This window comes from Mobula hypostoma, chromosome 5, assembly GCF_963921235.1.
Source record: "Mobula hypostoma chromosome 5, sMobHyp1.1, whole genome shotgun sequence".
Lineage (NCBI taxonomy): Eukaryota > Metazoa > Chordata > Chondrichthyes > Myliobatiformes > Myliobatidae > Mobula > Mobula hypostoma.
The window spans coordinates 42872831-42944919 of NC_086101.1; the positions used below are offsets into that span (position 1 = coordinate 42872831).

The window sequence follows — 72089 nt, forward strand, 5'->3', positions numbered from 1 at the left end:
CTATGGGCACCCGTATGGGTCCTAGCTATGCCTGCCTTTTTGTTGGGTTTGTGGAACAATCTATGTTCCATGCTTATTCTGGTATCTGTCCCCCACTTTTCCTTCGCTACATCGAGGACTGCATTGGCGCTGCTTCCTGCACGCATGCAGAACTCGTTGACTTTATTAACTTTGCCTCCAACTTTCACCCTGCCCTCAAGTTTACCTGGTCCATTTCCGACACCTCCCTCCCCTTTCTAGATCTTTCTGTCTCTGTCTCTGGAGACAGCTTATCCACTGATGTCTACTATAAGCCTACTGACTCTCACAGATATCTGGACTATTCCTCTTCTCACCCTGTCTCTTGCAAAAAAGCCATCCCCTTCTCGCAATTCCTCCGTCTCCGCCGCATCTGCTCTCAGGATGAGGCTTTCCATTCCAGGACGAGGGAGATGTCTTCCTTTTTTAAAGAAAGGGGCTTCCCTTCCTCCACTATCAACTCTGCTCTTAAACGCATCTCCCCCATTTCACGTACATCTGCTCTCACTCCATCCTCCCACCACCCCACTAGGAATAGGGTTCCCCTGGTCCTCACCTACCACCCCACCAGCCTCCGGATCCAACATATTATTCTCCGTAACTTCCGCCACCTCCAACGGGATCCCACCACTAAGCATATCTTTCCCTCCCCGCCTCTCTCTGCATTCCGCAGGGATCGCTCTCTACACAACTCCCTTGTCCATTCGTCCCCCCCATCCCTCCCCACTGATCTCCCTCCTGGCACTTATCCATGTAAGCAGAACAAGTGCTACACATGCCCTTACACTTCCTCCCTTACCACCATTCAGGGCCCCAAACAGTCCTTCCAGGTGAGGCATCACTTCACCTGTGAGTCGACTGGGGTGATATACTGCGTCCGGTGCTCCCGATGTGGCCTTTTATATATTGGTGAGACCCGACGCAGACTGGGAGACCGCTTTGCTGAACATCTACGCTCTGTCCGCCAGAGAAAGCAGGATCTCCCAGTGGCCACACATTTTAATTCCACATCCCATTTCCATTCTGACATGTCTATCCACGGCCTCCTCTACTGTAAAGATGAAGCCACACTCAGGTTGGAGGAACAACACCTTATATTCTGTCTGGGTAGCCTCCAACCTGATGGCATGAACATCGGCTTCTCTAACTTCCGCTAAGCCCCCACCTCCCCCTCATACCCCATCTGTTACTCATTTTTATGCACACATTCTTTCTCTCACTCTCCTTTTTCTCCCTCTGTCCCTCTGAATATACCTCTTGCCCATCCTCTGGGTCACACCCCCACCCCCGTCTTTCTTCCTGGACCTCCTGTCCCATGATCCTCTCGTATCCCCTTTTGCCTATCACCTGTCCAGCTCTTGGCTCCATCCCTCCCCCTCCTGTCTTCTCCTATCATTTTGGATCTCCCCCTCCCCCTCCAACTTTCAAATCCCTTACTCACTCTTCCTTCAGTTAGTCCTGACGAAGGGTCTCGGCCTGAAATGTCGACTGCACCTCTTCCTATAGATGCTGCTTGGGCTGCTGCGTTCACCAGCAACTTTGATGTATGTTGCATGGAGTGCCTCTACTTCCTTAGAAGTCTGCGGAGATTTGGCATGACATCAAAAACTCTGACAAACTCTAAGTCTAAAGATATGTAGAGGAGAGTGTATTAACTGACTGCAACACAACCTGGTATGGAAACACCAATACCTTAGAATGGAAAATCTTACAAAAGGTAGTGGATTTGGTAAAACCCTCCCAACTATTGAGCGTTTATACATGAAACACTGTCATAGGAAAGCATCATCCATCAAATGAGATCCTCACCACCCAGGCCATGTTCTTTTCTCACTGCTGTCATCAGGTAGAAGCTACAAGAACATCAGGCATGGCGCCATCAAGTTCAGGAACAGTTACTACCCCTCAACCATCAGGTTCTTGAACAAAAGAGGATAATTTCACCCATTTGCCCATCCATTGAGATGTAGCCACAACCAATGATCTTAGGGTACGTCCACGTTACGCCAGATAATTTTGAAAACGCTTTTTCTGTTCGTTTTGACCTTCTGTCCACACTGAAACAACATTTTCATCCCCCGAAAACGGAGATTTTCAGAAACGATCTCCAGAGTGAATAAATCTGAAAACGCCTAATATCCGATGTAGTGTGTATGGGGTAACCGGAGAGATTTAAAAACGCTGTCATGACAACGCCACAACAACAATGCTTTTTCTGCTTCTGCTTAGTACTGCGCAAGCTGTTGTAACGTGCAGTCGGTGTGAACGGCGTGAGAGTTAAATTGTAAAGTGAGCTTTTTGACTATTTAAAAACGCTGTCATGACGTGCCAGAACAGATAGCCTCAGAGTGGCATTTCGTTGTTTTCTTGAATGCAACCACCTAACAATTTTAGAACAGACGGCAATGAGACTGAAGCCAGAAGATTAGAAATGTACTCACCAAATACTTTGACCCATAGATTACTGAATATATAAGTATACTCACTTTGCCCTGTTTTCTGTCCTTCCTTGCATGAAGGTGGTTCATCTATTTATGCAAGTACTTCACTGACAATAGATGTGTAACAGCCTAATGTAACATTGTATGGAAATACAAGATAACACTGATGCAGACGTTTTATACATTTAACAAGGTGCTTTATTAATGCAACAGAGTTAGTCAGTTTTTCAATGTCCGTCGTCAGCTGGGTCATACTGTCTGTGAACTCCCTGTCAGTTGCCTCCATACACTCCAGTATTTGTTTTTTTTAGTTTTAAGTCCTCCTGCGCGAGAGCCAAGAGCAAGTCCTTTTAAGTTTTTCTACTCTGTAACTGGACAAACACGCACCAAGTATATCGTTTCCTCTTCGCTTGTTTTCTGTGTGTCCTGCGCATGCTCAGTAGGAGGAGATTCGCCCAAATATCCGCCTAATGTGGACGGAGATATTTTGAAAAACGCTTAGTGTGGACGCCTGTCGTTTTTACTCGTAACCGGCATTTCCAAAATTATCCGGAATAGTGTGGACGTAGCCTAAGGACTCTTTAACTTGTTATTTCATGTTCTCGTTATTTATTGCTATTTATTTGCATCTGCATTTGCAGTTTGTTGGTTTCTGGTTGATCTTTCATTGATCCTATTGCAGTTACTCTTCCATAGATTAGCTGAATATGCCTACAGAAAAATAACTCTCAGGGTTGTATGTGGTGACATATATGTACTCTGATAATAAACATTTGCTTTGAACTTTGAAATGCTCAAAGGGAAAAGTGCTTTGGGTTCTTGTGCTAAGAATTCATATTATACTCCATTGGTTGGAAAGGGACGGAAATCAGAATCAGAATAAGGTTTTTTTTTACCATTGACATACATATGCCTGAAATTTGTTTTTTTTTGTGGCAGCAGTACAGTGCAAAACATACAAAAATATAATAAGTAATAATGAGAAATAACATCAGTTAGTAATGCAAAAGAGAATAGGGAGGTATTGTTTATGATTCATGGAACAATCAGTAATCTGATGGTGGAGGGGATAAACTGTTCCTAAAACTTTGAGTGTGTGTCTTCAGGCTCCTGTCCCTCCTCCTTGATGGTGGTAATGGGAAGAGGGCATGTCCCGGATGATGAGGGACCTTCATGATGGATGTCATCTTCCTGAAGCACTGCCTTTGGAAGATGTCCTTGATAGTGGGAAGGGTTGTGCTCGTGATGGAGCTGGCTAAGTCTACAACTGTCTGCAGCCTCTTTGAATCCTGTGCCTTTGAGTCTCCATAGCAGACGGTGATGCAACCAGTCAGAATATATAATAAAATAATGATATTTTTTAAGGCATCCGTTAGTCTTGCGAGACCATGGATCTGCGCCTGGAAAGTCTTCACTCTCCAGGGCGCAGGCCTGGGCAAGGTTGTATGGAAGACCAGCAGTTGCCCATGCTGCAAGCCTCCCCTCTCCAAGACACCAATGTTGTCCAAGGGAAGGGCATTAGGACCCATACAGCTTGGCACCAATGTCATCGCAGAGCAATGTGTGATTAAGTGTCTTGCTCAAGGACACAACACGTTCCCTTGGCTGGGGCTCGAACTCACGACCTTCGGGTAGCTAGTCCAATGCCTTAACCACTTGGCCACCTGCCCACACAAATAATGATGTATAGTGCATATATTGTTTCAGTGACATATAATGCAATACATAAGATGCTGAATGGACTCACCAGGCCAAATAGCATCTGTGGATCAGCTGACCTGAAACAATGGTCCGTTTTTCTCCATAGATACTGCTTAGTCCACTGATATTCTCCAAGGCCTTGTGGGTTGCTCCAGATTCCAGCATCTGCAGTCTTTGGTGTCAGTAAAATACAATGCCCTGCCACAGCTTCACTGTGCATTTAAGCAGAAAAGTACAGATAAATTTCAGCCCCTGTGTAAATGCTCATTGTTAGCACTCAGGATGATCTGTAACAAAGTGGAAAAGCTGGAGATGAAATTACCTGAAAAATTACTTGACATGAACCATTATGGAATCTGATTGATGGATCAACCTATATCAGTGTTTTTTTCTTTCTCTCCTGAGACAAACAGTGACTATTTTTTTGTTTTCTGAACAATTACCTTTTTGCTCAAGGATTAAAATTTTGGCTCCAAAATAAATTGGCATGTCTCAGGAGTTGTACCAGAGCTGATATTCAGAAAGGTAAGCACTAATCTTACTGCCTGGGATGATCACCTTACTCTAAGCTTTGAAAATAGAACACTATCCCATTCAGATGCACAAGTTGTGAGCCAGTGCTAGGCAGGTGGTCTCATGCTGAAAAACCTGTGCTAAATTGCTGCTATTCATTATACTTTCAGGCTGTCGGCATGGATGCCAGGCGTGAGCTGGGGTAACTAATCCATTGCTGTCATAAAATGGCATGTCACTGACAAAGCATTAATTACACCATTTATTAATGGTTTAATTTCCAACATTCCCTGAATTGTGGTTCAAACCTCATTAGTGCCATTTATGAATAATATCTGCCAGTGTTCAGAACTCCATAAAGTCAAGTTTAAAAGAGAGAGGGAGAAAAAGAGTTGGATCTCTTGGGTGACAGGAGTACAAATATCCTGGAGCATAAACTGGCATTTATTTGTGGGAATAGCAACTTCTCAATCATCTGTTAAATAATGATGTTGACTTTGAAGAACAACACCAATATCCCTGTCTCTGACACTGTCAACTGCGTTCAACATTTAATTAATATATTATCAAGTGTTTCCTATCATTCAAAGTCCTAACTCTTGTACATTTAAACCAGCTTAGCATTTGTCCGTAAGCATTTTGTCACCATCTCTGACGTGCATGAATTTTCCCTTTCTTCTTGCAGCCCTCACAGTTCAGGGTACTTCCTTCGCTGGCTTTGTCATCTAGTATCAGCAGATATTAAAAAGCCTATCAAGTCAAAAAGAGAAGAGAATGTATAGATATTAGTGTCCGAGTATATATAAGAAGCATTGCATAGTTCCTCACCAACCAGTGACAAAAGTATGTAAGTGAAAGAGACAAAAATAGGTAATCATTTTGATATTTTAATGGCAAATGCATTGCTTAATGAGGCATAAGTACAATTAAGGTCTGACATGCTGTGTTCTGTAAGGAGTTTCAAGTCTCGTTATTAGAATACTTCATCAACTGGAGAATAATGAAATATTTAAATTGGCATTGTCTGGATCTCGCGAGGTTTTCACTCTAAATGATTTGACACCCAGGCTGTCGGGATTGTGTTAATTAAGTTCTGTTCATATTCACACAAAAAAAAAACATGGCACCTTCAAATGATGAGCTTCAGAGTTTTGAAATTGATTAATGAAATGGCTACCGGGCAAAGTGAAAAATGTAAGTGATGGAAACCTTCAGTGATAGAACATATTGCATTACAGAGTTAAAAAATAAATTACGATTCATAGGTATAACTGTCTCCTTACAGACAACAGCCAGAGCAAGGCAAATCTGGATGTAGGAGCCTGAAGGTCAAAAGAGGTACACAAGTCTGAGAATACAGGGCCAAGGACTCGAGGCCCAGAGGTTAGCCTGTCCTGGAGTTGGGTGCCTATCTACTTATGTGTGAGTGGGTGGGGGAGGGGCTTGCAGTACTGTTGTTATCGTGATGTTTTGTTGCTGTTACTGCTGCCAGTGTTATTCTGTTGAACAATGTGGGCATGCTAAGGAGGTGATAGGATGTCTGGTGATGCTTGTGGACTGGCCCCAGCACATCCCCAGGTGTGTTGGTTGTGAACACAAATGACACATTTCCACGTATGTTTTGGTATACATGAGATAAACACTGTAAATCTGTATCTGAGTTTAGCAAGGCTGGGGAAGATATAGGCCAACATTTTAGCAGATTAACGTTTATTTTTGTTTCTTCATTTTGTATAGCTAATTTGCAGAATACTCTTGTTGTGTACAGTTAATCATTTGAGAACGGAGTCCCTGAATCCACTTGTCTTTCCCTGGGGATTGATGCAGAGGTAAAGTACTTAAGGAACCAAGAGCAACTAATAGGCAACAAGTACATCCGGAGATTAGTCCAATGGCATAGCCATAAAGAGGAGAGAAACAGATGGTTCAGATGGTCATGACTAACTTTTAAACCAGTGAGGTTAGGCCGTTCATGCAAAACACTACTAAAACAGCAAAAAACATTAGGCCACAATTAGATCTGGTCACTCCCATAGGGGAAGGATGTGTCAGCACTAGAGAGAATGCAGAAGAGATTTGCACATGGATATACAAACAGAGCCATCAGAACATGACCCGTTGAAACTGTTCTGCCATTCAGTAAGGCCATGGCTACTCTGATCATAATTTCAACTTCATATCTCTCCACACCCCACTGCCTTAAATAATCTACCTTTAATATATTTTAAGACTCTACATTCTACTTCCGCTGCTCTTTAAGGAAGAGAGTTCTAAACAAACACTTCCGAGATGGAAAAAAAAACGCACGTCACCTGTGTCTATGAGTGATGCTTTATTATTAAACAACTTCTCCGCATCTACCTTTTTAGAATCTCTGGAGTCTTTTATGTTTCAGTCAGGTTATCACTTGGTCTTCAAATCTCCTATGGATGCAAGATCCATTTGTCTAACTTTTCCTCAGAAGACAATTTGCTGAGTATGCTGGGGGTGCTGGAGGACCAATTCCAAGTGGAATGTTCAGCTTGGTCTAATCTAGCAGAAAACTGGGTAGTGTGGCTCGAAGGGCCAGAAGGGCCTACTCTGCACTTCATCTCAAATAAAATAAAATAAACACTGATGAGAGATCTAAGTGAGATATGCAAAAATGTTGAGCTAGACAGGAGGAAAAGAAATACATGTGGAACACCCCGGTTTCCTTGCTGCATAAGTCTAGCGAAGACAACCTCTGGCAGAGCCAAACTTTAGAGATTGAGGTGCGCTTGATCCCACCCCAAACCTTGGTTTGTGTGGATGCTGTGTCATTTGCTACTCTGCTACCCTGTTACAAATTAATGTTGCGAAACAGCAGACAGTACACTGCATACAATTAAAAGAATTATGTTTATGATTCTTAACTAAAGAATAACAAAAAGAAAAAGGCCCATTCTAATTAAACATTCAAATATGCGAAAGCTGGAACTCATCTTGAACTGCTCTGTCACTCGCGTGCTGGGCCGTCAGTCAACGTGAAAGCACATACCACTTTCTGAACATCGTTCGCAATCCATCACAAACAAACGGGTCTCCCAAACGGGTATGCTATGGCTGGTTCTCCCCTGTATCTACTCTTGTCATCTCCTCTCGAACAAAAACAACCCTCAAGCCCAACCTTATTGTCCCTCACCAACAAAACCTCCTGCTAATTGAATGGCACACATTCTACATCATCCCTTGTCTTCAACAATAACCCAAACAGGCTGAAAGCAGATCGACAGCTCTTACAGCTCTTTATCTAATAAAACAAAAGGAGACTCATTCAGTCATACGCGTTGCTAAGAAAAGTGTGAGAAATTCTGTTTGTGTTTGAAGAATTGTTTTTTTTGAGGTAATATGTGCATATTTATTCTGTGCAACAATACAAGTTCGTGCTTTGCTTTGGTTCTCACTCTGATTCTTCTGTGACTGGGTCTCAGAGAAGATCAATTGGACTACATCTTCTACAACCAAAGTCAATGTAAGTGCTGACACATACACCCTTGTTGAGGTGAGGCCATTTTCCTGGTTTTCTTACAGCTCTGTTATTTTATGTCCAAAATTAAGACCAATTGCTCACCTATAGTTCCCTTTAGTTACCCCTCAGCTCTATGTCTTGGGGGCTGGGGGGGGGGGAGCTTAGAAAACAAAGTACTAATTGAAAAAAAATGGAGATTTGACAGGCAGATATGTTTTGCTTGGCCATCTGTTAGAACGTGTGATGCTCCATCTGAGTGAGGGCAGAGCATAAAATGTCTCAGCTTGGAGGGCATGCCCCATGAAAATTTAGTTTTAATGGAACTGTTGGTGATCTTGTCTTTGGTTCAATAATTTGGCATATCAGCATAGATTGCTGTAGTTTGCTGTATGATGGGATGGTTAACTAAATCCCTGTCCAACAAATCTATCCAAACCCATGGAAATACGTTGGGCAAAGCAGTCCTGTTTCCTGGACCAACACCCACCAATCGGGGTCATATTACAGAGGAGAATTACGGAGATTATGGAGGTGGTCTTACAGAGGCATACAGCATCTTAAGGAGTATAGATAGAATTAACACATGGCAGGCATTGGATGAGACTAGAACTAGAGGTCACAGGTTTAAGGTGAAAGGTGAAATATTTAAGGTGAATCTGAGGAGGAGATTCTTTACTCAGCGGGTGGTGTGTGATTATGGCATGAGCTGCCAGAGAAAGTGGTAGATGCGGGTTGAATCGTAACATTTCAGACAAATTTGAATGGGTACATGGATGAGAGGGTATGGGGAGCGATGCTCCAGGTACAGGTATATGGGGCGAGACAGAAGGCCAGGCCAGCATGGACTAGAAGTGTTGATCGCCCTGGTTCTGTGTTGTGCATCTTTATTACTTTATGACTTTACTGTCACTGAATCAGTTTATCTTTCTCGTTGCTGCTTCTGGCTCTTTGTGCGGATCTTACTGCTTTTCTACGGTGACCATACTTCAAGTTCATGATAACACCCAGGCAAACATGACACAGCAGATCGTTCTTTACAGAAATGTCTGATAGGAGCATAGGTAGTGTCTACCAATAAGCAAAATATCGGCATCAGTTGAATATTGGTTTATTTATTATTGTCACATGTACCAAGATACAATGAAAAATACTGCTTTGTGTGCCATCCAGGCAGATCAGACATAAATTCATCAAGGCAAAGAAAAACAGAATGCAGAATAAAGTGTTGCAGTTCCAGAGGAAGTACAATGTAAAGAGACAAATCAAGTGCAAGGGCCACGACAAAGTAGTGATGTGTACACGAGTGTTATGTGTTGTGAATTCCTTGTTTCAAGAGAGATCCAAGGCTGCTTAAAGTCAATTCCAGTACACAAGTGGAAAGGAGAATGAAACAATTGTTACTCCAGATCAGATGCAACACTAAAAAGCACATTATGATAAAGAATACAATAATAACAAATGCAATAAATATAAATACATAAGACAGCTTATATACTTAGATTTATTGTATGTCCATTAAGTGACGCCAGGCACAGGAATGTTTGTACTTAAAAGTGACTCTGACAGGAAGTAGTAGTGGTGGAAAGTGTGCTGGGTTGACTTGTGGATAGAGATGTTGATCAGCCTTACTGCTTGGGGAAAGTAACTATTTTCCAGTTGAGTAGTCTGGCCTGGATGCTACGTTACCTCCTCCCTAATGGGAGTGGGACATGCAGTCCATGAGCAGGGTGAGTGGGTGCGACCCCTCATGACCCTACTGATCTTTTTCAAGCATTTTCCTATATCAATGTCCTTGGTGGATGGTAGGCTGTTATCAGTGATGATTGGGCTGTTCTCTACCCATTATAGAACTTCCCCTGTTGTTGGTAAATTAGAATACAGTTATGGATAATTGATTTATTATTGTTACATAATAAATGCATTTCTTATGCATTTGTTTCCAATGCTAACCAGACAGACTATTCCATTCATGAATATGGTTGAGCTGACTGTGCCGTGGGAGGAGGGATGGGAAGAGGCCCACGAGAGAAAGGCCTTGAAGTACCAGCCCTTAGTGCAGGAGTGTAAAGACAAGGGATGGCAGGCATGGTTGTTCCCTGTGGAGATCAACTGCAGAAGTTTCCCAGCCAAATCAGCATGGCGGTTGTTGTCAGATCTGGGCCTGGACGAAAGGAGCAAAGAACTAGCAGCTCGTAGGATGGGGGAAGAGGCAGAACGAGCCTCTTGTTGGATTTGGAGTAGGCGAGAGGAGGGGAGCTGGAAGCCAGGAGCAGATGGGCAGTGATTTGGCCACCACTGCTGGCCCACCAACTGGAGAGTGTCGTGGTTAAGGGTTGAAACACTCGGTGAAGGTTGGGAACCACCTGATAACATCTGCTCCTGGCTGAAGGCTATGGTTACCTCATAAGGTAACTGGAGAATGCACCCTAACAGGTGTATGTAACAAGTATCAAGGCATTACAAATAGAAGACAATAACAGAATGCAGCATATAGAATACTGTTACAGAGAACATGTAAAGGCCATGACAAGTTAGACTGAGGGATCAAGACTTCATCTTTTTGTACGTGAGTACCATTCAAGATTATTAAGACACCAGAATTGAAGCTGTCCTTGAGCTTGATATTATGCATTTTCAAGCAAAGGTGTCTTCTGTCTGATAGAAGGGGTGGTGGGAGTGGTAGGATTGGATAGTTTCCTAATGAAGAATAGCATTAGCTATCTCACGCATATATTAGTGCTGAGATAATATTTTAAATCTTATCTCAACACCAATATAATACATGAAATATCTAATGTGGCACTCTTATAAAGGCTATCCAGTGTTTCAAAGTGTTTCCTCACCCCAGTCATTCTCTTTTCTCCTTCAGTTTCCAGTGATCTGGTTTCCTCCCACAGTCCAAAGGTGCACCAGTTCGTCGGTTAATTGGCCATTGTAAATTGGGCTAGGATTAGGCTAGGATTAAACTGGAGGATTGTTGGGTGGTGCGGCTTGAAGGACCAGAGGGCTGACTCCATCCTATATCTCAATATTAAATATATATTGATTCTCCACCACTCCATAGGATTTAAACTCGAATATAAATTCATTGCTGATTATTTTTATTCAGCACCTTCTTCTACAATGATCATTTATCTTAGTTCAACTCCAGCAACAGTCTTAAACATACTTGATAGTTGCCAACTTTTCCTCAACATTGTGGCCTTCAAAAGGGAAGCTGATAAGAAGCTGGTGGAGAAAATTTTGCATGATTACAGAGAAAGATCCAGTGGCAGGATACACTGAATTGCGAGCTGTATAGACATAATAGGCTGAACCATCTGGGCCACACCATCTTCTAGCAGCTAGCATTGACCAGGGGATACAGAAGCCTGAAGTCTGACACCACCAGGTTGATGAATACCGCTTCCTTTCAGCCACTCAGCTCTTGAACCAATCTGCACAATCCTAACCATTATCTCAGTACAGCAACTCTATGACTACTTTGGCTATTTTGCAATACAATGGACTTTCTATTATTTATTTGTGTGTTTTCTTGCATTAGACCATAGAGCATCAAACAGCACAGCACAGGAATAGGCGCTTCATCCCACAATACTGTGCCAAACAAAATATGTTAGTCATTATATGGCCAACTAAACTGATCCCGTTGAAACAATGTCATTATCCCGCCATTTTCCTCACATTCGTCTGCCAATCTAAATGCCTCTGAAAAGTCTCTAATGTATTTGTCACCACCCCAGAGCGCGCATTCCAGACACCCACCACTTTCTTCGTAAAAAGATTTACCTCTCACAACTCCTTTAAAATTACCCCCTCACCTTAAATGCATGCCCTCTCATATTAGATATTTCAACTCTAAGAAAGGGATTTTGGCTGTCTATTCTGTCTATGCCTCTTATAATCTTATAAACCTCTAACAGATCTCCCCTCAGCCTCCACTGCTCCAGAGAAATCAATCTCTCATTATAGTACATGCCCTCTAATCCAGACAGTATCCTGGTGAACCTCTTCTGCACCTTTTCTAATGTCTCAACATCCTTCCTATAATAGGGCAACCAGAACTGTATGCAATACTCGAGATGCAGCTTAGCTAGAGTTTTATAAAGCTGGCACGTAATTTTCTGACTTTAGAGCTCAATGCCTCAACTAATAAAGGGAAGCATGTTACATACCTTCTTAACCACCCTATCAACCTGAGTAGCCACTTCCAGGGAACTATGAACTTTGACCCAGGACCCCTCTGCTTATCAACACTGTTAAGGGTCTTGCCTTAACGGTGTACTGTCTCTATATTTGAGACAATACATACTATTATTGTTTTAGCTCAATGCACTGTGTAATGATTAGATCTGTATGTACAGTATGCAAGACAAACTTAGCGGCCTCTTGGTACATGTGACAATAGTGGATGGGAGGTGACCTGATAGAGGTGTATGGGATGATGAGAGGCATTGATCGTGTGGATAGTCAGAGGCTTTTTCCCAGGGCTGAAATGGTTGCCACAAGAGGACACAGGTTTCTGGTGCTGGGGAGCAGGTACAGAGGAGATGTCTGGGGTAGTATTTTACTCAGAGAGTGGTGAGTGCGTGGAATGGGCTGCCGGCAAAGGTGGCGGAGGCGGATACGATCGGGTCTTTTAAGAGACTTTTGGATAGGTACATGGAGTTTAGAAAAATAGAGGGCTATGGGTAAGCCGAGTAATTTCTAAGGTAAGGACATGTTCGGCACAACTTTGTGGGCCGAAGGGCCTGTATTGTGCTGTAGGTTTTCTATGTTTCTAATAATAAACCAATTCCAATAATTTTGTATAATTTACGTTTATTGTATTGTATGTCTTTCCTGTTTATCTGATACTATATACATGTGACGCTGCTGTGGGAAAGTATTCATTGCACCTATGTATACATGACAGTAAACATGACTTAGACAATGGTGAATTGTCATTTGCACCTGAGAGTAGGTGCACTGCTGAACTCTAAGGACAGGACCATGGCTACAACAGACTTTAACATGATGCACAGTGACACCACAATAATCCTCCCCTAGATTCAATAGATATCAGGACTGAAAAAATAATAATCCGTGCATGCTCAACACCGTTTCTGACATGCACTTCCGTAGACATCCCTGTAGCTGAATTCTTCAACCGGAGCTCAACGTGCAACTATTGAGCCCATACACTTAGGGTGGATTTCTGTCTTGATAACCACAACCATACTGATTTGAATTCCACAGGATTTGAAAGCAAATGGAAGGATCTAACTTGAAACTTTATATTGTCAATGTACTTTATTATACCATACAACTAATGAGGAAATGGATTTGGGTGAAGATGTATGTTCATTCTTGCAAATGTTTTTGCATAGAATGTAACCAGGATATCTGAATGAATAATTCAGTAATGATATTCAGAATGGTTCTGAACTTGTGCAAAAATTATAGTCCAGGATGTATAATTATACAGCAGTTCAAACATGCAGCATGCATATGATTGTCTCTGGAGTCGGGGAATTATTTTGAGGTTTATGTCTGTTCTACAGTCAAATTATAAGTAACATCAGATACTGGTGTAGCAGCACCACTAAAACAGTAAAAGCACAATGAGATTCAACTGATTATCTCTTTCAGACCTATATTTCTGATATCTTTAAATTCTATAAAACTATTATGCAAATTGTGTTTCTCAACAAACCGAGGAAGAACTATTGTTTGGCACAGTTAATTCCTGCCATGTTACGACTTTGAAAGTGGCACTGCTTCACTTGTCATTACGCTTAGTCAGGCTTTCTGTAAGCTTTTAGCAAATATAGCCAGTGGAAAAATCTTTGTAGTGGAACTCAATGTAATCATCCATTCAGCATTTTACTCAGAGCCAAACACTGACAAGAAACATACTTACACAGCTTAAAGTCCAAATGTTCTCGGGGTTGTCAACGACTTTTCACAGTAAACTCATTACAGCATACTAAAAGAAGTAATTAGTTGGGGAGAATTAGGTTCCTAAGTGAAAGCAGAGAATGCTGGAAATGCTTTTCAGATCAGGCGGTATCCATGGAGAGGGTAGTTCAGGTCCCCGATCCTGGATAACATTTGAGGTATAAATGTGGATTTTTGTTCTGGAGTTGCTGCTTGGAAATTCAATAGAGTGTGAGGACCAAGACCTTTTCAGATTGACGTTACATATCGAAGGACTCATCTTCAGGTGCGAGATCAGGTGAGTCTGACTCTGGGGATAAAAGATCCATGAGGGGTCCTGGACTGGAAGGGGAATCAGGGAGAGTGTCAGCTGTCAACATTCGGTAGTGGTGAGGCCTGTGATAACTGGTCATTTTATACATTGCTATGTTCTATTCTTCATGCTTCTAGATATTATAAGATAGCCAGCATTTTAAAATTTTAAAAAAATGCTTTATTTATAACACTACAAAGTCACAGAGATAATTTTTATAAATCAATAGATCTTTAGATCTCTGGATACTAAGGGCAGAAAAAGATGCTAGGATAGTGCAGCAAGTGATATTGAGTTCAGAGTCAAACATATTATCATATGCACATGTATGTACAGATACAATGAAAAGCTTACTTGAGGCTACCAACTGGGTAGCCTCCAGTCTGATGGCATGAACATCAATTTCTTGAACTTCCGGTAATGCCTGCCCCCTCACAAACCCCCACCCCCTTTTCCCTCTGTCATCTTGTCTCCTTCTAGTGCTCCATCACCTCCTCCTAGTCCAACCAAGCAGAATCCACTGCCAAGAAGGCCCACCAGCACCTTTACTTCCTGAGAAAACTAAAGAAATTTGACCTGTCCCCCAAAACCCTCATTAATTTTTATAGATCCACTGTAGAAAACGTTCTTCTAGGGTGCATCACAACTTGGTATGGAAGTTGTCCTGTCCAAGACCGGAAGAAGCTGCAGAAGATCGTGAACACAGCGCAGCACATCACACAAACCAATCTTCCGTCCTTGGACTCACTTTACACTGCACAATGTCGGCGCAGTGCTGCCAAGATAATCAAGGACACAACCCACCCAGCCAACATACCTTTCATCCCTCTTCCCTCCGGGAGAAGGTTCAGGAGCTTGAAGACTCATATGGCCAGATTTGGGAACAGCTTCTTTCCAGCTGTGATAAGACTGCTAAACGGATCCTGGCCTGGATCTGGGCCGTGCCCTCCAAATATCCGGACCTGCCTCTCCGTATTTTTTTTGCACTACCTTACTTTCCCTTTTCTATTTTCTATTTATGATTTATAATTTAAATTTTTATTATATTTGTATTCCAGGGAGCGCGAAGCGCAGAATCAAATATTGCTGTGATAATTGTATGCTCTAGTATCAATTGTTTGGCGACAATAAAGTAATAAAGGTACATAGTGCTTATCCCCCCTTTTCTTTCTTTCATGGCCTTCTGTCCTCTTCTATCAGACTCCCCCTTCTCTGGCCCAGTATCTCTTTCATCAATCAACTTCCTAGCTCTTTATTTCATCTCTCTCCTTCAGGTTTCACCTATTACCTTGTGTTTCTCTCTCCCCTCCGCCCATCTTTTAAATACACTCAGCAGCATTTTTTTTCTCCAGTCCTGCCGAAGGTTCTCAGCCCAAAACATTGACTGTACTCTTTTCCATAGATGCTGCCTGGCCTGCTGAGTTCCTCCAGCATTTTGTGTGTGTTGCTTGAAGCAGCATCACAGCCACATAACAATAGAGCCACAATATTCATCAGAAGGACATACATTAAGCATAAATTATACAAAATTTATGCAAAAGCAACACAACAAGTACAAAGGTCAAAGTCCATTGCAATGTAAAGCGGTCATAATGTTGCTGTACTGAGGTAGTGATATAGGTTGCGCAGTTCAAGAAACTATTGGTTGAAGAGAAGCAGTTGTTTTGAAATTTGGACGTTTGGGACTTCAGGCTTCTGTAGCTCTTGACCAATGGTAGCTATGAGAAGATCACATAACAACACACATAAAAGTTGCTGGTGAACGCAGCAGGCCAGGCAGCATCTCTAGGAAGAGGTGCAGTCGATGTTTCAGGCCGAGACCCTTCGTCAGGACTAACTGAAGGAAGAGTGAGTAAGGGATTTGAAAGTTGGAGGGGGAGGGGGAGATCCAAAATGATAGGAGAAGACAGGAGGGGGAGGGATAGAGCCGAGAGCTGGACAGGTGATAGGCAAAAGGGGATACGAGAGGATCATGGGACAGGAGGTCCGGGAAGAAAGACGGGGGGGGGGTGTGACCCAGAGGATGGGCAAGAGGTATATTCAGAGGGACAGAGGGAGAAAAAGGAGAGTGAGAGAAAGAATGTGTGCATAAAAATGAGTAACAGATGGAGTACGAGGGGGAGGTGGGGCCTTAGCGGAAGTTAGAGAAGTCGATGTTCATGCCATCAGGTTGGAGGCTACCCATACGGAATATAAGGTGTTGTTCCTCCAACCTGAGTGTGGCTTCATCTTTACAGTAGAGGAGGCCGTGGATAGACATGTCAGAATAGGAATGGGATGTGGAATTAAAATGTGTGGCCACTGGGAGATCCTGCATTCTCTGGCGGACAGAGCGTAGATGTTCAGCAAAGCGGTCTCCCAGTCTGCGTCGGGTCTCGCCAATATATAAAAGGCCACATCGGGAGCACCGGACGCAGTATATCACCCCAGCCGACTCACAGGTGAAGTGTCGCCTCACCTGGAAGGACTGTTTGGGGCCCTGAATGGTGGTAAGGGAGGAAGTGTAAGGGCATGTGTAGCACTTGTTCCGCTTACACGGATAAGTGCCAAGAGGAAGATCAGTGGGGAGAGATTGGGGGGACGAATGGACAAGGGAGTTGCGTAGGGAGCGATCCCTGTGGAATGCAGGGGGGGGGAGGGAAAGATGTGCTTAGTGGTGGGATCCCGTTGGAGGTGGCGGAAGTTACGGAGAATAATATGTTGGACCCGGAGACTGGTGGGGTGGTAGGTGAGGACCAGGGGAACCCTATTCCTAGTGGAGTGGCGGGAGGATGGAGTGAGAGCAGATGTACGTGAAATGGGGGAGATGCATTTAAGAGCAGAGTTGATAGTGGAGGAAGGGAAGCCCCTTTCTTTAAAAAAGGAAGACATCTCCCTCATCCTAGAATGAAAGGCCTCATCCTGAGAGCAGATGCGGCGGAGATGGAGGAATTGCGAGAACGGGATGGCGTTTTTGCAAGAGATAGGGTCAGAAGAGGAATAGTCCAGATAGCTGTGAGAGTCAGTAGGCTTATAGTAGACATCAGTGGATAAGCTGTCTCCAGAGACAGAGACAGAAAGATCTAGAAAGGGGAGGGAGGTGTCGGAAATGGACCAGGTAAACTTGAGGGCAGGGTGAAAGTTGGAGGCAAAGTTAATAAAGTCAACGAGCTCTGCATGCGTGCAGGAAGCAGCGCCAATGCAGTCGTCGATGTAGTGAAGGAAAAGTGGGGGACAGATACCAGAATAGGCATGGAATATAGATTGTTCCACAAACCCAACAAAAAGGCAGGCATAGCTAGGACCCATACGGGTGCCCATAGCTATACCTTTAGTTTGGAGGAAGACGGAGCAGAGTGGTGGTAGAGGGGAACTGATTAGGTCTGGAATCCAAAAAGAAGCGTAGAGCTTTGAGACCTTCTTGATGGGGGATGGAAGTATATAGGGACTGGACATCCATGGTGAAAATAAAGCGGTGGGGGCCAGGGAACCTAAAATCATCGAAAAGTTTAAGAGCGTGAGAAGTGTCACGAACATAGGTCGGAAGGGATTGAACAAGGGGGGATAAAACCGTGGCGAGGTATGCAGAAATGAGTTCGGTGGGGCAGGAGCAAGTTGAACAATAGGTCGGCCAGGACAGGCAGGTTTGTGGATCTTGGGTAGGAGGTAGAAACGGGAAGTGCGAGGTGTGGGAACTATAAGGTTGGTAGCAGTGGATGGGAGATCCCCTGAGCGGATAAAGTCGGTGATGGTGTGGGAGACAATGGCCTGGTGCTCCTTAGTGAGGTCACGATCGAGGGGTAAATAAGAAGAGGTATCCGCGAGTTGTCGCTCTGCCTTGGCAAGGTAGAGGTCAGTACGCCAGACTACAACAGCACCCCCCTTATCGGCTGGTTTAATAATAGGGTTGGGATTAGTGCGGAGGGAGTGGAGAGCAGAGCGTTCCGAAGGAGTGAGGTTGGAATGGGGACAAGGTGCGGTGAAGTCGAGACGGTTGATGTCCCGTCGGCAGTTAGCGATAAAGAGATCCAGAGCAGGCAGAAGACCAGAGCGGGGTGTCCATGAAGAAGAGGAGGGTTGAAGACGGGAGAAGGGGTCATCGGTGAGGGTGGAAGAGTCCTTGCCGAAGAAGTAGGCTTGGAGACGGAGACGGCGGAAGAAAAGTTCCGCATCATGGCGAACACGGAACTCGCTGAGGTGTGGGCGAATGGGGACAAGGGTGAGGCCCTTACTGAGAACAGAGCGTTCTGCCTCCGACAGTTGAAGGTCGGAGGGGATGGTAAAGACCCGGCACGGATGAGAGCTGGGATCAGAGGGGGGAGGGGGGAGGCTGGTGGTGTCAGTGGAGAGGGGATGGTTGGGGTGAGAGGAAGATTGAGCCTCTGAGGGCCCAGGAGCTGTCGGTGGGATCTGAGGGAGACGGAGTTGCAGAGTGGTGGTGGGGGAAGGGGAGATGGGAGTCACAATAGCAGCACATAAAGACCCAGCCTGGAGTTCAAAGCTGGAGTCGCAGTTGGTGGTTGCGCAATCAGTTTGAATGTCTCCATGGTCGTTGCTGGAGTCCGGGTTTTGAATATGCCCTGGGGTGTTGGAGCCGGTGAGATCAATGGCAGAGGCCGCAATCTGAAGTTCATGCCTGCTAGTTTCATGGCCAGCAGGCTCTGGAGTCCGTAGATGTAGGATCTTGCGATCTTTGCCTAACATGACAAAGTCAAAAAAACGGCGATTGCAGGCGTGAATCCGACGGAGGATGAAATAACGGGTAGGACCATTACAGACGGTGAAGAAAGTGTCCCGAAGGTGTGGAAGGGTCTGGGATAGGGACACCAAGTACCTCCTCATGGCGGAGAGCGTCGCCTTCAGAGCTTGACGGGAGAAGCGGCGAGAGGCAGAGTCAATAAAATGTGAGTACCTGGGATCCTCAGAAGGTCCAAATTGAGAGGCTTGGAAATGATTCCTAAAGCCAACTGGAGTAAGTTGGCGACGGAGGCACGTTCCAAGAAAGGATATATGGCTGTGATAGCGAGTCTGAGTCAAAGTGTGGTCGAAAAATTGAAGAGCCGAAGAAATTACAGATGGGGAGCAGTGAGAGATGGTTTCACTGAACTCCCGTCGAAGAGAGGATCTAAACTTCTTCGGTGTAGGCATCACCGGAAGAGGCTTCGCAGAAGTGAATTTAAACGCAAACAATAGGAATTCTGCAGATGCTGGAAATTCAAGCAACACACATAAAGGTTGCTGGTGAATGCAGCAGGCCAGGCAGCATCTCTAGGAAGAGGTGCAGTCGATGTTTCAGGCCGAGACCCTTCGTCAGGACTAACTGAAGGAAGAGTGAGTAAGGGATTTGAAAGTTGGAGGGGGAGGGGGAGATCCAAAATGATAGGAGAAGACAGGAGGGGGAGGGATGGAGCCAAGAGCTGGACAGGTGATAGGCAAAAGGGATAAGAGAGGATCATGGGACAGGAGGTCCGGGAAGAAAGACAAGTGCGGGGGGCACCCAGAGGATGGGCAAGGGGTATATTCAGAGGGACAGAGGGAGAAAGAGGAGAGCGAGAGAAAGAATGTGTGCATAAAAATAAGTAACAGTAGCTCAGATGGGTGAAGATGGTGCCTTCTTTAAGCAGCTCCTCCTGTAGATGCTGACAATGATGGGGAGGGATGTACCCATGATCTATTGGGTTGAATTCACTACTTTCTACAGCTTGTCATATTTCTGCACATTAGAATTGCTGTACCTGATCATGATGCCATCTTGGTAGCAAAAGATCAGCTAGGATCTTGATGAATGGGGATGCAGGATCAAAGAGCTCTGTGGCCTTTTCCTACTCCTCATTAAGGCTCTTCTCACATGTAGTACGGGAAAGAATAGTGAGAGCTAATAACCAATGGACTCACTTGCACGGACTCTTCATCTCATGTTCTTGATATGTGCTGCTTTTGAAACCCCTGTTTACTGGGCATCTCCGGAAACGGCATGTTAGCCCCTCGTTAACAGCCACCGGACTCAGTGCCAAGAAAACCCACCTTTATCTGGCTTCATATGTCTAGGATGTATATGACTTTGGTACCACCAAATTCGTGAGATTGGGATGTCTCGCCCATCCAAACCCAGGCTGTATGATTTACTGCCCCTGCAATAGCCCGTCGGTATGAAATAACAGATTGCATACTGCATACCATTATAAAGAAGTGTATTTATGAATGTTAACTTAACCAAGGAGTTAGTAAAGAAAAGAAAGAAAAAAAAACAAAAAAAGGGACCATTATAATTAAACAGTCAAATATGCACAGGTTGGACCTCAAATCTTCCAAAAGTCATATTCATTGATCCTCGGTAGACCTCCACTCCTCAGTTCCATTGAATCGTTTTTTCCCTCCGAATCGCATCCTATGACCAGTTCTATCCAAGGTATTTTCTCTTCATCTCCCACTGAACAAAGACAAAGACCCACATCGGTGTTAGTCACAAAAGCCACTTCCCCAGCCTTCTCTGGAACCTTCTCCCTATTCCACTCTCCTGACTGGATGACCCACATCCCTAAGCATTCCTTATCTTTAACGGTAACCCAAACACTACTACTGAAGAAAGACAATTACAGGAAATACCCTAGAACATTAGCAGTAAAACCTTTACCAGGGTGTTATATTTATTTATATATTATGATTTTTTTTTTCTTTTTGTATTTCACAGCTTGTTGTCTTCTGCACTCTGGTTGAATGACCAAGTTAGATGGTCTTTTGTTAATTCTGTTATAGCTGTTATTCTATAGATTTATTGAGTATGTCCGCAAGAAAATGAATCTCAGGGTTGTATATGGTGACTTAGATTCACATTGATAATACATTTGCATAAACCTGTGAACTTTGAGTAAATAGGGATGTTGATTGTGCCAATGTAATAACAGGGAACTGCAGACAAAACCTCAAAGTAGAGACATGGAGGTCAGCAGTGATGACACCCAAGTATAGGGAGTTTCACTATTTTATGTTAGAGCATGAATCCATTGTCATAATAGAAAACAGGAATTAGACCTGTGGATAATTGTTATTCCTGTACTCTAACAAAGGACAGAAAGCAGATGTTGTATACCATAACTCTTCAATTAGCTATGTGGCCAATATTACAATCATTTCAGGTTGAGCTTGATAAGTTGGAGTTTGGAGTGGGGTTTGGGAGAGTCAATGGCTAAGATTGGAGGTGGGGAGGGGAGATTCAGCTGATCAGAGGATATGAAATGTGATTGATGGGTAGGGGAAGTCAAGAGAAGTTTTGGAACTTGGAGGGGCAGGTATGAAACAGTTGAATGAGGCAAGGTGGTGCCGAGGTGTGAGTCTCAAAAAAGGTTTGGGAAATGGATAAAGTGTGAAGGAAATATTATTGTATCTTGTTCTTATAATGACACAGAGCAAGAGAATCAACCCATTAAGTCAATATCAACCCACAGGGAAGTAAACCCATTAGTCTCATTTCACGTCTTGTTTTTCTGTATCCCTGCAACTTCTCTCACACACCACTCAACTCTGTTTTGTTCTTTTTTGTCATTAACTATTGAGTGAGATTCTTCGTCTATGAGATCAACCTTACTTACATATGGGAGACCTCCCTTTGCATGCTGAGCTAACACAGAATGTGTTTGATGCAGAATCTGTCAGTGGGTTCCCAGTAGGATACTGTAATTCCACTTGTTTTTGTTCCAAATTTGAACGCCATTTGGAATTCATTGTTAACACTTTATATGGTTTGCCTGCACTGCATTTTCTCTGCAACACTATATTCTGCACTGTTTTACTACTTCAGTATATTTTTGTATGACTTGATCTGCCCGGATGACACATACACACAAAAGCTTTTCACTATATCTCAGTACAAGTGACACTAATAAATCAATAATGATACAAGCTTCATCAGTGTTTTCAGGCATACACATAGCAAGGACCCAAACTTGCTGGTATTTGTGTTGGTATATATTAACCATCTAGGATAGAACATATGGTGTTAATAAACAGCCAGTGAGTATACAATTAAAGCAAATTTGCCTCTTTTCACACCTTGTATCAGACCTGCTGTGATCAATGGTCAGAGTTCTAATTACCACTCATTCAAATGTCAACTGCTTCAAAGTAGAGGAGGAACCGAATTAGATCAGTGTCTCAAGCCAGAAAGCAAGGCAGGCAAACCATTAACTCATGAAATCTTCAGCAGATGAGGATGTGAGGCTGCCTCGGCTGCTGTGCTTCGTGTCTGTGAGCTTCACGGTGATTTGCCCTGCTGAGACCAAGGCTTGGGCCTTCTCCGGCCTGCTCCAGGGATTTAGATCTAAGCATTTAATTTGGTTCAGAATGCTATTGCTCACTTCTATTATTTGCATGATCTGTGCTTTTTTTTCTTTCTCTGTTCATTGGGTGTTGGTTCTTTTTTTTAAAATTGGGTTCTTTTGGCTTTCTTGCTTTGTGGCTGCCTGTAAGCAGACAAATCTAAAGGATGTATAATTTATACACTCTTTGATCATGAATATACTTTGAATCTTTTATTTTCTCCATTATTTTCTCATCTATTCCTATGAAAATGAAATATACTGGACCATCCATTTAAGATCCAAATCCAAATTCTTCTTGAATAATCAAGGACATGTAGAAGATGAGAAGTTATTGGACTGTGTCAAGAAATTAATGTGAGAATAAATTAAAATTCTTTTTGAATAATATTGGCTGTGGGACAGTGGTAGCATTTCTCCTTCTGAATCTGAAGGTTGTAGGTTTGAATCTTTCTTAGAGACTAAACACAAAAATCTACGTTGATGTTGGAGGTGTTCCTTTGGGACTATAAAACCTCAATCTATTTTTTCTTGTATAGTGTAAACAATTCCTGAAGGAATCTCTTAGGAAAAGACTGCAGGATTGAAATGTTTCGGTAATTCCTCTGTTGATCAAAGTCGGTGACTAAAATTGATTTTACAGGCATAACAATCCTCCACTCACTGCATTTCTCTCTGGAGAAGTTACCCTGATTTTATAGAAGTTGCTATAATTTCAGTTTCTTCCTGAATTAACCTTGTTTTCTAAGTTCCTTGCCTTGATTTACAATAGAGATTGTTTTCTGTGATTCCTAAGTTCTTCCTCAATCTTCACTCATTGTCTAATATGGTGACTTAAAGAAAAGGATCAAGGGAGTATTATTGCTTTCCCAGCCAGTATGAACCACTCAGTCTTACTTACTCCCCGTTACACTGCTGCTGTTTAAGGCAGCAATGAAAATCCTCCCTCTCTGTCTATCCATACTGTTGAGTACTGATATAGAAGGATTCTTCATTGTTGTTTCTGTCACAATTTTCTTGACCAGTCAGGGCTGTTAGCCCTGAGCTGAACCCTCATACCTGGAGGACAGGTGGACCACTTTTAGCCTGGCCTCTACCCTTTGACCTGTTTGACAGAGGTGACCCTACCAATAGCCAAAACATAAGGCCCTGACCCCAGCCAACATAGCTCTCTGGGTCATTGAGGCACGCAAGTCTGTAAACCCTACAATGAGGTTGTGCATAGAACATAGAAATCTACAGCATATCGGCAATCGCCTCTGATCTGGGCCGACATTTACGTGTCGGGTGGCACCTAATTAATTAGCTTGTTTATTTCGGCTTTTTTCTTAAAGATGTGCTGGGTGCGCTCTGGCCACCACTGCACCGCTGCATTCTTCGCGGCAATGTATCGGTCCGCGGCCTGGAGGTTGGAGACCACTGGCTTAGAGGACTCACTCACCCAACATCACTAAGTTGTCTTGTCTGGTCAATATCAAACTATTCTTTGAGAAAGCTCACTATGCACAAGTACAGAAGAATTTAATTATATATAAAGTACAAGGTTACGTATGATTACAAGTCTAAAATTGTAATGGGTGCAATTATATTACACTATAAAATTGCAAGTCTTTCTTGCAGAATTATTAAATATCTCTAACTTGCTGTTCACACAGTGAGTTACTTTTCCAACATAATGATTACTGTTATGTGATCAGTAGGAATAAACAATAAGTGCTTAGATGACATTTTTTAACTTCAGTTCAAACATGCAAGCATTTAAATATTTATTTCTGGACTGTTTGAAAATTTTTCAGTTTGGGAGTTCTTTAAGAGGAGATGTAAAAATAAATTCAAAACCATGATGCAAATTGAATGTTGTGAAATTAATAACGGGGTTATCACAATGTCAGTTTGCCTCAACTCCCACTTAACCCCAAAATGTAATTTTGCATCAACTCCCACTTTTTTGTCACAAGTATCTGGATAATAAACTATTATGCACCTCTGTGATGGAATGAAGGGATTGGTAAATAGGGGGAAAAACAGGGGACAATGATTAACTTATAATCAATCACCTTATGGGCGCCTTAGCTTACTGTTTTGGACAGTCAGAAAGCTTTACCCAGCAACCAGTGACGTACTAGTCATTGATTTCTAAAGATAGGCAAAGGCTCAAATAAGGAACTATCTGATCTTGCAGAAGCAGCTCAAGGTATAGCTAAATATGGGAGGGATGAGGTAACGGCTAGAATGTTCTTGAGAAAAGGGGAAGGGGCCTGAATGGGAAACTGATGGACTAGCGTTGGCTTAAAATAATTATAACTAACTGACCAATGATTATCTTACATCTAATTGTATCTTAGCATGTGATTGAAATGATTCTAATATTGTCTAAACTTGTAATCGTAAGATTTCCTGCTACCTGATCAATGTTATAAATTGTGGAGAATTGTGTAATTCGGGGGCAGTTTCTGGACTGGCTCTTTTGGGAGATCAGTCTGTAACTTCCCCCATAGCATGCTATGAGTAGAGAATAAAGGTTTGAAAAGAATTACGTGTGTCAGTATATTTGCGGTACAATTGCTATTGTGTCGGGTCCGATCGAGTACGACACTCTGCCCCAGGTAAAATCCAACTGCTGCTTAGGAGATAATGTGTTGAAAGGATGAAATTAACAGATACAAAAGACGTTTTGGTGTTATTGTACTTGATTTATCAAGCAATAACCTGAAGTCTACTGCTGGTGGATTTAATTATTTCATAAATAATTCTAAAGATTTTGTGTTCAGCATTCTAAATGGAATTCAAGACTTTCTCAAAGGATAGAACACAAAAATCTAGGCTGATAGACTGTGCAGTTCCTCATTGTTGAAGGTGTGTGTGCTTTCTCTTTGGTTGAGATTTTAATCTGTTTTCCGAGATACAGGGTGAAAGATTCTATTGCACTATTATGAAAAGGATGAAGTATGTGACAAGGCAGGATAAAGCTGAGTACATAATCCCTCATTAATCAGAAGTGAGAATCAGGTTTAGATTTATAATCATGAACTTATATACCAGGTTTTGTTTTTTGCTGTAGCAGTGCAGTACAAAGACTTAAAAATACCATAAGTTACCAAGATAAAAAGATAAATATATAGTTAAAGAAAAGAAGTAATGTGGTAATGGGTAATGGTTTAATGGACCATTCAGAAATCTGATGATAGAGGAAAGGAAGCTGTTCCTAAATCAGGATTTTCAGGTTTCTATACCTCCTCCCTAATGGTTGCAATATGAAGAGAATATATCCCAATGGTGAGGGTTCTTATTGATGGATCTGGCATTCTGGGGAGAATTGTGCCCATGATATACTAGCTGAACATATAACCCTCTGCAGCCTTTTGTGATCCTATGCATTGGAGGATCCATGTCAGCCTGTGAGGCAACCAATCAGAATGTGCTCCGCAGTACAATCATAAAATTTGTAAGAGTCTTTGGTGATATGCTGAATCTCATCAAGCTCCTTACAAAGCAGAGCCCCAGGCATGCCTTCTTTTTGATTGCATCAATGTGTTGGGCCCAGAAAAAGTTCTCCAAGATGTTGACACCCAGGAATTTGAAGCTGCTCACCTCTTCCACAGTTCAAACCTTAATGAGGTATCTGTTCTCCTGGCTTCCCCTTCCACTCACTGCACATTTTCTCTGGGGAAGTTACCTTCCTTTTAAATGAAGACATTGCTGTGGTTTCTGTTTCCTCAGTCTTGGAACAGATTTTGCTTTTTGAATACCTTGCCTTCCTCTATTGTACGAGATCATTTCCTGTGACTTGTAAATGTTGTTCCCATGCTTCACTTTATTAGTGGATGTTATGTCATCAATAAAGGATTTTGTTTCCTGTGCTCTAATCAAAGTTCTGCATTGACTTCCTTTGTGTAAATAAAGAAGTTCCAATAAACACTAATTCTAACATTTTAAATCTATTAACTTGAACCAGTTTTACACCATCCCGTTGCATATTCTATCATCCAGATTTATCATTATCCAAAAAATCTTCTTTCACTGATGGCATCACCTTTCAGTTGTCTACAGATGAGGCTGCCGAACCTTAAGAAAGTGAAATCCAACTTTGATCACTAACCTTAGGTTGACAAAAAATATCATTTTCCGAAATATCCAAAGATTTGATCACGTTAGAGCAAAGATTTTCAGTCATCAGGCATTGATTGAAAGTGCCGATCTCTGCAGGGCATTGGGAAACAGAGAAAGCAGCCAGGCATCTTCACCAAACAAGTAACATGGAGTAACACTGATTCAAATTAGGAAGTATGAAGAAAAGTATATAACTTCAAAAATATATGGAAAACAAATTAAAGAAAGGAACCTATGTATGGAATTAACAGAAAAAGATGAAAGAGTAAACATAAAATTTTTAAAAGGTACTTTCCTCTGACAGTTTAAACTCTTACTTTCTTTAGGGCATGATAATTTGTTCAGCAGTATTATCAATAAATTTTAATATGTTGAAATCTTTCTCACTTCCAAGTGCATCATGCTCTAAACTTTTCAGTCATCTTTACTGCAGGGCCAATGAATAATTACAGCAAATTCACATCATTGCTGACATTTCCATGGTAAGCCTATCAGTGATTAATGGAACAAAGCAGTCCATGAAATAATTATCGAATTACAGTAACATATCAGCCTGAATCAACAAGGAAAAATTTTGTCTGAAAATAAATGGTCCAAATCCACTCTTACAAGATGATTTACCAAGATGTTTCAGGGAAAATTTCCAGGGAACAATTTTTGTTTCCAAGGAAAGGCATGAACAGAGGAATAAACTCCTCCAAATTGAGCCATGGAGTCATATAGCACAGAAGCAGGCTCTTCACTCCCACTATGTCCATGCTGACTGTTGTACTTATTAATATTGATCCCCCTTATTGGCATTTGGTCTGTATCCTCCTATGTCTTTGTGAGTCAAGTCTTTCACGTGCTTTTCTCAATGCTTCCTAAGTGTTGTAAGGCTCTCTACATCCACCACTTCCTCAGACAGTGTGTTCTAGATGCCAAACACTCTAAGTGTAAAAGTATTGCCTTCTCCTCAGATCCCCTGTCTCCTAACTTTTAGTGTCATGGCTGTGACTCAACAGCGGCAGGCATGTAAATTTCGATGCTTTAATTCCCCAGCTGCCACTATCGTTTTAAGACTCAGACAGCCAATTATAGCCTGCCACGTTCCTTCATGGAAAGTTAGTATTTAAAGGCCTCATGCTGATCACTCAGTGCTCAGTTGTAGTATTTCCATTTCTAGTGCTTCTGTTTGTGATTTTGCCTTTGGATTTCATTTGTGCTGACTTGTTTATTTCAAGTCTGGGTTAATTCTAGAACTTACTCTGCATTTCCGTTCACCACCATCCATAGCTCCCTTGTTGCATTTACGAACTTTTGGCTTAGACACCTCACCAAGGTAAAAAAAGCTAAATCATACTATCTACTCTATTTATCTATTTTATAATTTTGTATACACAGAAACATCTTAGAATTCCTTTCCCATTATTACTGGGGAGCACAATGGTGCACAACACTTTACAGTACCTGTGATCCGAGTTCAATTCCCCCTGCTGCCTGTAAGCAGCTTGTATATATGAGGGGTGATTGATAAGTTTGTGGCCTAAGGTAGAAGGAGTCAATTTTAGAAAACCTAGCACATTTATTTTTCCTACATTTACACACTTAGTCCAGCGGTTGTGGAGCATACGGATCCCTTTTTTGTAGAAGTTGGCATCTTGGACCTCCAGAAAGTGGTCTACACCAGGGGGTGATTGATAAGTTTGTGGCCTAAGGTAGAAGGAGATGAGTTATTAACTTCAAACTTTCTGCATTTTCACTCAAAGAGTTGAGCTGCACTTGCAGGTAACGAGAGCTGTATCATCTCCTTCTACCTTAGGCCACAAACTTATTAATCACCCCTCGTATGTTCTTCCTTTGACCACATGGGTTTCCTCCCCAGTTCAAAGCCATACCAGCTGGTGGGTTAACTGGTCATTGTAAATTGTCCCATAATTAAACTGGGGGATTGCTGGGCAGCATAGCTCAAGCAGGTGGAAGGGCCTACTCTGTGCAATACATCTTGTATTGCAATAAATAAATAAATTAATTAATATATCACCAAGTGTTGCTGAATTCAAAATGCTGCCACTTTCATTATTTTCTTCCTACTTTGTTCAAGCTTCTTTAAACAAATGTGCAATACCGTATTCATGTCAATTGACAACACCAGAAGTAATCTTATCCAAATCTTTGGCTAGGACTACACAAGAAAACTCCACAACACAGGTTGCAGTCAGAGACAGGAATTTAATTACCAAACATTCACAGGGAATATTACTTTGAGAATTTTATGATTCCGGACTGCAACAAATTTCTCTCTTTGAATCCTCATTTGCCTAGTCACCTCTTTAATCCTTGTATGTTAGGTGATGTGACCAGAGGAAGCAGCCAGTTCTTCATTACATGAATCAATCCATGTGATTTGAAGGCAGAGTCTTCATGAATTTCCTGCTCTACTTATCCGCAATGGCTTGTGCTTGTTGTAAAGGTAACAAGTGTGGCTCTTGCTTCTGTGTCGGAATACTTTCAGTTCAATTTTCACTCCAGGAACTTGGACACATAAAACTGAACTGATGTGTTCCTGACAGAGTACTGCGATGCTGGAGAAGTTTGCTTTTGGTTGGCTTTTGGTCGATATATGTAGACGTTCTTCTGGTTAAAAAGAGCAGGGAAGTTGCCCCCTGTACCCTGGTCAGTTGCTATTCACACAGATTATCCCTGCATTTTAAAAATGCTGCTTGTAGGATCTTGCTATGCACAAATTGGTGGGCATGTTTCAGAATCAGGTTTATTATCACGAGAAAATATTGTAGTGATGATTACTCTTCCAAAATTACCTCATTAGCAGTAAAACCTGCTGGGACAATATTACAGTGACTGTGAAAAAGAGATGCTAGTGATATCTTCTTTTCATATCTGCTTGATTTTATCCCTCAAGTGCATGGCTAAATCCCTTTCAGCCCATTCTATTATACTCATATAATGTAATTCCCCATCTTTTCGTCCAGCTGCTAGATCTCCATTCACCATCCGTTATGACCACAGTGTCCCCAATCCCAATCTGGCTTGTGGCAACAATGTTTGGAAAAGAAACTGTTGAGAAATCTGAGGGAAAACAAGAAGTTGCAAAGTGTCCATAGTGAAAGAAGTAAGAGGCTCAAGCTGCCAGTTTATGCTTTGCATGCAGTAGATCGATAGATAGATAGATAGATATACTTTATTAATCCCGAGGGAAATTTGGTTTCGTTACAGCCACACCAACCAAGAATAGAGCGTAAATATAGCAATACAAAACCCCCCAACAATCAAACAACAAAATGCAAACTATGCCAGATGGAAAATAAGTCCAGGACCAGTCTATTGGCTCAGGGTGTCTGACCCTCCACGGGAGGAGCTGCACATTCAATGGCCACAGGCAGGAACGACCTCCCATGCCGCCAAGTGTTGTATCACGGTGGAATGTGGCCGAAGTCCAACAGTAAAAAGTTCAATATCCAGTCTGCAAACACGTTTCCCGATCGTAATATGCCCCAGATTGCACCATCCATTGTTAACCAGATCAGTAAGCACCCAACTTCCCTACACTTACCGCTCTCAGTGCACTTCCAGTCAGCCAGAACGGTATTACTCACCGAACTCCTCTTCTCCATAAGTCTCTGTTGTCTCGACCCGGTCCTCTTTCCTAATTCTATTTCATATACTGGTGGCAAGATTAATATTATTTAAGGCCATCTGCCGTCAGTGAATAATAGGTAACATTATAAAGAATATTGGCTGTGATCAAAAGTGCTAAACTTTAGAATGAATACTAGTTAGACTCATCTCAGATTACATAGATTACTTGGAGTAGTATAGTATGGAAACAGACCCATATGCTAGATTAGCCCACGTATTAAGCATGCATTTATTCTAATCCTTAATGAATCCTTTCCATACTTCCATCAAGCAATTCCCCGCTTCCTCCCCAACCCATCTCCCCCCCACAGTGCTGATAACTGACTTACACACAGGACAGTTTACAGTTGTCAAGTAACCGACTAACCCACAAGTTTTTGGGGCATGGGAAGAAACCAGAACACCTATGGGTCAACGTTTAAAGCGGCTGTGGCTCTACTAACTGCACCGTGGTTCCATTTAGTCTTATTCACTACAGTGGAAAAAATATTGCAGAACAGAATGCATCAGTTATCAATGCATGCCCTCATGATTAAAACTGTTGACCTGAGATGAGCCTTTTCTGCAGCAATAATATTTGTCAATCTATAATTCCCTTTGGGACTCATTTCTGACAATGGTGAGAAATGAGGGAGGGAATCGGCTTTCAGTTACCATAGACCCAGTTACAGAGAGTAGCTTTAGAATATCAAGCAGTGTGTTTTTAAAAGAAATATTAAATAACAATTGTAAAATGCTAATGCACAAGAGCACAACACAAGAGCCCACTCTACATGTCGTGTTCCTGTTCTGCACACCAAGCAATCTGTCTTGCTTACCTGTCTACTCATTAGATGATCTTTCAGGCCGTTTCTTTTTAAACAACAAAACACACCGCAGACATCGCTGATCATACATTGCACACAACATAATGATTTTAGCCCTTCTGGGAACATGACAATGTCATATTTAATGCACAGTGACATAAATTGCAACATTCAGTTGACTATCAAAGGCTGGGGACACATAACTTGATATTCTGTGTTGCTGGATACTGCAGTGAGAGTAAATAATTTTCGCAATTAATTTAAAACAATGGCCTGATCTACTGATGTAAGGCTCACACACATATGACTCATTTATTCATGTTCCTGTATGGCAAAGACAACAGCTGAAGGAAAAGAAAAGACTTGCTGATCATAGCCTGCAATGGGAATTAACTCCAAATTATCACCTTGTATAGAGTGATTTGACCTGGCATCTTTTCTTGGTTAGGTTTGCTCCTGGTTTAAAAGAATGATCACTCCAGAAATTGCTCCTGTCCTTGAAATCGGCTGTGCCTTTGTGAATTAATCACCATAGGGAATCTTTGTTAATCATGTGCATTCATAGATCTTCACTCAAATTCCTGGAACTTTTTGTCAAGGGCTTGCAATGCTCATTTTAAAACTTATTGAATATTTCATTATCAACAGAGGGTTCATTAGGAATTATGTATAAACGAATGAGTCAGAAGTTGAATGGTGTGCACTGCAAAGAGTTGATTTTACAGCTAACAACATAAATTTATAGTCAATTTAAGGAGTGGAGTAAATCAATTTAGATTGGGAGATCCCAATGTGGTTTCTTTCAGAAGTAATTTTTGTGAGCAGTGAATATTTAATATATGCCAGTCAAGCAGATTTCTTCAGTCTGGATGATATTGTGCTCCCTGAAATTGAAGATGTTGTATCCATCCACCCCACTGGAGGATATAGTATCACACATCTGACTCATACTTCACTGATGGTAGACAACCAATGGGAAGTGAGAGGGTGGGTCATCTACTACATAAAACTCCTGATGCAACGGTATTCTTCCATTTAAGATTTGGGTTAATGTCGCACTCCTCACGATGCTCATTCTGATAGTCCTCTGATGCAACTGAGAGTCAAGAAATAGAAAAGTTATAATATAACTGGAAATTCCAGATTTTTCAATGCACTGTTACTTTAATAATTCCACTCTAGATAATCTATAAGATCAAATGTGAAATGTGTATGTTTTTAAGAAAGTATGGAACATAGAACACTACAACACAGTGTACACAATGTCAATTTAAACTACTCCTTGACCAGTCTAATCCTTTCCTCCTACACTGCACATAACCTTCCATTTTTCTTTCATTCATGTGCAATAGTTAAATATGATTTAACCATTGCCTTTATGGTAACCAAATATTCTAAACTCGGTGGCAACTGTATTAGATTCACCTGTACACCTGCTCATTAATGCAAATATCTAATCAGCCAATCACGTGGCAGAAAATAAATGCATAAAAGCATACATATATGGTCAAGAGCTTCAGTGTTGTTTAGACCAAAAAGCAGAATGGGGAAAAAATGTCTTCTAAGTGATTGCGGAATCACTGTTGGTGCCAGATGGGGTGGTTTGAGTATCTCAGAAACTGCCATACTCCTGGGATTTTCACACGCACCAGTCTCTACAGTTTACAGAAAATGGTGAGAGAAAAAAACAACAGACACTCAGTGAGCAGCAATTCTGTGGGTGAAAACACTTTGATAATGAGAAACGCAGACATGAGGAAATCTGCAGAGGCTGGAAATTCAAGCAACACACACAAAAAATGCTGGTGAACGCAGCAGGCCAGGCAGCATCTATAGGAAGAGGTACAGTCGACGTTTCAGGCCAAGACCCTTCGTCAGAACTAACTGAAAGAAGAGATAGTAAGAAAATAGTGAGGTAGTGTTGCTTGATAATGAGAAAGGTCAGATTGGGGCAAGATTACAATAAGGCAACAGTAGCTCAAATTACCATGTGTTGCAACAGAGACATGCAGAAGAGCATTGTTGAATGCAAAGTGCATCAATGTAGATGGATTAGAGCCACAAAAGACCATGAACATACTCTCAGTGTACATTAGAAAGTGATATTTTAATAAGTGATTTAAGTTACTGATTATCTAGTTTCCTTCAACCAAACAGATTCTGTCGTTAGTTTGACAGCTGCAATATTGCCATGATAGTTGAATCAAATACCCGCAATATGTGTATGCATCTGACACAGATCTCCGTCCTGCATTTGTCAATAATTCTTCTGATGTGATGTTTGAGATTATGACTGACAGTCTAATGAGTTAACCGATAGCCTAACTGTTCAATTAAATAGTTGGAATTACATTGACATTTTAATTTAAAGGTGCTCTTAACCAGAAATTCACACTCTGTTTCCCGAACTGTGCAATTAATTCTCCTCTATCAGAGGGTGAAAAGCACACTAGATTTGTTTATATGCATAAACATTACTTGCATTTAACTGTGAATAACTTATGTAAAATCTTTCATCAGCATATGCAGTGAATTAAATATTCCTGCTCTAACTTTATTCCAAGCGTTGCCTTGTCACCTGTCTCAGTGGGCAATATACTGCTGTTGCTGAGGTTGCAGAAGTAGGTCCCACTCCAGATACTGGAGCACAACATTACCTGTTTCTCACTCTACAAACACTAACTGACCACTTGAATGTCTCTGACATTTTGTGTATTTATATCAGATTTCCAGCATTTACAGTTTAAAAAATATTCACCTGAGCACAAGCAACAGGTTGAAGAGTGCAGCGGGAGTACTGACTTCAGAAACATGTTTCAACATTTCGTTCTGAGCAAGTTGTAAAATATTCCTTTGCTCTATTTTGAAGAAGAAAAAAAGAATTATCACTAGTTGTCTGACCGGTTCTTAACTCCGATCAATACTGCTGAAACTGATTATCTGATTACCATCTCATCGCAGTTTATGAGAACGTGCTGTGTCAACATAGTCCAATATTTCTTCACAAAGTGCTTTGGCATATTGTGAAAGGGGCAGGAAGGTGATATAGTAATACAAATCCTTTTCCATTTGATGAACTTGAAGGAGGAGACATTTGGGGAAAGCAACAAAATAGTACATGACATCTGGATACATGGTTCATGAAGAAGGCTTTAGTCATTTGTCATTTGTATCAGTTATCTTTTTAACTGAGGTGTAGACCAACTTAAATGTAAATGGAGAATCCGAAATGAAATCAGAATCAGATATCAATAACATGCTGTATGTCATGAAATCTGTGGTCTGCAGTAATAGTACAGTTTAATACATAAAATACTATAAGTCACAATAAGAAATATAAAAAAATTAAGTAGTGCAAAAAAGAGAGCAAATAGTGAGGTAGTGTTCATGGTCCATTCAGAAATCTGATGGTGGAGGGGAAGAAGTTGTTCCTAAAACATTGAGTGTTAAACAAAATGCACATCAAGTCATTCAGTGTTTTCAGAGAATAAAACAGAGCTAACTTTTCAGTTTCATGAATTTACAACAGAACCCAATAATTAGTTTGATTTTGCTTTCAAAAACTTACACCAATTCATTGCCTGATAGCAGATCTATTGCAAGTTTGCAAAATGAAAAGTATAAATAATTAATGGTTATTGGTTTTATTTAGACATATCACAAGTTTATAACCGAGGAAATTTATTTAGATTAGTTTGTTAAATTCTGTTATAACTTCAAGTTCTAATTATTCTCAATGCTTTAATTACCACCATTCTCTTCCAAAGAAAACAGTGCTCCATCTCATGTAATCATGACATTTCACTGATGCAAACCATGCATTTCTAAGTTACTAAACTTGCATTTACCTTGATGGGTCAAATTGCTTTTGTGGAGTCATCTGTACCACCAAGACATCATCTACATTCAGAACTGGTTTATCTTGCCGAGGATATCTGTAGAAGATCAGAATTTTCTTAGCCCATAAAGTGAATTTGATGATTTTTTTCAATTTTGGCATCCACCAATTCTTGTTAAGAAATACCCAAGAAATTTGGATCTTAACTGACAGGGAGTCTGCAGAAGGACTTGCACACATTAGGAGAGAGAGTGCAAAGAAGTGACAGATGGAATGCAATGTAAGGAAGTGTATGGTCATGCACTTTGATTGAAGAATAAAGACGTTGACTATTTATGAATTGGGGAAAAATTCAAAAAATTAGACTTGGGAATCCTTGTGCAGGATTTTCTGAAGGTTAACTTGCAGACATAGTTGCTAATAAGGCAGGCAAATGCAATGTTACCATTCATTTTGAGAGAACTAGAATGTTGAAGCAAATCTATAATGCTTAAGGCTTTATAGAGCACCGATCACATTTAGAGTATTTTAAGCAGTTTCGGGTTCCATATCTAAGGAAGGATATGATACTGTAGAGGGTCCTGAGATTTACAAGAATGATCCCAGGGATGAAAGAGTTAATGTATGTATGAGGAGTGTTCGTTGGCTCTGTGTCTGTTCTTGCTGGAGGTCAAGGAGGGATCTTAATGAAACCTTTCAAATAATGAAAAGCACGTACAGAATGGATGTGACAAGGGTGTTTCCTGTAGTGGAAGACTCTAGCATCAGAGGGTACAGCCTCAGGATAAAAGGATGTTAATTTTAGAATGGAGCTGAGGAGGCATTTCTTTAGCCTGAAGGTGGTGAATCTTGGAATTCATTTCCACAGATGGCTGTGGAGGACATGTCATTGGGTGTATTGAAAGCGGAGTTTGATATAGTTTTGATTATTTATTTATTTATTTTTACTTATTTCCAGATACAGCATAGATTAGGCTCTTCTGGCTCTTCAAGTGCATTGCACCAGCAAACCCGGATTCAACCCTATGCTAATCATGGGAAGATTTACCAGGACCAAATGACTTACCAACTCGCAGGTGTTCGGACTGTGGGAGTAAACTGGAGCACCCAGAAAAAGAACCATGCATTCCACAGGAAGGATGTACAGACAATGTCAGAATTGAACAACATTCCAACACCCTGAGCTTTAATAGTGTCGCTCTAACCACTATGCTACCCTGGTGTAGATTAGTAAGTATGCCAAAAGTCATGAGGAGAAGGGAGAAAAATGGCATTGAGAAGGAATAGTAAATCAGCTATGATTGAATGACAGAGTAGACTTGATGAACTGACTGGCTCACTTCTACTCCCATGTCATATGGTCCTATGCATTTCACTTGTTGGTGTCCACGCTAAAGAAAGAAGTCACACAAGGGACACAAGAAATTCTGCGGACATTGGAAATCTTGAGCAACGTAAACAAAATGCTGGAAGAACTCAGCATTTCGGGAGGGAAATGAACAGCTGGTGTTCTGGGCTGGGGCCCTTCATCAGGACTGGAAAGGATGGGGGCAGAAGCCAGATTGAAAAAGATAGGGGTCATCTGCTTGAACAGGCCACCTACTTGTGTTAACACTCCTCCTCCATATCAAAACATCAGCATTTCCTTCTGTTCCTTTCTCAGCACTTGCTCACTAAGTTTCACTTTGAATATATTGCTGCTATCTGTCTCAAGCTATCCTTGTGATGGTAAACACCATGTCCTTTTGGCACAGAAGTTTTGCCTGAGTTCCCAGTTTCACTTATAAGTGACAAACATGTTAATGCCTCTGAAATGATGTTTCCCCCGCAAGGGAGATCTTTTTTTCTGAATATCTCTCCATCAATTCTTTTTGTTGTTTTACCAAACCTTCAACTTTCCTATTTTTCAAGCAAACAGTTGGTTCAATCTTTCCTAATAATTACAGTGTCTTCGTTCTCGTATGCTTCATGTTACTTATATAATAGGTCACAACTGTCAGGTTCCTAAGATGGGTGAATGGTGATTACTCCACTTCATCTGTATTTAGTAGACATTGTTTCCACTTTCCCACTTCTGCCTTTGTAATTCCTCCAGTTTTCCACCTTTAACACTGATACACAAGGCTGATTTGCTTTGCTGAGTCCACCTCACTTAGACTGCCACAGAACTACAGTTGCATCAGTGAAAGTTGCTCATGAAGGATCTAACTGGCAGGGGCCAGGTCTGAAAGTGAGGAACGGCCTGCTGTTTGGCTAATTTAAGTGTCGGACTGGATTGAAAAGGTCAGGGTGCTCAGGTCAGAGGCAAGGAATGGGCCGGTGTTCAGCTCACTGTTAATGAAGTTTACTCATCTCTGCACTGACCTGAGGCTGTGGCCTGCAACTAATGGGTCTTGGATAGGCTGTGACCGGCTTTGTAGCTGTGAACTTCAGTTCTCAATGATACTTGCTGATTTTTATTGTTTGCACGATTTGTTTTTTTTCTGTACATTGGGTTTTTGACTGTCTTTTTTTTAATGGTTTCTTTGTTTTGTGGCGGGCTGTAAGGAGACGAACCTCAAAATTGTATATAGTATACAAAACTTTGAGAAGAAATATACATTGAACTTTGATATTTGAACCCTAAAATACAGAAAAGAGATGATATTGACCAGTAGGCTCAGTGTTGTATTATTAGTGATGCATTTGGAAATAAGACTGTCTAAGCTGGAATGGTGAACTTTTTTGAAATGTGTGCCCAACCTGGTGATAATCTTCTAACAATTTCTCTCATATACCCTGATAACTTTGAGAAGAGATCATTATTGATTAATGAACAATAATGATGGTCCTTTTTCAGGAAAAAGGATGTGTCCTGTTACTTAAGTACATACATTCATTGTTTTACTATTAATAAAAGTATAACAAAGACACATTGAAATACCTGAAGCATTTCAGAAAACCTGTACAAAAATATTTAAATTTTTTTTAAGACAGTTGGAAAAATAACGTCACAAGCAAAACAAATATAATGCCAACTGGCTCAAGTATTTACTATCCAAATACTGATGAGTACACTAGGTCTACGAGGATTTTAAAATGTATCATCCAACACCACGTTTTTGCAACTGTCGAACTGTCATGCCAAGCTGGAGTGAGAGGTTTCCCGTGAGAACATCTTACTGTTCTGAGGTTGTATAAGTTCAGTCACTTCCTTATTTTGCAGTAAAGATAATCATAATATATCATTTTATTATGGGCAGCATTTAAAGAATTTGAGGGGTGACACAACTTGGCATGTGCCAATAAAATTTCTGCATATGCCTTGGGTTCTTCATCCCTGGACTAAATTATCAGATTTGTAGAGGAACAGGAAAGGTTTAGAGCAAGGGTTCTCATCTTGGGGTCTTTTTGTTGTTTTACCAACCCCTCAGCTCTCTCGCTTTTTGAGCAAAGAGTCTGTTCAATCTTTGCGAATAACTACAGTGCCTTAGTTCTGGTATGATTCGTACCTGTAGCTTGTGACTTATATAATAAATCACAGCTGTCAGGTTTCCAAGATAGGTGGATAATGATCCCACCACTTGAGGTTTGGGAACCCCTGGTTTAGAGGGACTTGGTCCAAACACAGGCAGACTGAATTAGCTTAGATGGAAATGCACAGAGGACTGTGTGTCTCGCAAGATGATCCGGGTACTTCCTAACCGGAAACCTTGGATGAATTATGAGGTCAAGTCCCTTTTGAAGGCTAGAGCTGCGGCTTTTAGGTCCAGGGATACCAGTCGCTACACAGAATCCAGGCGTGAACTCCGGAAAACCATCAAGGGCGCTAAGAGGTAATATCGAGCCAAGTTGGAAGCCCAGACTAACCAGAGGGATGCTAGTAGACTATGGCAGGGTCTAAATGAGGTCACTGGGTGCAAAGAAAAGGCTGGGAATATCAATAACTGTGGCGCTTCTCTTCCTAACGAACTTAACATATTCTACACAAGATTCAAACAGAAGAGGAGCATTCCGCTCCCTCCGGATGAACCGGACCTGGTGGCATCGAGATTCATCGTCACCGACGAGGACGTTAGAAGGGCCTTCCTGAAGATAAATCCAAGGAAGGCGACAGGCCCAGATGGCGTCCCGGGACGGGTTCTCCAGGCCTTTGCAAGTGAACTAGCTGGAGTATTTGCTGACATCTTCAACTGCTCCGTGCTTCAGTCTAAGATCCCTTCATGTTTTAAGAAGGTAACGATAATCCCAGTGCCGAAGAAGAGCAAGGCGGCATGCCTGAATGACTATCGACCTCTGGCTCTGACATCAATTGCTATGAAGTGCTTCGAGCGATTGGTTTTGGCACACATCAACCACAGCCTACCGGTCAACCTCGACGCTTTGCAATTCGCCTACCGGAGCAACAGGTCAACGGCAGATGCCATCTCTCTGGCCCTACGTTCCTCCTTAGAACACCTGGAGAATAAAGACGCATATGCAAGGCTCCTTTTCATTGACTACAGCTCTGCCTTGAATACCATCATTCTAAATAAACTGATTCCTAAGCTCTAGAACCTGGACCTTAGCACTCAGATCTGCAGCTGGATCTTCAACTTCCTCACAGACAGGACCCAGGCTGTAAAGATAGGGGACAAGCTCTCCTCTACAATCACTCTGAGCACCAATGCCCCACAAGGCTGTGTACTCAGCCCCCTGCTGTACTCACTGTACACCCATGATTGTGTGGCCAAGTTTCCATTGAACTCAATATATAAGTTTGCTGATGACACCACAATTGTAGGCCGTATCTCGGGTAATGATGAGTTTGATTACAGAGAGGAGATTAAGAACCTGGTGGCATGGTGCGAAGATAATGACCTATCCCTCAACATCAGCAGGACAAAGGAATTGGTTGTTGACTTCAGGGGAGTAGCGGTCCGCATAACCCCATTTACATTGGTGGTGTGCAAGTGGAACAGGTCAAAAGCTTTAAGTTCCTCGGGGTCAATATCACGAATGACCTGACTTGGTCCAACCAAGCAGAGTCCACTGCCAAGAAGGCCCACCAGTGCCTTTACTTCCTGAGGAAGCTGAAGAAATTTGGCCTGTCCCCTAAAACCCTCACTAATTTTTATAGATGCACCGTAGAAAGCATTTTTCTAGGGTGCATCACAACCTGGTATGGAAATTGTCCTGTCCAAGACCGGAAGAAGCTGCAGAAGATCGTGAACACGGCACAGCACATCACACAAACCAATCTTCCGTCCTTGGACTCACTTTACACCGCATGCTGTCGGAGCAGTGCTGCCAGGATAATCAAGGACACGACCCACCCAGCCAACACACTTTTTGTCCCTCTTCCCTCCGGGAGAAGGTGCAGGAGCTTGAAGACTCGTACAGCCAGATTTGGGAACAGCTTCTTTCCGACTGTGATAAGACTGTTGAACAGATCCTGACCCGGATCTGGGCCGTACCCTCCAAATATCCAGACCTCCCTCTCGGTTTTATTTTGCACTACCTTACTTTCCCTTTTCTGTTTTCTATTTATGATTTATAGTTTAAATTTTTAATATTTACTATCGACTTGTACTCCAGGGAGCACGAAGTGCAGAATCAAATATCGCTGTGATGTTTGTACGCTCTAGTATCAATTGTTTGGCGACAATAAAGTATAAAGTGTAATGTATCTTGTTCGGCATGAACCAGATAGGCAGAAAGGCCTGCTTCTGTGCTGAACATCTCTATAAATCTATGGATATGACTCTGTGACTTGTCAGAATGATTACCATGATCACTCAGTAGATTTTTTCTCCCTGCTTATGGCACTTTAGCAGTTGCATTGATTGTCAATGGAGAAACTGCCATTGAAATTGTCACTGCCCAAAAACTGTGCTGAATTGAAAAACCGTCAATTTGGAAAAGGAGGATTTCACAAGCCAACATCAGCACATTAATGCTTTGTCTCATGTGGGATTTCTTGTTTGTTTGCTTTGTACAGGGAAAGGTTTAGTTCAATCTCTGGTAACGCAATGAAGAATGAATGACAGGAATACTTTGGTTCACAGCTAACCAGAACAAATGTGTACATTGTAAAAAGAGTTTCAGCATTGTTTAAAGCAACAAAGTGAAGGCTGCCAGCAAAATAGAGGTATTAAATTACAAATGGAATATGGAGCGTTTGAAGTGTCATGGAACGTGGAACAGGCCTTTCAGCCCACGATGACTGGGTCAAACATGCTTAAGGGGAACATGAGAAGAAATCTCTTCCCTCAGATGTTTATGTGAGTGTGGAACTAGCTGCCATCACATGTGGTGCAGATGAGCTCAATTTCAACTTTCAAGAGAAGTTTGGATAGGTACATGGATTGAAGGGGTATGTAGAGCTATCGTCCGGGTACAGCTCGATGGGACTAGGCAGTTTAAATGGATCTGTATGGAGTAGATGGGTCAAAGGGTCTGTTTCTGTGCTGTAGTCTTCTATGACTCTATGATGCCAAATTAAACTAAATCATTTCTGCTTTACATAATCCGCCATGTTCTATTCCCTACATATGCATACAGTATATGTGTCTAACAGCCTTTTATGTGCCACTATCTATCGTTTTCCACCATTCCTTTCTCCACTTGGCCATTGTGGGCACCGACCACTCTCTGTTTAAAAATATTTTCCATGAACATCTCCCTGCATCTCCTTTAAACATTCTCCCGCTCACATAAAATCCATGCCCTCCAGATGTTGACATTTCTACCCCGGGTAAATCTCCTGTCAGTTCTCTCCTCTCATTAATGAAAAATTTTCCAAACCTTCATTTTGTACCCATGTGCTTCTGTGTATTCTTCTCTCCTGTAATCACTGATGCATGTTTGCTCCTAGGGGTTAAATAATCCCTTAATTTTAAAATTATGATACCTGTTTTCAAGTCGCCCTGGGTGGCATAACTGATAGAGTTGCTGCCTCATGATTCTTTGACCCGGGTTCAATCTTGACCTCGGATATTATCTCTGTGGAGTTTGCATGTTCTCTCTACGGTCAGATGGGTTTCACTCAGATGCAGCAGTTTCCTTCTGTATCTCAAACTCATGCAAGCTGAAGAGTTACTTGATTGCTGTGAAGATTCTACTGATGCAGGGAGTGCAGGGAGGATTGTGAAGGGGTGGTTGACGGATTGGGCGGGTTGAAAACTTCTTTTCTACTTTATGGCAAAGGGGAAGATTTAGATAACACCCTGGTCCTCTTCTATCTCTTTAATCTTCTGGAACACCTGATGGCTAATGTTGAATTCTTTTCAAATTCCTGGAATTAATTCCTCCGTAGTTGGTGCTCGCTGCATCAGTCTCATAGCCTCCTCTCCTTAGGTCTGCCTTCCTCTCCAATCTTCAGTATGATTCTTTGGAAAAACCTGGGCCTCTGACCAATCTTGGGACTGTGTTCATGAAGAGTTGTCAGGAAATGTAGAGGAGAGTTGACCTAAAAGCCGAGCTGCGGAGATGGTTTTATGGTAAATGATATTTCACTAATAAACTGCAAAATAACAAGCGACGGGGAGTCATAAAACAAGAGAGTAAAGATATTTAACATGGCAAGGTAACAAGGTAACTGAAGATAGGAGCTCTGGTTGAGGCTGTCTGGTTCAGAAAGTTCAAAGTAAATTTATCATCAAAATGCATATATGTCACCATAAACAACCCTGAGATTCATTTTCTTGCGGGCATACATAATAAGTCCAAGAGAAAGTAGAGGTGCTGCCATCCTTTCTTTGTAATGACACTTACATGCTGGACCCAGGACAGATCCTCTGAAATGATAGCAGTGGAATTTAAAGTTGTTGACCCGCTCTACCTTTGATTCCCTAATGTGAACTGATTTACGGACTTCTGGTTTCCTTCTTGTGAAGTTAATAACCAGCTCCTTGGTCTTGCTGACTTTGAGTGAAAGGTTTGATGGGTGAACTGGGATGAGAGCTGGGTTTAAACAGGTTGCAGGTGATGAGTTGGGAAATGACTGACAGGTGACTGCAGTTAGCTGGGTGGAGACTGGGAGACGCCTGCCTGTGCAGGCCTGACAGGATCCATCCCTCTCCTATGGCCAGCACCCAATGGCCCATGTTGATTTAAATGGATCCAGTGGAATTCCCTATAACCAATGGATCTGAGATGACACTCGATGTCACCCAAGGCCTCTTCTCTGGGCTGAACCCTGCCCAGTCGACCAGGCACAGCACACCCCATCCATGACGGTGTGAATCAATCAACTGGAGGAAAGTGCACACTGGACCACCTTCCTTGGCTCTGGAGGTGCAGGGACAGGTGGGTTGAGTGTCCGTGGATAATGGGTTTGAGGCAGGACATGGGGAAGGTAGATGTCATCCTGAGGGATGGTGGACGCTGGAAACAGTAAGTGACGGGACTGATGTGATGTGAAGTGACCAATGAACTGGAGAGAAAGCTTGCGGGAGTTGTTGCACAGGGGAAGATCTCTGGTGGACAGCTATACATAGTCCCCTAATCTGGCTGAGTGCTGACGGGCGTTAGTCCTTGCGGCAGTAGGCATGGTTGGTAGTGAGGATGGTCTTCCATGTCATCTTCCAAACATTCCAGTATTGGTGAACCAGAACTCTGGCAGGCAGGACCTCCACCATTGCCTTCTCCGCGGGGAACAATGGGGGTTGGTAGCCATGAGGCTCCTCAAAGGGTGACGCACCCAGGGCAGAGGAGGTGTGTAGATTGTGGGACAGTTTAGCCCAAAGCAGATAGTTCATGAGGAAGAGTTAGAGGTGGAAAAGCATTGCATAAGCTACTTCACTTGCTGATTGGCTCTTTCTGACTGACTGTTGATAGCCAGAGGATAAATTCACTGAGGTATGGAGGAGGGAGCAGAAGGCTCGCTAAAAGTGGGAGACGAATTGTGGGCCCTGGTCTGACCAGATGTCCAGGAGGAAACCATGGAGGCAAACAACAAGTTCAAGAACCAGGTCCACCGTATCAGCGGTTGAGGGAAGTTTGAGGAGTACAATGTAGTGGACCACTTTGGAGAATCCATATACCAATGTTGTAATCACCGTCGCCCCATCAGAAGGTAAAAAGCTCATGATGAAATCCATGGCGATGTGTGACCACAGGTGTTGGGGAACCAGAGTGCTGATGGTTAGAGGAATTGGACTGGGCACATTGAGGGGAGGCAGTGACTAACTGACATACATCTGTCAACAGACCCAGCATCACAGAAAATCCAGAGTCTGTTGTGCGCCTGGAGAAGGGTAAGGAGTGGGCCCACTGGAGTGCGTCAGAGTCCACCACTGTTGGAATATACAAGCAGTTGCCAGGTGTGTCCGTTGGAGCAGGCTTGAGCTGTAAGGTCCGGTGGATCTGGTTCTCAAGATCCAAGATGATTGGGGTGAGAGCTGTGAGGTTGGAATGATAGGCTGACAGTTGATTTCCATTTCAGTCTGGTCAAATTATCATGATAAGGCAACCACCTGAATGTTCTTAGAGTCGGATTGGTAGGAGGTGGTAAAGTTGAATTGTTTGATGAAGATGGGCCAGCGAGCCTGATGTGGGTTGAGTTGGCAGGTCTGTTATAAGGATATGAGATTCTGGTGGTCAGTTCAGATCAGGAAGGGCTCAGAATTTCCCATCAGCCAGTCTCCATCCCTCCAATGCTCATTTAAAGGCGAGTTGCTCCCTGTCTCCTACTCCATAACAGTGCTGTGTGGATTTGAACTTGAGCAAGAAGGCAGTACAAGGGCATGTCTCCTCATCCAGTCCTCGCGGAGAAAGGGTGACCCCATGCCCACCTCAGATGCGTCCACCTCTACCACAATAGGTCCACAGGGGTTCGGATGGCGGAGAATGGGAATGGTGGTGAAGTGTCTCAAGCTCCTCAAAAGTGTGGTCCACAGTAGCACACCGGGTTATCCATCACATAAGTTATTTGGTAAGGGAAATGAGAGGAGAAGCTATTTGGCTGTATTTCCTGAAGAACTGGTAGTAGAAGTTGGGGAAGCCCTATAGTTGTTTAAGAGTGTGCAGTCAGTGCTATTCAATGATGGCATACACTTTCTCTGGGTCCATCATAATGCCTTAGAAACGATGTAACCCGGGACGGACATGATGAGGGTGTGGAAAGGGCATTTCTTTAACTTGCTGTACAGTTGGTTTTTGAGGAGATGCTGAGAACTGAACAGATGTGACAGACATGGTCTTGGGGGTCCTTGGAGAAAATGAAGCTTGAAAAATGGCTGGACTGTTAGAAAGTCCAAAATGCATCAGCAAGTATTTGTAGTGGCCAGTGGGCATGATGAACATTGTATTCCTCTTATCTCCATGGCAGATGCATGTCAGATCATATGTGCTTTGGAGATCCAGTGTTCCAGTTTGGTGAAGATCTGGGCACACAGAGTATTTTGAATGCATTATCCATTAAGGGGAGTGGGTATTGGTTCTTAATGGTGATCTTTTTGAGTCCACAGTAGTTAATGCAGGGATGAAGACCCCTATCATTCTTCTTGACAACAAAGAACCCTACTCCGGCTGGAGACTAGGATGGTTGAATGAAGGTGTGCTATAGCACTTTGGCGATGTAGTCATTCATAGCTTGGATCTCAGGAGGGGAGAGGGAGAACAGGTAATCTCAGGGACGGGTGGTTCCTGGGAGGAGGTCAATCACGCAGCTGTATGGTCACTGAGGTGGCAGGGTGCTGGCGTCCCTTTTACTCAAGGCGGTGGCTAAAACATGGTATTCCTGTGGGAATTTGGTGATGTTGAGAGTTTCCTCCAACTCCATGGATTTACAGGTCGAATTCAGCTGAAGTTTCAGGCAGGTGCCCAACTCAGCAGTGAACTGGATGACCAGGTAAAGTGAGTTTCGTGAGTGGAGAGGCAGGTGAGGGGAGTGTTGGGTAAGTCGATAAGGAGAGATTGGATGGTGCTGTTTGACGCTTATGTGCACAGTCTGATCATTGCAGACCCCAAAGGATGTTTGTCAAAGGCTGTAATGTAGAAGGTGTAAGAGAGTAACTTGGTAGGGAATCCAAACTGCACACACGTAGTCTGGTCCAGAAAGTTGCTTGTTTCACCAGGATCCACCAGAGCCTCCTGACTTATGTAGAGTTGATGTGGTGTGGAGGAGAACAGAGAGAGTGAGTCGGGCTATGGTACTGGGATGAGAGGCTGGGGGAGCACTACCAGATAGAAGGCCCCTCATCTCTACCTGATGGTGCTGTTTTTCCAGACGCAGTGGTCATTTGATGCAAGGGTGATTGGCAGCTCTACAGTAAGTGCGCAAGTTGTTCCTCCACCAACGCTCACTCTCTTGGTGGGGGGGAGGTTTCTGGGATCTCTCCCTAACTGCCTCGGTTCTAGAGGCATTGCTGATGAGGGTCTTGTGGCCTGAAATGGTTCTGGGATTCTGCTTGTTGACCAGGGATGGTCATTCCATAAGATGCTTGTCAATTGGGAGGACCTGAGTGATGATGATTTCAAGGTCGTTGGGCATCTCCTGGGTACAGAGCTCATATTTCAAGCACTCCAAGAGATCATGATGTTAACGGACCAGCAGTACTTCGGCATTCCAGCCACACTCCGTGGCAAGTGTCCTGAATTCCACGGTGCAATGCAGATCCAAGCATATGCTTTGACACATGTGAAGTATCCAATCCGTTGGCCCCCTTCAGTTTCCAGGATGGTCAAAAAGCCCAGCGTATCTCAGCAGTGAATTCCACATACTTACTACAAATGGTGATTTTATTGTCAGTTGAAGTTAGAACTCACCAGTCAGGAGAGGAATGACAAAGGCCATCTTGGTTCAGTCCATAGAATATAGAGATGGTTGGAACTCAAATTTTAAGACCTACCGGGAAAGGAACTTGCAGCATCAAATGGGGATCCATTGAAGCTCTTGGCCACTGAATCCAGGGCTCCTAAGAAATAGATTGCCTGGCGCAGGGTTGCTATATCGAGGCAGCCAGTTGTCTGAGAGTGCCAAGTAGATAGACATTGGTTTCCTGGTGCTTAGGGATCATGTATTACTGTTAATGGACAGCTTCCTTTAGGCATGCGTACTCTGCTGGTCAGTTATTGGTCATCTTCTCCTGTCAGGAAGTGTAGGGCATCACAGACAGTTTAGTCGTAAACAATATTTTACTAATAAACTGCAAAATAAAAATCCTTGCAGGGATACATAACAAGAGAGAACAGGTACTTAGCATGACAAGGCATCAAGGTAGCTGAAGGCTAAGAGTAACTAGTTGAGGCTGGCTGGTTTGATGGGTGAACAAAGGACTGTGGGTGAGAGCTACGTTTAAATAGGCTGCAAGTGATGAGTTGGAAATGAGCAGCAGTTGTCTCCTGGTGAAGATGTCTCCTGTTAGAAATGAATGGCAGATGTCCCCAGTGGAGACCTGTGCAGGCCTGTCAAGATATGCAAGTGGATATACTCCATTAGTAGTTTGAGAAGATTTGGTAGGACACCAAAGAATCTCTCAAATTTCTACAGATATACCAAGAAAAGTATTCTGACTGGTTGCATCGTCAGCTGGTATTGAGGCTCCAATGCACAAGATTGAAAAATGCCTGAGTCATGTAGACACAGACAGCTTCATCACAGGCATCCACTGAGGACGTCTTCAAATGGTGATGCCTTAAGAAGGCAGCGTCCATCATACGGGACCCTTGCCATCCAGGCAATGCCCTCTTCACATTACTACCATCAGGGAGGAGGTATAGGAGCCTAAAAACCCACACTCAATGACTTAGAAACAGCTTCTTCCCATCCACCATCATATTTCTGAAGGGTCATTGAAGCCAGTAGCAGACCTCAGTATCTTGCTCTCTTTTGCCATTATGCGTTTATTTATTATATATTTCTTACCATAAGTTATTGTAACTGTTGATGTATTGCACTGTACTGCTGCCACAAAACAACAAATTACGTAACATATGAGAGTGATAATAAACCTGATTCTGATTCTTTTAGCGGCCTAACATCTCAAATTATCCAAAGGTTTGTTGGATCAAACTTCTCTCAAGCAGTTTGCGGTGCTTCACGATGACATAGCTTTTGCACAAATAGAAGTTGCTCGTGCTGTTGTCGTAGTTGTGGTTACTGGCATGCCTGTTACATGTTAAATCAATTTCATCACTGCCAATTCACTGAGATGACCTGACTCTATTTGTGAACTTTGCTATTCAGAGACAATCAACAGACCTTGTCAGTTTAATGGATGATGTGTGCTTCCAGAATATATTAACTACAAGGTCACTTGGCTATATCACCATTAAGTACAAAGGTTTGAGCAGCTGCAGAAGACTGAACATCTTTGACACGAGACTCAGCCTGAAAATAATATGGGCTGTGATCTTCTGGTGAAATTGAAGAATCTCTTGTGATGACAAAATGTCAAGGCATACAAGAAAGCACTTCTATTTGTGGCCAATCTTTTACAGGTTTTTTGAAACAGTCCATTCAAAATGACTGGTGCCGAGTATTTTAACAATATATGCGAGAGCTATTCTGTAATGGCGTTACTTTATCAAACCTTTCCAGATTGCCTGAGACCTTAAAGTGGGCTGGGAAATGTCTAATGAGGTGAGGAAAAGTCATCAGCCTTAGAATAAGGTACAATTTGGATTTAAACTTACCTACTGGACAAAATGCAGTCTCTGTGATCAACTTGATTGCTTGCTTTGCTGCACCTATTAACTGACAGCCCGCAGGTAAGATGAAATGCCAGGGTTTAAAGTGATGACAGAAAAAAAGATCCTTGGAATAAGCTGAATCCACAAGAATAAATGAGTTGAAATATCAAGTGGCTTTAACAACACAGGCAGTAAAATAAAAAGGTAATGTTATTTTTATGGGAGGGTACAATTTCAAGATTTGATCAGGTAGAATTTTTTTATCATTTTTATTTATTTATTCACAAAAGGTAGGCATTACTGACAAGGCCAACCTTTACTGCCCATTGTCAAAATCCTCCCAGGTCATATTAGTGGATTTGGAGGCAGCAGAATAAAATTCATGAACTGGATAGGACCTTAAACCACAGTCTGTTGGTTTCATGATCACATAGATTTTCTTTTAAAGGTCTACATATTTAAAAAAAAGAATCTGCCAAATCTCTTGAATTTAGATTCCCCACCAGAGATTAAACTGAAATATCTCTAAGTCAATAGTCTAGTTCTAATCCAGTGATTTTTCTTACTACCTGGTAAAATAGCAGTGCGTTCAATTGCAGCGGCTTCTACGGGGTCCTTTTTAATCATACTTTTTAAGATTGCAGCACCCTGCTGGACATTCAAAACTTACAGTACTGTAGGTCTATCCCATGAGCGAGTTGCCTGATGGTGGAGAAACTGAAGGAGTTGGACTTGATGCAGATCGTGCTGCTGCCCGCACTAGAGAGATGTCGGAGGAGTCGGTACATGAAGGTAGTGGTGCAGTCAAGTAACAAGTGATCACCTTAGTAGCTTTTCCAGTGACTCCAAGACCCTGCTGGGCATTGTTAATGTGGAATGCTGTAAACCCGATTTGTTGATTTATTGGTGAATGACAGGCTGGCAGGGCTGGAGCTGCAAGGCCTCGAACATAGAAAGAACTAGGCCTCAAGTAAAGTGCCACCTGTTTACAGTTGCCCTGGGGAGAGGTGTCAGAGTCGATGTGCTCCACCGGATCGATGTGGCATGGCTTCCAACCTGCAGTGGGTGCTGCCCCCAGTGTTCACACGATAGAAGACATGCTGTATGGTGTTCGACTGCAGACTGTTGCAGCTTACATGGACTTAGGGACTTGGACTATATTTTTTTGTGTGACTCTATTTTAGCGATCTGTTATATGTGCTTGCTATCTTATATGTGCTTTCTATCTTATATTTGTTTGTTATCTTAGCTGTGCTATATGTTCCTTGTACTGTGTGAGTGTCGGTACTGTGTTTTGCACCTTGGCACCGGTATAATGCCGTTTCGCTTGGCTGTATTCATAGGTATTCATGTACGATTGAATGACAATTAAACATGAACTTAATTAAATCTAACTTATTTTGTTATATTCATTGGCAATCATTGCTCTTGTTCCTCTTTGAGCATTTACTGTTGCCAATTATCAATGGGATAACCTGAACGAGCTAACAGTCTGAAGTTCTGAAGAGGTCATTATTTTATGACTATTCTGACCAGAAATGAATCCATGCTCTAGAATTTTCATCAGTTCTTGGCAGCTTTCGGGGTAAAGATACTTCTACATTTTGAAATCAAAACATTTGAGATCCTTTCCAACCTTCCTCTGGCTAATCCGGGTGAAGTAATGTAACTCATTCCTGGTAAAGTTTGTTCCTGGTAAAATCTGCCAATAAAGTTCCAGATACTAACTTTGGTATCCCCTTGGGTTTTGTGGGGTTTTTTTGGACATTGGTAGGAAAGGGGAGGAGGTCCTGAAAACAGACTACAGGAAGTTGAGAAGCAGGACCTCAAAGGTAATAATCTCGGGACTACTGCCTGTGCTATGTGACTGTGAGTATAGGAATAGAGTGAGGCAGAGGATAAATGTGTGGCTGAGGGATTAGAGCAGAGAGCAGGGGTTCAGATTTCTGGATCATTGGGACCTCTTTTGGGGCAGGTGTGAACTGTACAAAAGAGACAGGATGCACTTGAATCCCAGGGGGACCAATATCCTGGCAGCGAGGTTTGCTAAGGTTATTGGGGAGAGTTCAAACTAGAATTGCTGGTGGGTGGGAACCAAACTGAAGAGATGGAGGTAGAAGCAGTTGGCTCACAAGTAAAGAAAGCTTGCAGACAATGCAGGAGGGACGATAAGCAGGTGATAGAGAAGGGATGCACTCAGACCGATGGTTTGAGATGTGTATATTTTGATGCAAAGAGTATGATGAACGAAGCGGATGAACTTAGAGCGTGAATCAGTACTTGGAGTTATGATGTTGTGGCTATGACAGAGACTTGGATGATAGGGGCAGGAATAGCTACTTAGAGTGCCAGGCCTTAGATGTTTCAGAAAGGACAGGGAGAGAGGCAAAAGAGGTGGGGGCGTGACACTGCTGATCAGAGATAGTGTCATGGCTGCAGAAAAGGAGGAAGTCATGGAGGGATAGTCTACAGAGTCTCTGTGGGTGGAAGTTAGGAACAAGAAGGGGTCAATAACTCCACTGGGTGTTATTTTATAGACCATTCAATAGTAATAGTAATAGTAATAGTAATAGTAATAATAATAGTAATAACAAGAGCAGATGGGGAGACAGATTCTGGAAAGATGCAATAATAACAGGGTTATCATGGTGGGAGATTTTAATTTCCCCAATATTGATTGGCATCTCCCTAGTGCAAGAGGTTTAGATGGGGTGGAGATTGTTAGGTATGTTCAGGAAGGTTTCTTGACACAATATGTAGATAGGCCTACCGAGGAGAGGCTGTACTTGATCTGTTGTTGGGAAATGAACCTGGTCAGGTGTTGGGTCTCTCAGTCGGAGAGCATTTTGGAGATAATGATCACAACTCTATCTCCTTTACCATAACATTGGAGAGGGATAGGAACAGACAAGTTAGGAAAGCGTTTAATTGGAGTAAGGGGAAATATGAAGCTATCAGGCAGGAACTTGGAAGCATAAATTGGGAACAAATGTTCTCAGGGAAATGTAGGGCAGAAAAGTGGTAAATGTTCAAAAGATATTTCTGTGGCATTCTTCATAGGTGCGGTCCAATGAGACGGAAAGCGTGGTAGTGTACAAAAATGATGTTCTAAAAAGGCTGTTGAAAATCTAGCCAAGATGAAAAGAACAGCTTATGAATGGTTCAGAAAAAACTAAGTAATAATAAATATCTAGAAGATTATAAGGTGAGCAGGAAGGAGCTTAAGAATGAAATTAGGAGAGCCAAAAGGGGCCATGAGAGGGCCTTGGTGAGCAGGATTAAGGAAGACCCCAAGGCATTCTACAAGTACGTGAAGAGCAGGAGGTTAAGACATGAGAGAATAGGACCAATCAAGTGTGGCAGTGGAAAAGTGTGTATGGAACTGGAGGAGTTAGCAGAGGTACTTAATAAATACTTTGCTTCAGTATTCACTACAGAAAAGGATCTTGGTGATTATAGGGATGACTTACAGAAAAGCTTGAGCATATAGATATTAAGAAAGAGGATGTGCTGGTGTTTTGGAAAGCATCAAGTTGGATAAATCACCAGGACTGGACAAAATGTACCCTAAGCTACTGTGGGAGGTGAGGGAGGAGATTGCTGAGCCTCTAACAATCACCTTTGTATTATCAATGGGGACGGGAGAGGTTCCGGAGGATTGAAGGATTGCGGATGTTGTTTCATTATTCAAGAAAGGGAGTAGAGATAGCACAGGAAATTATAGATCAGAGACTCTTAATTCAGTGGTTGATAAGTTGATGGAGAAGATCCTGAGAGGCAGGATTTATGAACCTTTGGAGAGGCATAATGTGATTAGGAATAGACAGTATGGCCTTGTCAAAGGCAGGTCATGCCTTACAAACCTGATTGAATTTTTTGAGGATGTGACTAAACAAATTGATGAAGGTAGAGCAGTAGATGATGAGTATATGGATTTCAGCAAGGTATTTGATAAGGTACCCCATGCAAGGTTTATTGAGAAAGTAAGGAGGCATGGGATCCAAGGGAACTTTGGTTTATGGATCCAGAATTGGCTTGCTCACAGAATGCAAAGAGTTGTTGTAGACAGATCATATTCTGCATGGAGGTCGATGACCAGTGGTGTGCCTCAGCGATCTGTTCTGGGACCCCATCTCTTTATGATATTTATAAATGACCTGGATGAGGGAGTGGAAGGATGGGTTAAAAATTTGCTGATGACACAAAGGTTGGGGGTGTTGTGATAGTGTGGAGGGCTGTCAGAGGTTACAGCGGGACATTGATAGAATGCAGAACTTGGCTGAGAAGTGGCAGATGGAGTTCAACCCAGATAAGTGTGAGGTGGTTCATTTTGGTAGGTCATATGGTGGCAGAATATGGTATTAATGGTAAGACTCTTGGCAGTGTGGAGGATCAGAGGGATCTTGGGGTCCAAGTCCATAGGACACTCAAAGCTGCTGCGCAGGTTGTCTGTGTGGCTAAGAAGGCATACGGTACATTGGCTGTCATCAACCGTGAGATTGAGTTTAAGAGCTGAGAGGTAATGTTGCAGCTCTTTAGGACCCTGGTCAGACCCCACTTGGAGTACTGTGCTCAGTTCTGTTCGCCTCACTGCAGGAAGGATTTGGAAACCATAGAAATGGTGCAGAGATTTACAAGGATGTTGCCTGGATTGGGGAGCATGCCTAATGAGAATAGATTGAGTGAACTCACCTTTTCTCCTTGGAGCGACGGAAGATAAGAGGTGACCTTATAGAGGTGTACAAGATAATGAGAGGCATTGATCATATGTGTATAGTCAGAGGCTTTTTCCCAGGGCTGAAATGGCTAACTTGAGAGGGAATAGTTTTAAGGTGCTTGGAAGTAGGTATACAGGGGATGTCAGGGGTAATTTTTTTTTACGCTGTGAGTGGTGAGTTCATGGACTGGGCTGCCGGCAAAGAGTGGCTATGGACAGATCATATTCTGCATGGAGGTCGGTGACCAGTGGTGTGCCTCAGCGATCTGTTCTGGGACCCCATCTCTGTCCTATATCCTATACGATAGGATATTTTAAGAGACTCCTGGATAGGTACATGGAGCTTAGAAAAATTGAGGGCTATGGGTAACCCTAGGTAATTTCTAAGGTAAATACTTTCAGCACAGCATTGTGGGCTGAAGGGCCTGTACTGTACTGTAGGTTTTCTATGTTTTTAAATGAAGCCCCCAAACTTGATCCCAAAATAGCAGCTGCAGGAAAAAATTTCCGTATTTGTAATCAGTTATTGGCTTATTATTGACATATGTACCACAATACAGTGAAAAGCTTTCATTTTGTATGCCATCTGAACAGATCATTCCACATAAAAGTACATCAAGGTGGGACAGAAGAAGAAAAAAATCATATTGCAGAATATAGGGTTACACTTACAGAGAAAGTGCAGTGTAAGTAGACAAATAAAGTATAATGGCCATGATGAGGTAGATTGCGAGATCCTTATTGCACTCGAGATCCACTTAGAATTATAATAGTGGGTTATTACTGTCCTTATGTCTGCTGGTAGGAGTTCTGAAACTTTTGTATCTTCTTCAATGGGAGAGGAGGGAAGAGAGAATGATCAGGATGGATGGGATCTTCAATTAGGTTAGCTGCTTTCCGGAGGCAGTGGGAAATTTAGCTAGAGGCTATGGATAGGAGGCTGGTTTCTGTGATGTGCTTCACTGTGTCTAGATCTCGCTGCAGTTTCTTACGGTCTTTGGCAGAGCAGCTGCAAATCCAAGCCGTAAAGCTGACTGAACTTCTAATCTGGAGGCAGCTTTTTTTCCAGACTTGGAACTATTGTTTTCCAGGTACAATGCGATCGGACAGTTCACAGCTATTATAATACAATCTTTAGCCAGAGGTAGAGCAAGTTCTCGTCACTTTTATAGAACTGGAAGTGTCTTGGCAGAAATTTAAATCCAGTTATATAAAAAAAAAATGGTACTTGGAATGAGTTACATTAATTTGCATTGACTACCAGGAGACCTTATGAAGCTAACAGTATTACATTTTCATTTTCAAAACCTCCAGGTTAAAATTTATTGAGCATTTTGTAAATAATTCTTTATTGTTATGATTCTGCAATTGTTCCCAACCCTGATGAACTGAGTGAATTTAGAGGATAGACTGATATCGCCAGGGGCATGCCTGAGACTGATGACAGCAGTCTAGATGTAGAATAAAGAGGAACTGTGGGGTAGTCTAATTACACTGAGATTGGATCAGGTACTTCAAATGCAATTTTCTTTAATTTCTTTGCTCTTGATTTGCTGTGTTCTGCTCCTGAGCACACTGGTATTGCCAGGCATGGCTCTACAGAATCTGGCAGCACCTGCTCCCAGGACCCTTTTCTCCTTTCAGGTTTTTTTCAGTCTTCTAATATTTTATCCAAACAATACCTCCCTTCACTAACAACTACTAAATCTGCAATGCTCCTCCTTCCCCCATGTCTGTAACATAGATTTTTATATCTCCCAGATGCTCTCTCCAGGAAACCTAAGTACTAATTCAGTGCAGCATTAAAAGGCTGCTGAGGTGGTATTTATTGGCTGAAGTGTTTAAGCATTTCTCAGGTGACAGGTTCTGTTGGTTCATAAATTCATAGAGCCATACAGCACAGTAGTAGGCCTTTCTGCCCGTCAAATCCAAACCAGCATCAAGTACCCAACCAAACTCTATGACATGTGCAATCTGCCAACAAGCAATCAGCTGGAGGAACTCATCTGGCCAAGGAGCATCTATGTCAGGTGTTACATACCTTAAGGAGACCTTGTGAATTTTTTTGTGAGAATGATGTAATGGTCTCCTGGAGGTCACCTAATGTAATTTTCCCGCCGTTGTGAGGTCACATAATGACATGTTCACCACGAGTATATAAGGGAAGACCTCAGATGATGCGGTTAGTTTTTAGTTTTCAGTTTTCCAGCTAGAACGTTCATCTGGGTCTCCGTTTCTGAAGCGTATTTGTTTTTATGACGCAGTTTCATTTTTAAAATAGAGTGCTGGATTGGCAATTTTTGCTAGGTGTGTTGATCTACCTTTTTCCAGCAGTATTGGACAGTGAAGACTTTATCAAAGTACAGAATATGAAGGATTAAGAGAAGACGGGAATGTTCGGCAGTTTAATAAAGGATAGACCTTGTTGAGTCTTCGTTGAAGAAGTAGCCACCTGCATCGAGATAACTCCTGCCAAAAGAGTAAGGTAGTTCATGCAGGATTTGCACTCTAGAAATTCAGGTCAGTTGTCTTAAGCCGTTTATTTCCTTCATCGTGAACCCTTCGGATAGAACCAGCAGGAAAGTCGCATCTATGAAGAAATCCTTCTCCAGAGAAATCTCTCCCAGTTGAACGTATAAATCTGTTGGACTTTCGAATTTACCATTTTAAGAACTGTGTTTGACTTTACCGCTTTAAGAACTGTTTTCACATTTAACGCTTTAAGAACCAGTGCCAAGTGACGGTTTGTTGAATGTCCGCATAGCAGTAACTTCCGGTTAAGGTTTTCGTTTGTTTTTATTGTTTATCCATATTTAATAAATGCTTGGTTGTTTTTATATAACCTGTCTTGATTGATATTCATTGTTGCCGGTTACGTAACACAGGAAAGAAATTAGAGCAACAGAGTCACAGACCCTAACACTAACCTCCTTACCACGTGGACGGAGTTTGGTTCATCTCAAAGAAGAATTATTCTAAACGGATAATGAGGCAACCGTGGCTGACGAGGCAAGTCAAAGACAACATAACAGCAGAAAAGAGGGCGTGTGATATAGCAAAATTCAGTGGGAGGCTAGAGGATTTGGAAGTCTTTAAAAACCAACAGAAGACAACTAAAAACAAAACAGTAAGGAGAGAAAAGATGAAATACGAAGGTAAGCTTGCCCATAACATAAATGAGAATGTCATTTTTTTCAAATATATAGAGAGTAAAAGAGAGGTGAAAGTGGATATTGGATAACTGGAAAGTAATGTTGAAGGGGACGAAGAAATAACGAGTAAACTTATTAAGTTTTTGTTGTCAGTCTTCACAGTATGCCAGCAATTTGAGAATGTCATGGGGCAGGAGTGAGTGTAGTCGTTATTACTAAGGAGAAGGTGCTTGGGAAGCTGAAAGGTCTGAAGTTAAATAACTCACCCAGACCAGCTGAATTACAGCCCATGGTTCTGAAGAGATTGTGGAGACATTAGCTGTGATCTTTCAAGAATCTCTAAAGTCCACAATGGTTCTGGTGGACTGGAAAATTGCAAATGTCACTCCACTCTTTAAGAAGAGAGTGAGACAGAGGAAGGTTAGCCTGACTTCAGGGGTTGGCAAGATGTTAGGGTGTATTATTCACAATGAGGTTTAGGGCTATTTGAAAGTACATGATAAAATAATCCATGGTGAGTGTGGTTTCCTTACAGGGAAATATAGCTTCAGAAATCTGTTGGAATTCTTTGAAGAAATAATAGACAGGGCAGACAATAAAGAGTCAATGGATATGGTTTACCTGGACTTTCGGAAGGCATTTGACAAGGTGCTGCACATGAGGCTGCTAAACAAAATAAGATACCATGGCATTAGAGTAATGATATTAACATGGACAGTCTGACTGGCAGAAGGCAAAGAGTAGGAACAAAGGGGGCCTTTCCAACTTGGCGGTTGGAGGGATTTGTATTGGATCTGTTAATTTCAAGTTTAGATTAATTTATGAGGACACACAGTCCTCTTTAATTGTCATTTAGTAATGCATGCATTAAGAAATGAGACAATGTTCCTCCGGTGTGATATCACAGAAACACAAGACAGACCAAGACTGAAAAACTGACAAAAAACATATAATTATAACATATAGTTACAACAGTGCAAGCAATACTGTAACTTGATGAAGAACAGGCCATGGGCATGGTAAAAAAAAGTTCAAAGTCTCTCGAAAGTCCCATCATCTCACACAGACGGGAGAAGGAAGAAAACTCTCCCTGCCGTGAGCTACCAATGCCGCAAACTTGCCGATGCAACATCCTGGAAGCACCCGACCACAGTCCGACTCGGAGTCGTCCGAAAACTTCGAGCCTCCGACCAGCCCTCCGACACCGAGTACCGAGCACCATCTCTGCTGAGCACTTCGACCCCAGCCCCGACCGCCAGCAACAGGAAAAGCCGAGGATTTGCTGCCTTCCCTCCGGAGATTCTCGATCGCACAGTAGCAGCAGCAGCGAACCGGGCATTTCAGAGGTTTCTCCAGATGTTCCTCCATGTTTCTCACATCCGTCTCCATCAAATCAGAATTGTGAACGGCCCCTATTTAACAAATATGATATCATTTCATCGGAGAGGCCACGCGCGCTGGTTATGTGCCATTGTCCTGGATGACAGAATTGATAGCTTTGTGGCCATGTTTGCAGATGATGCAAAGAGAGGTGGAGGGCAGGTAGTGTTGAGAAAGCATGGAAATGCAGAAGTACTTGGCCAGATTTGGAGAATGGACAAAGAAGTGGCAGATGGAATACAATATAGGGAAAAGTATCGTTGTGTACTTTGGCAAAAAGAATAAAGACACAGATTACCTCCTGAACAGAGAGTGAAATCAGAAATTGGAAGTGTGAAAAAGCTTGGGAAACCTGGTGCAGTATTCCATAAAAATTAACTTGTAGGTTGAGTTGGTAAGAAGGAAAGTAATTCCAATGTTAGTATTCATTTTCAGAGGGGCAGAGTATAATAGCAAGGATGTAATGCTGAGACTTTATAAGGCATTGGTTAGACAACATTTGGAGTATTGTGAGCAGTTTTGGGCACTGTATTTAAGAAAGAACGTGTTGACATTGGTGAGCGTCCAGAGGAGATCCTGTGAATGAAAATGTTAATGTATGAGGAGTATTAGATGGCTCTGAGCCTGTATTCACTGGAGTTTAGAAGAATGGTGGTGGCGGGGGGGGGGGGGAACCTCATTACAACCTATCAAATAATGTAAGGCCTAATTTGACTGGAGGTGAATGGAGAGGATGTCTCCAATAATAGGAGAATCTAGGACCAAAGGGCACAGCCTCAGAATAGAAGGATGTCCTTTTACAACAAAGATGAAGAGGAATTTTTTTTTTTAACTAGTGGCGGTGAATATGCTACGGAGCACTGTGGATCCAAATCATTGGCTATATTTAAAACTGATGGATTTTTGATCAGTAAGGGTGACAATGGTGATGCAGCGAAGACAGGAGAATGTGGTTGAGAGGAATAATAAATGAGCCTTGATCAAATAGTGAAGGAGATTTAATAGCCCAAATGGCCTAATTCTGCTCCTTTGTCTTATGGTCTTATAACCTTACCTCTGAGAGTTGAAATGTAAGGTGCAAGCTGTTTTATACAGAGGATCAGAAATGGTAGAAGACCTTCAACAGTTCCAGAGATCAATAGTGAGTGAAAGTGAGGAGATGGCACAGAAGGGACACGGACAATTGAGAACATGCCTAAGAGTCAGACACTAGCACCGAGCTCTGGGACAGGCACACCCTTGCATGCTCTCATCGGGTTAGTGAGGAAGAATCAGAACATGCTGCAATATCTTATTGGTTAGATAAGGACAGGTCCTGTGTACTTTGACTGATACTGGAAGTGTCGTTGACTTCCCACAAAACTCAGGAAGAGAGTAATATACCATGGCCCAACTCATCCAATGCCCAAAAAGTAGTCCATCTAAGATAATTCTATTTACCTATTTGTCCCATATCCCTCTAAATCTTTCCTATCCTTGTACTTGTCCAAGTGCATTTTACATGTCATTATTGTACCTGCCTTCACCACTTACTCTGGCAGCTTATTCTATGTACTCTCCACCCTCTGCATAAAGAATACTTTTCAGATCCTTTTAAAATATTTTCCCTCACATTTAAACCTATGTCCTTTAGTTTTTGCTTTTCTTTCCCCAGGAAAAAAACAGAGCGCATCTACCCTACCTATGTCACTTACAATTTTATACACCTCTATAAGGTCACCCCTCAATCTCTTACACTCCAACAAATAAAATACTAACGTTTCCAAATTCTCACCATAACTTAGTCCCTCAAGTCCTGGGCAATATCTTCATAAATCTTCTTTGCATTTTTCCAGCTTAATGGCAATTTTCCTATCACAGCAACATGCTATGGTGACAATCTCTCCTCTCATGAATCACCTTGGATTAAGCTCCCTTAAATTTGAGTACTAATTACACTAGAGATCTCAATGGTATTTCTACAACTATTTAATTACTGTAATTTGCTAAAGTAAAAGCAAAGGAGTTGAATAAGGTCCTTATTGTAATTAATATGCTTGTTTAGTGTAGCAGGGAGAGATTTACATTTTTTTGCACATTGGAATGGGTGCTGGGATGGTGGATCATGTGCAGATAAACTAGGGTAAGATCAGACCAAGGTATTTGTTCATTCTGTTTGGGGGATTCTATCTGGAATGCCAGGGTATGGCAAGCTGAGCAGACAGACTGAGAAGACGTTAGTAAAAGCATAAAGCTTAGAAATAACAGTGATGAACAAGGAGGCCTAGCATACAAATAATGTTAAGATGATGAAGAAAATTAGAAGGACAAGTCAGTAGGCACTATATCTTAGTAAGGTAAGTGAATTAACCACACATGTAAATACAAATAGATCATTTATTCTGTTATGGTTATTATTCCATAGATCTATGGAGTATGCCCACAAGAAAATGAATCTCAGGAATGCTTATGATGACATACTTTGATGGTAAGTTTACTTTGAACTTTGTACTTATATGGAAGTAACAGAGTCTTAGCTTTGGTATAACTAGGAAACAGAACATTCAGGGAAACTCAATATTCCAGAAAAGGCCAAAAATAAAAGGCTGTGGAATGCCTTTGTTGTCATTCAGTGCAACAATGCCGATGAATGTTAGTTCAGAGAAACTCAATATGGGTCGTTCTTAGACAGAGTAGGGGGCAGAAAACTTTGCTGGGTTTGTTTATAGACCACCAAGTAATGATAATGTAAAAAGCATTAAAAAGGCAATGTTGGTGCACGTGATAAGAGTTGAACTCTGATTATAGGTGGCTTTCATCTACATGAATATTGGGAAACCAAGTTAGCAATGATTCTGTTAGTGAAAATTCCTGGAATACATTCATGAATATTTTTTGGACTAACACACTGAAGAACCAACAGGAGAGCAGGTTATCTGAGACTTGATATTGTGTAATGAGAAAGGAATACTGATGGTCTTTAGTGAAGTGTTCAAAGCATGAGAGGATTCTTCATTAAGATGGAGAGTTAGAGTTGTTTTTGAAAAAATAATCTAAGTCGAAGTAAAGAAAGTTACAAAAGTATAAGGTACAAATGAGCCTTGTTCAAATTCAAGTCCAAGTTTAATGTTGTCTTAGCCATACCTACAGAGGGTATAAATGCCATGGAAATTAGCATTTGCAGCAGTAGCACAAGCTCAGGAAATACATGAGTGACCATACATTTAAATTAACATGAATTACACGTGCAAAATAAGCAGGAAGATAGACATAATATCATGAGAACAAGATGCAGAGAGAAAGAACAAAATATGATCAGATGTACCCTCTTCACATATGTCAGTCACCTCTCCCTGGATCCCACCTCATTCCCTTTATCCTGTGGATCACTGTCATCTCATATTCAATTCCTTCTTCTACAAAACTTTACCTATCCCGCCCTCCAGCTTCTTACTTCGTCCACCTCTCTCTCCCACCAACCCACCTTCCCCTGCACGTGGTCTCCCCCATCACTTGACAGCCTGACTCCTCCCCCTCCCTCGCGTTCTTGTTCTGGCTTCTGTCCTCCTTCCTTTCCAGTCCTGATGAAGGGTCTTGACCTGAAATAGCAACTGTTTATTCTCCTCCATACATGCTGATTGACCAGTGCCTGCTGCTCAGGTTTTCCAGCATCTGCTGAATCTTTTGTGTTTATAGTCAGATACAGTGTTAAGGTCTTTCAGGTATTATATGAAAGACTGAATGTTATTACTTAGAGCTTTAATAAGAATGGTGGAGGGTGAATTATAATTGAAAAGAAAGAAATGTCAGACTAATTAAATACGTACATTGTTTTTGTCTTCGTTGATAAACTCCTGTAAATGTTGAGAAATCTAGGGAGACCAAAGAACTACCGCAAATGAAATCAGTATTAGTAGGAGATGTGGATGCTGCTTAGCCAGCCGTTTATATCTCGCTCCAGATTCCAGCGTTACTCCCTGGTGTCTCCTCAGTAGGGAAATGTTGTTAAGGAAATGGAAGGGATAAAAGACAAGTAACCCCCCAGGATATGAGGCTCTGCATCAGAAAACACTTAAGGAAGAGGCCTTAAAATAATGAATGCTTCGGTGGATTTCTTCCAATGTGCTTTAGACTCTAGAACAGTTCCAGCCGACTGGTGGGTTGCTAATATAACCTCAATATTTAAAAATGGAGATAGAGAGAAAATAGGAACCCATTGACTAATTAGTCCACACCTTGCACAATGTATGCAAATTTCATCTTCTTACCCAAGGAAGGTTATTTTTGCTCTGGTGGGAGTTCAATGTACATTCATCAGACTGATTCCTGGAATGGCAAAGCTGATATATGAAAAGAAATGGACTTATAATGGACAGAATGAGAAGCATGAGAGGGACCTCATTAAAACTTACCGATATGTAACAGAACTGGACAAATTAGAGGCAGGAAGTTTCCAGTTCATGAGCAGTGGTTACAATGTAAGGATAAGGGCTAAGCCATTAAGACTGAGTTGAGGAAAGACTTTCTCTCCCAGAAAGTGTTGAACATCTAGGATTGTCTACCAGAGAAATGATCTGAAGTGAATTCTTTAACTACATTTAAGATGGTTTTGTACTTGGTAGTTCATGTCCCAGAAATTTGATTCAGTATTTTAAAGAGAGTTGATGAGGGTAGGTAGGTAGATATTGCTTACATGGACTTTAGAAAAGTTTGTCACAATAAACTAGTTCAGAAAGTTAGTTCACATTTGATCTATTGGTGAGCTAGCCAAATAGAGATAAAATTAGATTAGTGGTGGGAGTCAAATGGTGGAAGAGGATGGTTATTATTCCATATAAGATGCCTGTGACAAACAGTATGCCACGGAGATCCATGCTGGGACCCCTGATGTTTGTCATCTATATCAATAATATAGGTGGCTTGCTTAATAGGTCTGAGGATGATGTCAAAATTGGTGGTATGGTTGACAGTGGAGGAAGTTGCTTAAGAATTCAAAAGGATCTAGATCAAATGGGAAAGTGGACCAAAAATGGCAGATGGAATTGAACTCAGACATGTGTGAAGTAGGGAGTTAAACAAGGCCCTGACATACAAAGCAAGTGACACAGCCCTAGAGACTGTTGTATAGAGAGTCTTTGGGGTACAAGTGCATTTTTCCCTAAAAGTACTGAAGAAGACATTTAAATCATTTGCTTTCATTGGCCAGAGCACTGAGTACAGGATTTGGGACATCATGTTACAGCTGAACAAAATGCTAGTAAGACTGCACTTGGAGTACGATATATAGTTTTTGCTTGTCCAGCTATAGAAAGGATGTCGTTAAGCTGGTAAAGCTGCAGAAATGGTTCACAAAAACGTTGCCAGAACTAGAAAGCTTGAGTCATAAGGGGGATAAGCTGAGGTTATTTTCCTTTGAACGTACTGTAGGAGGCTGATGTTTATAAAATCATGAGGTGAATGGCTGGTCTCTTTTCATGAAGGTGGTGGAATCTAAAATTAGATTATATGAAGTTAAGATTGGAAAAAAATAGAGACATATTGTTCACACAGAGGTGGTGGGTATCAAGTTTCCAGAAAAACCAGCATGGGTGGCTACAATTACAGTGTTTGATAGACAGGTACTGTACATGGATGCATCTTCTTTACCGGATTCCCGGATTCTTTCACAGGAGCATATTTTGGAAATGGACATCAGCTGAGATTACTGCTGTGCTCAAAGTACACCTATGTCACCATATGCTACCCTGAGAGTCATTTTCTTGTGGGCATTTGCAATAAGTACAAAGAAACATAGAATCAATGAAAAAAGACCAAAGATGAACCAAAAACCAATGTGCAAAAGACAACGAACTATGTAAATATAAAAAAATAGATAAATACGTAAGAAACTGAGAATACTGAGTTGTAGAGTCAATGGAAGTGAGTCCATGGGGTGTGGAATCAGTTCAGTTCAAGAGCATTGGTGCTTCATACCAGACTGCAATGTAACCAGTCAGTATACTCTCCGCCATGCACCTATAAAAGCTTGTCAAAGTTTTAGATGACATGCCAAATCTTTGCCAACTTCTAAGAAAGTAGAGGTACTGCTATGTATTCTTTGTAATTACACTTCTGTGATGAATTCAGGACAGATCCTTTGAAATGATAACAGCAAGGAATTTAAAGTTGCTCTCTCTGTCTTGATCCCCCAATGAGGACTGGCTCATGGACCTCCGGTTCCTCCTCTTGATCTCAATAATCAGCTCTTTAGTTTTGCTGATGTTGAGTAAGAGGTTGTTGTTCTGGCACCATTCAGCCAGATTTTCAATCTCCCTGCTATATGCTGATTCATCTCTTCCTTTGATTCAGACAACAATAACGGTGTCTTCATCTAAATTAAATATAGCATTGGAGCTGTAGAGCCTCACAGTCATGAGAATAAAGTGAGTAGAACATGGGACTAAGCACACAGACTTATTGTACACCTGTGCTGATGGAGATTGTGGAGGAGCTGTTGTTACCAATCCAAAACGACTGGATCTGCAAGTGAGGAAGATGAGGATCCATTTGACAGGAGGTATTGGTTAGCCTTGAAGGGATGATGGTGTTGAATGCAGAGCTGTAGTCAATAAAGAGCCCCCTGTTGTATGCATCTTTGCTGTCTAGTTGTCCCAGGGTTGAGTAAAGAGCCAAAGAAATGGTATCTGCCATTGCCCTGTTGTGACTGTGCACACACTGGAGTAGATCCGTAGGCAAGAGTTGATATGTTTCTTCTCCAACCTCTCAATGCACTTCATTACAGTGAGTGTAAGTGCTATTACATGATAGCCATTGAAGCAGGTTACCATGTTCTTTTTGGGCACTGGTATGATTGAAATCTGCTTGAAGCAGGTGGGTACCTCAGATTGCTGAAGCAAGAGATTCAAGATCTCAGTAAACACTCCAGCCAGATGATTAGCACAGCTTTTCAGTATTCAGCCAGGTATATCATCAGAGCCAGATGCTTTTCATGGGTTCACCCTCCTGAAGAATGCTCTTACATCAGCCTCAGAGACTGAAATCACAGGGTTGTCAGGGACTGTGGGAGTTTGTGAAGTTGTCTCCATTTCTCTCAGTCAAAGTGAGCATAGGAGGCATAGAGTTCACCTGGGAGTGAAAACTTGTTGGTACATATGTCACTTGATTTTACTTTGAAGGAGGTGATAGTATTCAAACACTGCCATAGCTCTTGAGCATCCTTCAGTGATTCAAGATTTGTCTGGAATAGACACTTCTCATGTGAGATGGCTCTCTGGAGGTCATTCCTGGACCTCTTGCAATTTCCTTGGTTGTCAGACCTGGAAACCACTGATCTAGCCCTCAGTAGTTTGAGGATCTCATCCAAGGCTTCTGGTTGGGGAAGACTCTGAATGATTTTGTGGGGGCACAATCATCTACAAGTGTCTTTATCAAGTCCATATCAACCGTGGTGTATTCTCTCAGATCCTCTGATAAGTCCTTGAACATGACCTAGTCCATGGACTCAAAGCAATCCCATTGCTGCTCCTCTGCTTCCCATGACCATCTCTTTGTTGACCTTATTTCTGGAGCCTTGTTCTTTAGTCTCTGCCTATATGCACATAGCAGGAGGACAACCAGATGGTCACATTTCCTGAAATACAGTCTAGGGATGGAATGGTAGACATTCCTGATTTTAGTGTAACAGTGGTTGAATGTGTTGGGCCACCTGGTGCTATAGGTGATACATTGATAATAATTGGGCAGAGATTTCTTCCTGATTGAAATCCCTGGCAATGAATTGAGAGGCATCAGGGTAGGCTGTTTCTTGTTTGCTAAACACAGCACTTAATATATCCAGTGCTTGCTTAACACCTGTCTTTAGCGGTATGTAAACTTTGGTCAGGATCATACAGAAGAACTCTCTTAGTAAGTCAAACTTTATCATTAGATAGTCTAGAACAAGAGTTCAACAAGACCACTATCACGCGCCATGAAGGGTGTATTATGAAACAGAGAGCCCCACCTCTTGCCTTCTCTGAATTGGGAGTTCTGTCCAGAGAATCGAGAAGCCCTTGGGCTGGACTATGAGGTCCAGCAAGTCCAAAGTGAGCCATTTCTGAATGAAACAGAAAATACAGCAACCCATTAATTCCCTCCTATATAGCAATCTTGCCCTTAGCTCCCCTGTCTTGTTCTCCAGTGAATGTAAACTTGCTAACAAGATGCTGGGTGGAGGAAGATTCACACTTTGACGCTTTAGTCTGGCTTGAATTCCTCCCCAACATCTTTTTTTCTAGTGATGGCAATGGCCAACCTTTGACTGCTTAGAGATGCCATACCTCAGCATCTCCCTGTCATCATCCCACACGAAACGTTGGAGGAACTCAGCAAGTTTGCAGCATCCTAATGAAGGGTCTCTGCCTGAAACATCGACTGATTACCCTGCTCCATAGGCACTGCCTTACTTGCTGATTTCTTCCAGCGTTTTATGCGTGTTGCTGAAGACTTCCGGTATCTGCAGAATCTCTGTTGTTTATCCCTTTCCAGCACATTCATAAATTTTGGTCTCATTAAAGTAATTTCTAAAGATAAAGAGCACAACTTGTCAAAAATATGTTGAGAAATTAGTCATGTGTACTAAGGTACAATGAAAAACTTTGTGTTGCATGCTATCCAGACTGATAATTTCGCCACATTAGTCTGCTGAGGTGATATGAAAGAAAACAAAGACAGAAAACAGAGAAATTGCATTGCAGGCAGATATTAAGTGGAAGACGATGATGTAGGTGATCGTGAGGTCATGAGTCCATCTTTTTGTACTAGGGGACTGTTCGGTAGTCTTATAGCAATGGGGTAGAAGCTACCCTTGAGCCCAATGGTGTCTGCTTTCAGGTTTTGTACTGTATCTTCTGCACAATGGGAGGGAGGAGAAAATACAATATCTGGGATGGGTGTGTACATTGACTAATTTGACTCCAATCATTCAGTTCTAGTCCTCTTTTCATAAAGCAATTCATGTGAAGTGATTCAGAATTTCTTGTGTGTCAGAAAGCTTGTGGAACTGCAAGAATCCCTCCTCCCTCTCCACACTTCGTTAATAGTTTGTGACCCAGTACTGTGAGTGTCAGGCTGACTTTTAACCAAGGCAACACTGCAGTCAAATCCAATGCATTTCTAATCTGGCACAAATACTTGCCAGCATGAGTCACAGAAAAGCAATTAGGAGCAGACAAATAAGCTGATCTTTATCTCCCTTTACACAGCACACCACTTTAACTGCAGTGATGTCAGTGCAGGCCAAGTTGGACCTGATGCTAGATATTCAAAGGTTCCAACTTCTTGCGGCAAGGAATTTACAAGATATGTTGGAATTACATGAAATTGTATGTTGTACAACATTCACTGCAGATGTAAACTTCCCTCTATTCAGGATATTTACCATAAACGCTGCCTGGACAGGGTGAAAAGCATTATCAAGAATGCATCTCAACCTAACCATGGACTTTTTACTCTCCTCCCATCCGGTAGGCACTATAGGAGCCTCCGCCCCCGCGCCAGCAGGCACAGAACGAACTTCTTCCCTGAGACTGTGACCCTGCCGAACCTCACATCACAGCGCTAAGCAGTATTGCACCCATATTGTACTGTCTCAGTACCTTTATATTTGTGTGCTGTAGCACTTACTTTTTACTCGCAGTTATTTTGTAAATAACACTATTCTTTGCATTTCTGGTCAGATGCTAACTGCATTTCATTGGCTTTGTATCTGTACTCAGCACAATGACATAGAAACATAGAAACATAGAAAATAGGTGCAGGAGTAGGCCATTCGCCCTTTGAGCCTGCACCGCCATTCAGTATGCTCATGGCTGATCATCCAACTCAGAGCCCTGTACCAGCCTTCCCTCCATACCCCCTGATCCCTTTAGCCACAAGGGCCATATCTAACTCCCTCTTAAATATAGCCAAATAAACTGGCCTCAACTATTTCCTGTGGCAGAGAATTCCACAGATTCACCACTCTCTGTGCGAAGACGTTTTTGCTAATCTCGGTCCTAAAAGGCTTCCTCTTTATCCTCAAACTGTGACCCCTCGTTCTGGACTTCCCCAACATCGGGAACAATCTTCCTGCATCTAGCCTGTCCAATCCCCTTAGGATTTTATACGTTTCAATAAGATCCCCCCTCAATCTTCTAAATTCCAACGAGTATAAGCCTAGTTGATCCAGTCTTTCATCATATGAAAGTCCTGCCGTCCCAGGAATCAATCTGGTGAACCTTCTTTGTACTCCCTCTATGGCAAGGATGTCTTTCCTCAGATTAGGGGATCAAAACTGCACACAATACTCCAGGTGTGGTCTCACCGAGGCCTTGTACAACTGCAGTAGTACCTCCCTGTTCCTGTACTCGAATCCTCTTGCTATGAATGCCAGCATACCATTCGTCTTTTTCACCGCCTGCTGTACCTGCATGCCCACTTTCAATAACTGGTGTATAATGAGATTCGTCAGACATGATTTTCCTTTCACAAATCCATGCTGACTTTGTCCGATCATTTCACCGCTTTCCAAATGTGCTGTTATCACATCCTTGATAACTGACTCCAGCAGTTTCCCCACCACTGACGTCAGGCTAACCGGTCTATAATTCCCTGGTTTCTCTCTCCCTCCTTTTTTAAAAAGTGGAGTTACATTAGCCACCCTCCAATCCTCAGGAACTAGTACAGAATCTAACGAGTTTTGAGAAATTATCACCAACGCATCCACCACCTCCCGGGCTACCTCCCCAAGCACTCTAGGATGCAGACCATCTGGCCCTGGGGATTTATCTGCCTTCAATCCCTTCAATTTACCCAACACCACTTCCCTACTAACATGTATTTCCCTCAGTTCCTCCAACTCACTAGACCCTCGATCCCCTACTATTTCGGGAAGATTATTTATGTCCTCCTTAGTGAAGACAGAACCAAAGTAGTTATTCAATTGGTCTGCCATGTCCTTGCTCCCCATAATCAATTCACCTGTTTCTGTCTGTAGGGGACCTACTTTTGTCTTAACCAATCTTTTTCTTTTCACATATCTATAAAAGCTTTTACAGTCAGCTTTTATGTTCCTTGCCAGTTTTCTCTCATAATCTTTTTCCCCCTTCCTAATTAAGTCCTTTGTCCTCCTCTGCTGAACTCTGAATTTCTCCCAGTCCTCAGGTGAGCCACTTTTTCTGGCTAATTTGTTTGCTTCTTCTTTGGAATTGATACTATCCCTAATTTCCCTTGTCAGCCACGGATGCACTACCTTCCTTGATTTATTCTTTTGCCAAACTGGGATGAACAATTGTTGTAGTTCATCCATGCAATCTTTAAATGCTTGCCATTGCATATCCACCGTCAACCCTTTAAGTGTCATTTGCCAGTCTATCTTAGCTAATTCACGTCTCATACCTTCAAAGTTTGTTTCTGAATTAACTATGTCACTCTCCATCTTAATGAAGAATTCCACCATATTATGGTCACTCTTACCCAAGGGGCCTCTCACGACAAAATTGCTAATTAACCCTTCCTCATTGCTCAAAACCCAGTCCAGAATAGCCTGCTCTCTAGTTGGTTCCTCAACATGTTGGTTCAAAGAATCATCCCACATACATTCCAAGAAATCCTCTTCCTCAGCACCCTTACCAATTTGGTTCACCCAATCTATATGTAGATTGAAGTCACTTATTATAACTACTGTTCCTTTATTGCACACATTTCTAATTTCCTGTTTAATACCATCCCCAACCTCACTACTACTGTTAGGTGGCCTGTACACAACTTCCACTAGCGTTTTCTGCCCCTTAGTGTTATGCAGTTCTACCCATATCGATTCCACATCCTCCCGGCTAATGTCCTTCCTTTCTATTGCGTTAATCTCCTCTCTAACCATCAATGCCACCCCACCTCCTTTTCTTTCATGTCTATCCCTCCTGAATATTGAATATCCCTGAATGTTGAGCTCCCATCCTTGGTCACCCTGGAGCTATGTCTCTGTGATCCCAACTATATCATATTCATTAATAACAATCTGCACTTTTAATTCATCCACCTGGTTACGAATGCTCCTTGCATTGACTCACAAAGCCTTCAGGCTCGCTTTTACAACTCTCTTAGCCCTTATACAATTATGTTGAAAAGTGGCCCTTTTTGATTTTTGCCCTGGATTTGCTGGCCTTCCACTTTTACTTTTCACCTTACTACTTTTTGCTTCTACCCTCATTTTACACCCCTCTGTCTCTCTGTACTGGTTCCCATCCACCTGTTGTGAACTAATCTCCTCTCTCCTAGTCTCTTTAATTTGATTCCTACCCCCCAACCATTCTAGTTTAAAGTCACCTCAGTAGCCTTTGCAAATCTCCCCGCCAGGATATTGGGCCCCCAAGTGTAACCCGTCCTTTTTGTACAGGTCACACCTGCGCCAAAAGAGGTCACAATGATCCAAAAACTTGAATCCCTGCCCCCTGCTCCAATCCCTCAGCCACGTATTTATCCTCCACCTCATTGCATTCCTACTCTCACTGTCGCGTGACACAGGCAGTAATCCCGAGATTGTTACCCCTGCGGTCCTTTTTCTCAACTCCCTTCCTAACTCCCTATATTCTCCTTTCAGGACCTCTTCCCTTTTCCTACCTATGTCATTGGTACCTATATGTACTATGACCTCTGGCTCCTCACCCTCCCACTTCAGGATATCTTGGACACATCAGAAATATCCCGGACCCTGGCACCAGGGTTGCAAACTACCATCCGGGTCTCTGGACTGCGTCCACGGAATTGCCTACCTGACCCCCTTACTATTGAGTCCCCTATTACAACTGCCCTCCTCTTCCTTTCCCTACCCTTCTGAGCCACAGGGCCAGACTCTGTGCCAGAGGCACGGCCACTGTTGCTTCCCCCAGGTAAGGTGTCCCCCGCAACAGTACTCAAACAGGAATACCTATTGTCAAGGGGCACAGCCACCGGGGTACTCTCTATTACCTGACTCGTCCCCTTCCCCCTCCTAACCGTGACCCACTTGTCTGCCTCCCGTGGCCCCAGTGTGACCACCTGCCTGTAACTCCTCTTTATCAACTCCTCACTATCCCTGACCAGACGAAGGTCATCGAGCTGCAGCTCCAGTTCCCTAACGCAGTCCCTTAGGAGCTGCATCTCAGCGCACCTGGCGCAGATGTGGACGTCCGGGAGGCTTGCGGACTCCAGGGCCTCCCACATCCGGCACCGAGAACACTGATATTGCCCCTCTCCTCAAATAACAACAAAAAATGAATACCAAACCTTCCTCACCTCACCCGTTTCCGCCTAAGCCCTTTAAGCCAAAGCCCTTAAGCCCTCACACCTGGCTCACTCCGCAGCCCACAAACTACGTTGCCCGCTGTATGAAGCTCTGTTCCTTTTAAATCTTCTGCGCTTCACTTCCCGACGTCACACGCCTGCGCAGTCCCGCCTCTCTGAACGCCGATGGAAAAAAAAACAAAAAATTCAAAAATGGCTTCCTCCGCACTCCCGCTCCGATTCTCGGGCTTCTTCTTCAAATAAAGTTTAATCTAATCTAATCTAATTTACAAAGACAGGTGTGTGAAAAGGGCCTGAAGGATCATTGGGGACCTGAGTCACACCAACCACAACCTGTTCCAGCTGCTACTATCTGGGAAATGGTACTACAGCATAAAAACCAGGACCAACAAGCTCTGGGATAGCTTCTTCCACCAGGCCATCAGATTGATTAATTCACACTGACACAACTATATTTCTATGTTATATTGGCTGTCCTGTTGTACATACTATTTATTATAAATTACTATAAACTGCATATTACACATATAGACGGAGACGTAACATAAAGATTTTTACTCCTCATATATATGAAGGATGTAAGTAATAAAGTCAATTCAATTCAATTTAATAGGTACCAGGAGTGGGCTGGTATGGTCTTCTGTTGCTGTAGCCTATCCACTTCAAGGTTCAACTTGTTGTACATTCAGAGATGCTCTTGTGAACACCACTGTTGTAACGTGTTACTATTTCCTACCTGTCAGCTTGAACAAGTCTGGCCATTTACTTCTGACCACTCTTATTATCAAGGTGTTTTTGCCTACAGAACTTCCACTCACTGGATTTTTTTTGTTATTTTTTGCACCACTTTCTGTAAATTCTAGGGATGTTGTGCCTAAAAATCC

The 72089-nt window shown here is 42.2% G+C and overlaps 1 long non-coding RNA gene across 1 annotated transcript; it reads right to left on the reverse strand.

The window, feature by feature from the left end:
- Positions 1-31442: 31442 nt before the first annotated feature.
- LOC134346194 (uncharacterized) lies at positions 31443-35179 on the reverse strand. The gene is made up of 3 exons (XR_010017856.1): positions 35093-35179; positions 34003-34102; positions 31443-32340 (listed from the first exon to the last, which is right to left on the reverse strand). It is a non-coding gene; the product is annotated as an uncharacterized LOC134346194 (long non-coding RNA).
- Between the last annotated feature and the right edge of the window lie 36910 nt (positions 35180-72089).